General features: G+C 49.2%; 2 protein-coding genes across 4 annotated transcripts in view; both read right to left on the reverse strand.

Annotated features, from left to right (window-relative positions):
• Positions 1-3,785: 3,785 nt before the first annotated feature.
• Positions 3,786-53,208, reverse strand: CTNNBIP1 (catenin beta interacting protein 1). 2 transcript variants are annotated; one of them, XM_065891040.1, is made up of 5 exons: positions 52,980-53,208; positions 31,788-31,872; positions 20,564-20,682; positions 19,913-20,003; positions 3,786-4,414 (listed from the first exon to the last, which is right to left on the reverse strand). In XM_065891040.1, exons 3-5 carry the CDS (start codon positions 20,657-20,659, stop codon positions 4,356-4,358), a joined length of 246 nt encoding a protein of 81 aa, XP_065747112.1. In that variant the 5' UTR covers positions 20,660-20,682; positions 31,788-31,872; positions 52,980-53,208; the 3' UTR covers positions 3,786-4,355. The 2 variants fall into 2 exon arrangements, with proteins under 2 accessions (XP_065747112.1, XP_065747102.1); XM_065891030.1 differs by lacking the exons at positions 31,788-31,872; positions 52,980-53,208 and adding an exon at positions 21,268-21,373 and having other exon boundaries at positions 4,081-4,414.
• Positions 53,209-68,684: 15,476 nt separating this feature from the next.
• Positions 68,685-70,935, reverse strand: part of LZIC (leucine zipper and CTNNBIP1 domain containing) — a 9,594-nt gene continuing 7,343 nt past the window's right edge. Inside the window, exons 7-8 of one of the 2 annotated variants that reach the window (XM_065886588.1) lie at positions 70,519-70,600; positions 68,685-70,024 (exon numbers count right to left, since the gene is read on the reverse strand). In XM_065886588.1, the coding sequence (XP_065742660.1) occupies positions 69,966-70,024; positions 70,519-70,600 (141 nt within the window). In that variant the 3' untranslated portion in view covers positions 68,685-69,965. The remainder of the gene's footprint in view (positions 70,025-70,518; positions 70,601-70,935) is intronic. The other variant, XM_065886597.1, reaches the window with a different exon arrangement.

The raw sequence follows: 70,935 nt of genomic DNA on the forward strand, positions 1-70,935 counted from the left end.
CAAGCCCCCAAGTCTTGTAAACACCACTCATTGCCCCAGAAGAGGAAGTTGCTTCATTGGATGGAGAAGTGTTTTTGTTTTTGTTTTTTTTGTTGTTGGGAGGGGTGGTGGTTGGCAGGATCTCAGTCCCGAAGCAGGGATTGAACCCGGGCCACAGCAGTGAAAGCCTGAAATCCTAACCACTAGACCACCGGGTAACTGCCAGAAGTGTTTTCTAACCATGGCCTCAGGGTAGTCTAGGCCTAGCTCATCCCCCAAAACAGGAGTGGGCAGCCAGGAGCGAGCGAGACAGAGAGAGAAGGAGGGAGGGAGGGAAAGAGACTGCGCGGGCGGGGCTGGTGGGTGATGGGGAGGGGGGGGCGGTCCCCTGGGGCCCAGCGAGCTCCCCTGCTCCGGAAGCCGCCACCACTGAACCAGGTGCCCAGGAGGGATCGTTTTCCCTGTCACAAAGGGCCCTGTTCAAAGGCAGGAGCAGCCTGGAGAGCACTCACAGGTGCTATTCACTGCGGGGCCAGGGAGAAGGCTTCATTCATTCTCCACCACCCTCCCCCCAGGCCTGGGAAACACCAGCAAGTGCAGGTGCCCTGCCTCCCTCCTCAGCCCACCCGGGCCTCCCCCAGGCTCAGCCTGGCCCCCAGCTGTCTCAGGCCTCAGCAGTCCCAAGCCTGAGGTCGGGGTCTTTGCTGGCCCCTGCCCCTGTACCTAGGAAGGTGGACCCAGAAGGTTGCCTGCTCTGTGGGCTGACGGACCCCGGGAGACCCAGGCCTGCCCCCACAGTGTTCCCCCTTCCCCTGCTGAAGTAGCCTAGTTCCCATCAGACAGCGCTGGGAGACTCCTCCCTCCCGGCTCCAGTGCCAGGCTCTCTGCTGGGGGCTGGGCAGGTGGTATCCGGGCCAGCCAACCCCTCCCTCTGCACGATGGCCCAGCTTAGAGGAGCTGATTAAGTCCAAGGTTAGCTACCGACAGTGGCACTCAGAACACCGGCTGGGGGTGGGGAGATTCTATACATCATTTACCTAACATGAGTCCCTTGATACGTAGCTTTTGGCTAACATAGCTGTCTTTTTTTGTCTTTCTCTCAAGAACTGTAATTTCCTTCCTGGAAAAGGAAGTTACAGAGAAGGGCAGACCAGCTCAACATAAGGCTGAGCATAAATGACCTGAAGGTAGAATGGGCGATCTTGTGAGGTAGTGAGTTCTCCAGTCCTACAGGGTATTCAAGCAAAGGCCAGACAAGCCCTTTCTGAGATGTTTCAGAGGGGACTCACACATCTGGCTACTACATGGGCTGCCAGACAACCTCCAACATCTCTTCCAACCCTAAGATTTAATTTTGTCGATTGTGCCATCAGTCCCCATGTTCTATAAACCTCATAGCATTCAGCACCCAGGGAAACTCTTCGAAAAGGAAATAGAAGCACTGAGTCCATGTAAGCAGAAAAAAAAAATAAAGACCTAAAATGGGACGATGAAGGGTGGAAATGAAAAATTCTAGAAAATGCTTCCAAAGCAAAAATTCCTCAAGCAGTAATGACTTTAGCTTCCGAACTTGAATATACAGCCAAACACCAACGGATCTTCTGTTTCTGGGACGATGGACGGGACGGATACTCTGGACTTTCGTTACAAGCATTCTAAGACCACTGCCATCACACAGGATGTTGGGGTGTCTGGATAGACGGGGTGCTCAGTGTCTGCTTAAGAGCATGGAGGGGGGAGGCCACGTCTGAGGATTACTGACCTCTGCCCAACTAGGACAATGCTGGGAACCTCCAGGTCAAAAAGGGGGCTCACCCTTCCTACAGACGTGTCAGCCAGGGTGGGTAGATCTGGGAATTCTCCCAAACCCCCAGCTCCACTCCAGGTCATGGACAATACAACTAGCAAACATGGTGTTTTTGCCCCTCCTTGGAGAGGGCGGGCCCCAGCAGCAGAGTCCACGTGATGCGGGGAAATCAGCTCACGAGCCAAACTATTAAAAATCTTTATTGTTAATTATTTTCTTCAACAGAAGTATTTTTGGCAGAAATACGAAGCCACAGCGACATCTCCCCTTTTCTTCTGCGGAAGATGAGACAGATCAGGGCCATCGCAGTTACAAGAGGGAGGCCCACGACCCTGACAAGGACAGACTGGCGCAGGAACACACCATCAGCCAGGACTCGGACCCTCGACGGGAGCTACAGGTACAAGGAGAGGGGCCAGCCGGCAACACTGGCAAAGACAGCTGATAACAGATGTTACAACCTGGGTGGTGGGGGGAGACTGAACAAAACTCACCTTTCCCCAGGGGCTCAGCTGGAGCTGCAGGCCACTGAGCTGGGAACGAGTACAGACACACATGTGTGCGTACACACACTGCCCCTCCTGGAGGAAGATGCTCTCAGGCCCCTGCTGGGGTCCACAGTCCCCGTCCCCTGGGGATCAACGGCCTTTTCAGACTAATGGCCAGCTAACCAGGGCGGGGGGCCCCTGTGTGTAGGAGGATGGGGTGTCTAGGTCGTGTCAAGTCCTCCGCTGGGGCAAGGCTCAGAGGAAGCTCAGAGCACAGTGTGAACGGCCACGGGGCCATGGGGCTCCCAGGGGCTGGGGCCTGGGACACGCTGGCGTTCAGCTCCCTTGCTCCACGACGGCCCCAAGCCCCGAGAAGGGGGAAGTTTGGCTCTGAGCGTCTTCTCCTGGCTCTGGGTACCTGGGGTGAGAAGGAGGCCTCAGCCATCTACTACCTCCGGGATGGGGGTGGGAGGTCGCGGCGGGGACATGGGGAGGCTTCCCCTCCCCAGGCCCGCATCTTCCTCCAACTCCCCACCCAGATTCCACTCCCGCGAGAGATGCAGGGAGCAGGACAGGCCGCCTCCAGGGGGAGGAGGGCAGGTGGGAAGACCTGGGGCTCCTGCAGCCCTTCAAAGACCACTGCTCTGCAATGTCTTTCTGGGGGCGGGGTTGAGGGCCAGCCTGGTGGAACTCGCTCATTGAAGACCCAGCCAGCGGTCCCAGTGGGCACTTCATAAATGACACTGTCCCTTCCAGGCTTCCGTGGAGAGAGACCCTTCTGAAGGCAGTGCAGTGAAGGGCACGGCCTCGGATGAGAGAGCTCCCAGGGCTGGTCAGGACCCACTGCGCTGGAGGAGGCTGGGGAAGGTGGGAGGGTGCGTTTCGCGCCAAAGGCCTCCTGGGCCTTGTGAGCCAAGCTGGGGCCTTTGTGGGGGTTCTGGGCTCTCGGGCAGAGATCTCTGCTATGTTTTGGGGTCTCAGAGGTGGGAGCAGCTCCTGCCCCTTATAAGAGGAGCCCCGCCTCCGATGAGGCCTCAGGAAGTAGAATATGGAGCGAACGGCTCAGCGCGGGCAGGCTGGAGAGGCCCGGATGGCGCGTGTGAGCGATTCCATTCTCACCAAGGGATGCTGGCCGGTTGTCAACTCATGAAGTGATGCATGTAAATCCTGGCTAATGGTCACCTCTAAGCTCTGGGCTGCTCGTTCAGGACAACACAAACCTCCTTGGGGCCCTGTTTTCCAGCTGTGGGCCCTGCTTGGCGTCCTAGGGGTCCCCTCGCTGATGGAGCCTGGTGTGGTCATTAAAGCAAAAGCACTCTCTAGGTGGACCCCCGGGCTGGAGAGGGCCTGCACGCAGCAGGGGGTGGGCAGCCCATGGCAACAGGAGTCATGGGTGAGCCAATGGGAAACCAAACACACATATCGAAAGCCAATCAAATGCAAACACAAACAAAAAACACGTCAAAGCAGCAGCAGCAAGCTCTTTGTGTAATAAATATTGCAAAGCGCACTTGGTTTCTTTCTTTCTTTCTTTTTTCAAGTCAAATATAACAACCAACGTCCCAAACCCTGTTTTCAACATTCAAAAGAGAGGAGCTGTTGCCATCAGCAGAACACCTGCAGCCAATCAAAGAAAAAAAAAAAAACCGTTTCCCATTAGCCAGCCAATCAAAATCCTTTTCCAGTTTAAGCAGCCAATCGGACCTCTTCACATTCCTAAAAAGTGACCGAAATAAAGCACCAGAGCTCGGAGAGCTTCCTGAGAAGCCACACACCGAGGCGCAATTTTTTTTTTTTTTTTTTTTTAAATAGGAGTCAGAAATAAAAAGGTTTGCGTTGCTCGAGATTTAAAAATAAAAAGGTTTCTTCCCGCAGCCAATCATGAGTCCGTCCCTTTAAGCCAATCGTAACTGCACCACTGGTGTCTCCCTGGAGGATTCTGAGTGGCCGTGGGGCGGGACGGGAAGGGGTGGGGTGGGGGGATCGGGGTAGGGGAGGTGACCCTCTGCCACTCAGCCGGTGAGGTCCACACAGATCTCCTGGCCTTTGCCAGCCTCCAGGGTATTCCAAGGGGTTTGCAGCTACTGCCTCCGGTCCTCCGTCTCCGACCTGGAAAACGCCATCACCACATCCTCTGCACCTGCAGACCAGGGCGAAAGAATTGCTGCTGGATGGTCCTCTGGCCCTGGGCTGCAACCTGGGACAAGGCGAGGAGGCTGCGGCGCCCGATGCAGTGTCAGTCAGTCCACTGTAGCGGGGTGCTTTCCGAGAACAAAGTGCTTCTGGGGAAGCCCACCTCCCCTCTGGGCCTGGGCCTCCCCCACAGCCTGGCCAGGGTAGGCCAGCAACCCTGCTGCACGGCTGTGGGCTGCAGGCTGCAGGGGCGAGGCTCAGAGGCTTGCTCAAGGCTACACGAGCGTGCCAAGAACCCAGGCTGCTGTCCTGGAGCAGCGCTCTGCTTGTGACCCTTGCTCCAAGGTCACCAAAGCCGGGGGCCCTTGGGAACCTCTCTCTTCCTTCTTAAGACTCTTGTTTTGATCCCTTTGGAGGATCTTGCTCATAATTCCTAACAGCCAGTCCTCTTTGCCCAAACCCAACACCTGCTCAGGGGAGCGCGGCCAGGCCCATTTCCAGCCCGTGGTCGGCCCGGCTCCCATGGAGACAGATAATGGCCATGATCTTTTTGTTGTTATTTTTAATGGTGGATTTGAGGATTCTGGTCCAGGCACTCATGAAATCACTTCCTTTGTCTTGTTTTCCATAAGACAGGCATGCAGCCAGAAAAGGCAGGAAGGAGGGAAAGAGCCTGAAATGCTGACCTGCGTCCCCCACCTGAAGCTGCTGGGCAGGAGGGACCGAGTGGCAGACCCTGCAGGGCAGGTGAGGCGACCTGCAGGTCCCACCCCACCTCCTGGGCCCGGACCCTGCCTGGGCCCTGCCACTTTCTCCCCTTTCCCCCTGCCCCCCCCCTTTTTTTTTTTGGCTGCATGGCATGTAGGATCTTAGTTCCCCAACCAGGGATCAAACCCGTGCCCCCTGCAGTGGAAACGCGGAGTCTTAACCAGGGGACCCCCAGGGAAGTCCCGCTCTCCCCTTTCTCTAAAGGATCGTTCTTGGTGGCACCCTGAACGTGAAGTAACAGTCAGTTGCCCATGGCCTTTTAGACAAACTTCTCTTCTGTTCCGCTGGAGGACTTCTTCCCGGGGAGGGGGATCAGAGCAGCAGAAACAGGAAAGGCCACTGAGGGGGGCGCGGGCAGCGGGGCGCGGTGGGGCGGCGGACATGTGAAACGGAGTCAGGGAGAGGGCAGGACGCCACCACGGCCGGCCCCCACCCCGGGGCGTGGTGTCGGCCACCTCCGTCCACGCCACAGGGAGTCACCCCTTCCCACTGGCAGCCTCGTCCTGACCTCCTTCCTAACTGCCCTGCCACACGGAGGAGGCACGCAGCCATGGGTGCTGTAGAAGGAGGGCCCGTCCACAAGGATGTAACATTACAGACGTGTCCTTCGGTTTGGGGCACCAGAGGGCCAAGGTGCTACCCAGGGGAGTAACCGTGCCACACATGCCCCATCTGCCTTGATGGGGTTCTGCTGTTACCAGCACAACCTCTATTCCTGCAAAGGGGAATGAGCTTCTAGAAAGGAGCTCAAATCATCCGACTTCTCGGGATTGGGCTCCTTTGCTTGGGAAGCCCTACCAGTCCTTCCCCTGTCGTCCCGGGAACATTCTGTTCTCGCCTCAGTCCTCGGACCACGCAATACCACTGCAGGCAAATTTTCCTAGCAACCACAGAATCCAAGGTTACATCATACCCTGCACGGTAGCTGAGCTGGTTACCTAACAGATGCCGGCTTTTCCCGAGTGCCGCCTCTCCAGCTCACTGAGCAGGAGGGGGCTGGAGAGAGACCACGAAAGGGGACTTGTGAGCAGAAGATGCAATGAACAGGGACAGCCCACTCACTTCTTTCCTTGCCTGTCTCGTGGGCTTTCTCGAAGGGACCTTGGGCCTCTGTGCTGAGCTGCAGGCCCAAAAATAGCACCAGCTGCCCCAGGAAGGAAGAGTGAGTCTGCAGAGGGAATGGCCACTGGCTCCTTGGAGGAGCCCAGACTCGGGGGCTGCCCAGTGTGTGTAGCTGGGCTACACCCTGAGAGGTGGAGAAAGAAGTCACCTCCTCAGGGTCATGCAGGGACTCCAACAACTATTTAGCAAGACACCTGAGGCAGTGCTGCGACACCAGCTGGTGGCCCCATCCCTGGCTGGGGTGGGGAAGGCTAGGAATCTGCAGCTCCCATTTATAGAGCCTCCCACTCTGCTGCTAGCTGGTGCGGAAAGGGCCCACAGAGCTGCTGCCCATCGTACTCTGTTCTGTTCCTAAAGGACTTGCTGTTTTCCAGGCCTCACCACCAGGGATCTGCTTTCCTTTGGGGCCCGAGCGGGGGCAGGCTCTTCCAGAGCATTGTCTGACCTGTCCTTATCACTGGTTGGCCTGGTACTCATCATTCAACAAGGGCCTGACCTGAGCTCACAGGCCTCTAGGCGAGGATGCTGCCCTTCCCTTTCCTCTTTTCCATGGAACTTGGGCCAGTTACCTAACAGGGAGGGTAAGCTGCTTAGTTAGTTATTAAGATTCAAGCTCTCAGAGCTTGAGAGCCAGGAGGGGTCTCCAAGGTTAACCCTCATGGTCCCTCCTTCTCCCTTAAAGGCTAGGATGTGGGGGTTCCCTCAGATGCTCTCACTGTCCTGGAAACGCAGGGCTCACAACAGGAAGATGCTACAAGGAAGCCAGCAGGCCGAGCCCACTGCCTCTGCGCCGTCAGCTAGGTTTACTTTCCTGTTTTACCGACAAGGCTGGTCCACCCCACTGGTACCTCTGCTGACGCTGTCTGGACTTGGGTTCAGAGTTTGTCCTTTCTGTTTGTCCTTTCCCACCAGATGCCATGAGCACAGGAGGGGAGAAGATGATCAGTCTCTCCTGTTCCACACTCTCTGACCCATTAAAAGATAAAGCCAAAACCAGATGAAGACGTCGCAAGGAAAGAGAACTACAGACCAGTCTCTCTTATGAATATAGATATTCATAATACCTATGATATGCAAAAGTACTCACAAAATACTAGCAAATGGAATACATCAACATATAAAAAGGATTATTTACTCTGACCAAGTGACATTTATCCCAGGAATGCAAGGTTGGTTTAATATCCAAAAATCAATTAATGTAATATATCCTATCAATAGAAAAAAGGGCAAAAACCATATAATCATCTGAATAGACATAGAAAACACATCTGGCAAAATTCAATACCCCTTCATGATAAAAACACCCAACACACTAGGAATAAAAGTGAACTTCCTCAATCTGATAAAGGGCATTTACTAAAAACCCACAGTTATGATCATACTTAATGGTGAAAGATTGAAAGCTCTCCCCCTTCAAGATTAGGAACAAGAAAACAATGTCCACTCTCACCATTTCTATTCAATACTGTGTTGAAGGTTCTATCCAGGGCAATTTGGCAAGAAAAAGAAATAAAAGGCATCCAAATTGGAAAGAAGTATTGATAAAACTATATTTGTAGATGACATGGATCTTACATATAGAAAATCCTAAGGAAGCCACTAAAAGACTATTAGAACTAATAAACAAGTTTAAGTTGCAAGATATAAGGTCAATGTACAAAAATCATTTGTATTTCTATAAACTAGAAATGAATAATCTGAAAATGAAATTAAGAAAACAATTTCATTTACAGTAGCAGCAAAAATAATAAAATACTTAGGAATAAATTTAACAAATGAAGTATGAAATTTGGACTCTAAAAAGAACAAAACATCAATGTCTAAAACATCGCTGGACGAAATTCAACACAATTTCTATCAAATCCCCGCTGCCTTTCTTGCAGAAACTGACAACCTGCTCCTAAAATTCATATGGAAACGCAAAGGGTGCAGAATAGCCAAAACAATCTTGAGAAAAAAGAACAAGGTTGGGCCCACACTTTTGAATTTCAAAACTTACTACAAAGCTACTGTAAACAAGTTTGGGTGGAACTGGCATAGATCAATGGAATAGAATTGAGAAGCTGGAAATCAACCTTCCCATTTATGGTCGATTAAGTTTTGACAAAGGTGCCGAGGGTTCAATGGGAAAGAACTGAACAAATGGTACTGGGACAACTAGATATACTCACATGTAAAAGATGAAGTTGAACCCTTACCTTGCACCATATACAAAAATTAACTCAAAATGGAGGAATGACCTAAATATAAGAGCTGAAGTTATGAAACTCTTAGAAGAAAACACAGGAGTAAATCTTCATAGTCTTGGGTTAGGAAATGGTTTCTTAGATATGACACCCAAAGCACCATCAACAAAAGAAAAAAATAAATAAATTGGGCTTTATCAAAGTTAAAAGCCTTTTTTTCTTTTTCTTTTCTCCCCACAATTTGGCCACACCACATGTGGGATCTTAGTTCCCCGACCAGGAATCAAACCCGCACCCCCTTCATCGGAAGCGTGGAGTCTTAACCACTGGACCACCAGGGAAGCCCCCAAAGTTAAAAGCTTTTATGCTTCAAAAAACACTATCAAAAAAAATTGAAAAGACAACCTACAGAATGGGAGAAGATATCTGCAAATCATATATCTGGTAAGGGACTCCTATCTAGAATATATAAATAACACAACTCAATAATAATAAAAAGTCAAACAACTCAATTTTTTAAATGGGCAAAGAACTCAAATAGACATTTCTCCAGAAAAGATATATGAATGGTCAACAAGGGCATGAAAAGACGCTCAACATCATCAGTCATTATGGAAATGCAAATCAAAACCACAATGAGACACCACTTCTTACCCAATGGACAGCTGGAATCAAAAAGACAGACAATAACAAGCATTAGCAAGGATGTGGAGAAATTTGAACCCTCAGACTTTGCTGGTGGAATGTCAAATGGTGCAGCCCCAAGCCTGCTCCACCTGCAGCCTTCCCCATCTCAGCCGATGGCACCTCCATCCCCTGGTTGCTCAGGTCAAAAACCCTGGGGTATTCCCGATTCCCTGTCTCACACACACACTCCACGTATAACACATCAGCAAATCCTGCTGACTGTACTTTTAAAATGTATCCTGAATACATTACCATTTCCCCTACTACCACTCTGGTCCAGGCCACCACTACCCCTCTCACTAGCCTCCTGTACCCTCTTTTCCTGGATCTCCCCTCTCTGGACCCCGAGGGTCCATTCTCCACACAGCAGTCGGAAGGAAGTTCTTAAAACTATGAGTCAGATCCTGCCACTCCTTTGCTCAAAACTCTCCAAAGGTGGTTTATTATAAGATTTCTCATCATACTCAAGGGAAACTCCAAACTCTACACCGTGGCTTCAAGACCCACCATGATCTGGCCTCTCACTGTCTTTTCACCCCTTTTTATATGCCTCCTCCCACCCCCCCACTCCGCTCCAGCCACACGGGCTCCTGGCTGTCCTTCAGGCACAGGAACTTGCAACCCAGGACCTTTGCACCTGCGGTTTCCTTTGCCTCAATGCTCTTCCCCCCAAGTCTAGCTCTCGCACTTCATGCCAGTCTGTGTAAAATCCCCTCCCCAGGCCCTCACTGACCACAGCATCTAACATAGTGATACAGGATGAATCGTTACAGGTGAGGAGCCTGAAGCTCAGAGAGATGAAGCAGCTCAGGGAATCAGAGGCAGAGGGAGGACCCGACGCAGACTCCGAAGACCATGCTACACTACATGTTTTGTCGTTTTCTATTAGGAAAAGGAAGTAACGGTCCTGCTCCAGTTACCCTGAGCACTGAGGCTGCTCAGGCCTCCTGGCAGAGACTGCAGTAATCCATCTGCTCCCATTAGAATGGAACCAAGACCCAGGATTTATAAAGCAACACCAGAGCAGCCCTGGGGTATCTTGGAGAAAATTCAACATGGAATCCAGAAGACCAACCTGGGAAGAGCCCAGACGCCCACCCCCTGCCCCCGCCTACTGTTCTGCCAGGTGCCCCCCTAGTCCCATGGCTCCCCTGCCACGGGGAGCAGGGCCAAGGCGCTGGCGAGGGCACAGCTCTCTGAACCAGGGCAGGGCACCGAGGGGGCCATCCCACCCCACGGCCCGTGCCAGCTCTGCCCCTTTAATGGAGTCCAGTCAAGTGACTGGGGAGAGAAAAATGACAAATATTCAGGAGCTTAGAAAAGGGAGGCTGGCCCCTAGCTGGGGGCGGGAGACAGACAATGGGGTCACTGGTCTGTTTGCAAGCTCAGGATGAATTCACACCAGCAGAATCACAAGCCCAGCCCAGGCTCCACACACCAGCACCACCCTCAGCCCACGTCCCGCCCACCGAAGGGAACCAGCATGCCGCCATCGGGAAGCCAGCTCACTACAGGGTGCTGGGGCACAGCGGGCAGGGAGCAGTGTGGTTTGGAGAAAGGCCCAGGAATGAGAAAAAACAGGAAAGAGGAACAGGGAGATGGCTGCAGCCCTAAGGTGATGGACGGAGTAAGGGTACACCCGGCCTCTATTTCTCAGACCTGGCCGGAGACATCCTAGTGGAGCCCTTTGCCCTTTTCCAGGAAAGGCACAGACCCTGGAGCTCGCATGGAGCTGGGCCTGGCTCCAGGGCGGACGAGGACTGCTCCAGACACCACCACCACTCCCTCTCCAGGAGGGACCCTGCGGAGAGAGAGACCAGGCAGCGGAAGGAAGGGATGAGGCCTCCTAGGGCAGCAGGGATGTGCTAACCGTGCTGGTCCAGCCTACAGCCCAGCAAAGCGCCTGGCTGCGGGGGGACAGGCTGCGGAGAGCTCTTCCAGCTCCTGCAGAGTCCAGCCGGGAGGAGTGGATGCTCATAGGTGGCTGGAGAGGGGCAACAGCCCTGAGAGTAGACCCTCCCCAGGAAACCAACACAAGGTAACAAAAGCCTGGGCCAGCTTCCAAAGCCTTCCAGCCCCAGTGCCCCACAGTTCAGGACACAGCCCGGTACAGATGTCACCAGAGAAAAGGCGGGGACTCCCAGCACCAGCACCAGCCACAGGTGGGGACACCCACGTCACCCGACGCAGGGTCATGGGCTCCTGCAAGGGCTGCAGCCCCCCAGCCTCTCTGAAAGCCTCACGCCCATCCCTGGCCGGAGCTGAGCACAACTACTCCATTCTGGGCTCGGGCATCTCGGCCTCCTGACCTCCTAATGGGCCTAACACCCTCCCAATGAGGGCAAATGACTGGGGCCTGGAAAACTCCGTATCCTCCACGCACACGGCTGACCGGCTGGAAAGGAAACACAGCCACACGCACCAAAGCGTCCAGGGAATGATTCCCATTCCCGACGTCTGCCCCTCGTCTGACCACATGATTTTTGGCTTTGGTGCTTCCTCTTTGCCCCCTGAGCTCACTTTCTTGCTGTGCATACCAACCAGCATCTGCTACTCGGCTACCCACCAACGGAAAACTGCACGGCTCAGCTACTGGCTCTGGGGAGGTGAGCCAGGCAGCGAGGCTCCCAGAAAAACAGGTCCCAGACACCCCTACAAGGGCAAACGTCTCCACGGGGGAGAAACTCGGGCACCGTCCTGGACTAGGTCTCCCTCCAGACAAGCCCAAGCCTGCTTGGCGGCATGGGCTGCTTTTAGCAGCCGTGGCCTAGGAGCCCAGGGGTGCTATACAGCTCAGCTCTGCCACCCAAAGCTCCTAGAGGATGGCTTTTACCCAGAGACAGCACGACACTGGTCGCCATGGGGACAGCACCCCGGATCCACCAAGGTCTCGGCAGCCAAGGCAGGCTCCAGGCTTGGTGGCACCTACTGGGCCCCGGTGTGAGGCGGCTCCTGGCAGAGGTCCTGGACCTCCTGACAGACCAACGAGGGCCTCCCCAGGCTTGGGCTACCTTGGTGGGTCACGGTACCTGGGCCTGGGTCTGACCCCTGCCTACCCGTGCGATACTGGGCAAGTCCCTGCACATCCACCTCCGTTTCCTCACCTGCAAAACACACGTATCCTGCCCATCTGACTGACCTGGATAATGTCCACAGCATAAAGCATCACAGACAGCATCTTGTGGGGTTACCCCTCAGGGTTCTAGTACACCTGCTCTGCTCTAGTGCCACGTGCCCCAAACCCACCTCACCCCCCCATACCCCACTGAGCCCAGCACACACATCCTACCTCTGGGGCTTTCTAGGGGGGTTCCCTTCCCTCAGGGTCAGTCATCCTGTGATCTGCACCCAAAATTCTTTACGTGTTTGCCCGTGTTTCCATCTGCCCTGCTGGGCTGGCAGCTCGAGGCCGGGGGCGGTCGCCTGGCACCCAGATCCATGGGCTACTGTGAACGGGACGGTGCCATCGCTGGCCCAACTGGCCTTGATGCTCTTCTCCAGGACAGAGGTCTGCCTCTTCTGGGTGTCAGGAGGTGGGAGCAGAGGTGCACAAGGGCTTGGAGGCCCCTGCTCTCAGCTCTACACAATAGCACCCATCACGCTGGTGAAGGAGGGTCAAGGCAGCCCTTCACCGGCCGGAACCAGAGGCCGAACTGAGCGACCAGCTCTGCTCTTCAGCTCTTTCCCTTTCTTGGGGTTATTTATTTCAATTAATTTTTATTGGAGTATAGTTGCTTTACGATGCTGTGTCAGTTTCTGCTGTACAGCAAAGCGAATCAGCCCTACGTATACATATCTCCCCTCTTTTTTGGATTTCCTTCCCATTTAGGTCACCGAAGAGTATTGAGTAGAGTTCTCTGTGCTGTACAGTAGGTTCTCATTAGTTACCTATTTAATACATGGTATCAATAGTGTATACATAGTGTTATATATGGTATCAGTAGTGTATATCCCAATCTCCCAATTTGTCCCCCTCAACACGGGGCATTTTTTTTTTCTTTTTCCGTGACACAAGTTATCACGTACCAAGTCCTTCTGGTTGATTTTTCAGTTGGATTTAATGTATATGAGACTTTGGGGTTCAATTTTTTTATTATTAGGTTACAGGTAATTCTCATGAAAGTGTTGATTAAAGTTTAAAAAGATTAGCTTCCCATCCCACTGACTGGAATTCTCCCGGGGCCTGACAGTAACTTCAGTCCAGAGTCGGTTGTCACCTGGAGCCTCTGGGAGAGAAGCCTCAGAGCCGCACGTGAGCAGATGGGGGTCCCGGGACCCCGGCAGCTGGTCTGCACAGAGGGGGAGCCTCGGTCTACACAGGGATCTGACAGACCCCACTCTGTGCCAGAGCTGGACCACGGGAAAATGTGAGACTGCGAGCACAGCACAGACCCTGGCCCCTCAGGGCTCCTGACCTGATGTGATAACCGCTACAGGGAAGGAAAGATCCGCAGGCAGTCCAGGAGCCAGAGGAGGAAAGCGGGCCGACCTTGGAAGGGCAGAGGGGGCGGCAGAGGAAGGGAAAGAGCAGAGGCCAGATGGTGTGGGAAGGGATTCCAGGAAGAATGCTGGCTGTAAAACAGAGATTGTGCCAGCACCCCACTTGAGGGCCGCTGAGAGGGTCAACTGGGGTGATGAGCAGAGGGGTGAGCTTGCTTGGTCCCTGGAAGAGCCGTGCACTGGGTGGGCCCTCTCCTTGGGCCGCTGGCTCCCTGCTGGGTTGCCCATGACCACAGCTATTTTAACAAGGTTCTCAGTGTAACCCTGAGACCAAATGACCTATTTTAGGCTTGCTGGCAGCGGACCCTGAGCCTGTAGCCTTGGCTTCCGCAGGGGAAAGCCGGAAGAGCCCTGGGACCGCCCAGCTGGCTCAGGCTGGGGACCTTCCCTGGAAAGTCTCTTCGAGAAAGAGTGTGATCAGACAGAGGCTGGAACAGGCCTGGGGAGCCAGCGTGCCAGCACCGCAGCTCCAGGGCCAGAAAGAGGGGAAGAGAAAGGATGAGGGCTTCCTTAACAAAATGGGCCACATCAAGACAGGGTCCCTCCAGCCCCAGGACAGCTGGACAAAGGTCTATACGAAGCATGACTCAAGGAAGGTAGTTCTGCAGGCGACTGGCCACAAGGAGGCCTTTGCCAAGTGTACCAGGGGCCTGGAACTGGCACTCGCCGCATCCATCCCCGGTGTGGTGCTGGGGCAGAGAGAGACCTGGAGCTCAAACAGAACCAGCACGTTCAAAGGCACCTGGAGGTGAAAGGCCCAGAAAAAGAAGGCAGCAGGAAATCCTTCCAATTTTCTCATGCCCTCCTGAAATACCATGCTAACTCCCTACAGCACACCTGCTCCTCTGGTAAAACACTGTTCTGCTTAAAAATGCACATGGCCTGTAAGCCACTCCTAGATGGTCTTTGTTTACCACACCCTGGACCCACATGACCCGTTCTAGGACCTTGGGCATCTTACTCAACCCCTCAGGGCCTGTTTTCTCATCGTGAAAGTGGGCCTGTGACAGTGGCTGCCTCACAGGGCTGTCCTGAGGATTCTCTGGGATAACTTTAATGCTACCTGACATGGAACCTGGCACATAGGAGGAGCTCGATAAATTAAATTAATTATAATTAATAGCAAAAATGAAAAACAAATGTCGAGTAGTAAAGGATCAGGGGACTTCCCTGGTGGTCCAGTGGGTAAGACTCCTCACTCCCAATGCAGGGGGCCTGGGTTCGATCCCTGGTCGGGGAACTAGATCCCACATGCATGCCGCAACTAAGAGTTCATGCACCGCAACTAAAGATCCCACGTGCCGCAACTAAGACCCGGCGCAGCCACAAAAAAAAAAAGGTAAAGGATCGGTCAAAAACTGATAGCACAGCCACATGGCTGCATATCACGCGACTGCTAAAATGTTTTCTTGAAAATCGTTTGAGGACATGGTAAAATTATCATAAGTGAAAACATGGATGTTAAAATGGATATTACAACGTTTACACTGTATGGTCTCAACTCTGTAATGAAAATACATGCATATTTTTTAAAAAAGTCTGCTGGGAAATTAATGCAAGGGAATAGTGATTCTAGCTACACGGTAGGAGTCAATCCTCTAAGCTTTTCTGCTGTTTGTCTTTCCCAATGACTTTCCACAATGACTATGCATTCTTTCATAGCCAGGAAAAACGATCGACATATGTTATGGAGAGAACAGCACTGACAATAAGAAAGGCACGAACTCAGCATTCCTTTGAGCCTGCTTTGGAAGCTACTGCTCTCCGCCCCCGAGCCTACAGCTGGGGCTTCTCAGCAAGGCCACCTTCCCAGAGAAGCAATGATTGCCTTTGGTTCAAAGTCAGTCCAGCGAGGATGTCGGGTCTGCTTGGCCACCCTGGGGACCAGGAGACAAGCGCTCCGTGTTCCTGCCTTTTCGGGGGACTATGGGCTCCCAGACCCAGAGCCTGGTCCATTCATTCACCCAAGAACATGCTGGCGCTCTGGGGGGCCCAGCCCCACAAATACAAAGAGGGAAGCCACAAGGGGCTCAGAGTTGGTCAAGAGATGGACCAGGAGACAGTGTGGGGAGTAGCAGGGCCAAGGTACACGTGTGCGGTGGGGATCACAGGAGGGCCTGGCCCTGCCTGTGGGAGGCAGGGGAGGGGGTGGGCTCAGGGCTGGGCTCCTGGCTGCCGAGAGGCAAATGCAGGGACGGAAAGGCGTGAACGCACGAGGCCTGAGACAGGAGCTGAAAGCCATTCACTGTGGCTGTTTGTGGAGCATGAGGTCCTGGTGTCGGGTGGGCAGGGGTCCTGCTCATCACGCTAAGGGGTTTGGATTTTATCCTCAAGGCAGCAGAGAGCCACTGAAAGATTTTAAGTCGGGAAGAGACCCGCTGATGTAGCCTTCGATACTCACTCTGGGTACAGGGTAGAAAGTGCACGGAGAGGGCAAGACGAGAAGTCAAGGTGCCAGTTAGGGGCTGTTTGTGGTGATCGAGACAAGAATTAACACGGGCTCAGACCAAAATGTGGGTTCAAACCAAGATGGAGAAGACAAAGCAGATGTGAGGAGCATTAAGGCGGGAGAATCAAGAGGACCTGGTAACCTCCTAGGTACCTGGGGAAGACAGGAGTCAGTGGCTGGTCCCCAGGACACTGGGTTCATGGGGTGGCACATCCTCACGACAGAGAATACAGGCGGGAGCACAGACCCCGGGGCGGGGAGAGGTTGCGACCCTGAACGTGCTGAATGTGGGGTGTGTGCGGCCAGACGGCCAGTAGAGAGCGTGCATCAATCTGGGGGTCAGCAGGGGGTCTGGGCTGAGGGGGTGTATTTGGAAGGCATCGACCAGAGCTCTGTTGGGAGTCACGGGAGTGATGTGACCTCCCAGGGAGAGCGTGTGACACTGAGAGGAGAGGACAAAATATGGAGAACACCAGCATGACCATGGTGAGGGGAAAGGAGGCACTGGGGGGGCGGGGGATGGGAGGCAGTGAGCAGAGAGAAGCAGAAAATGGGGGAGAGGGGAGAGAGGGGGGTCTCGTGGAAGACAAGGGAGGGAAAGGAGGGCTTCCAGAAGGAGGCTTTCGAGGGTGGTCTTAGAACAGCACAGCCCAGGCAGGTCTACCCACTGTCCAGTGCAGTACTGGGGGGCCTCTGAGGCCCTCTCCTGGAACCATTTGGTGAGGCGCTATGGTGCAGGCCCGTGCACCAGGGTCTCCAGCACCTACCCGGACCCAGCAGATACTGAACACGTGTTCACCGAGGGAAGTATGGGATGGGGGGCGGCCGGGAGGCGTGGGCTGAGGGATGCCCAGCTTGCTGCTCTCCTACCTGGGTCTGGGGAGGGCAAGCAGTGCTCCCGGTACCAGACCCCTCCAGCCCCAGAGGGGAAGCGTGTGCGGGTCCAAGGTGGTGGGCAGGACCCCGGGACAGATGGCCAAGCGCTGACCCATTGGTGGGGCGGCCTCAGGCCCCCTACTGAGGGCAGCTGGAACAGCATAGGTCAGAGTTGCGGGAGCCGGCGGAGCAGCGCACAGGCATTTGCTGAGAGACAGTGCCGCCTAGTGGCAGGAGGTGCTCACACCAGGCTTCTACGGGATGGTCCCGCCCATCACCCCGAATGCTCCTAGGCCTTTCTGGGCCTTTCATGCTGGGGTCCTGAGCACTGGAAGCAATGATCCAGGGTTCTTGCCACCTGGGTGGCACCTGAGACTCTGACAGCAACATGCCCTGTGGCATCAGCTGAGGTCGGCTCTGCCAACGGGGAAGGTGGGCAGGCTAGAATTTTATCAAAGCCCCATTTGGCCCCATGGTGTGGGCAGAAATGTAGGGTCCTGCTCTCAGGCTTGAACCTCCATAGTGGCAGAGACTGGACTGCTTGCTGTTTTGTTGGCACAAAGAAAATACAGTAAGCCTGTGAGGCTTGTCGCTGGAGGTGACTGTGGGGCGAGGGGCAGACTGAAGGGCAGCCCAGCAGCAGAGAACCATCTCCCCAGAGATTCTCACCCAGCTCCAGGTTCACTCCCAGGAGCCTCCTTCCCGGAGAGAAGTACCCAAGGCCAGCCTGTCTGTCTGTGGACGCCCCACACCCAGGAGGGCCCGGATTCCAGGGCCACGAAATCACACCCACAGGCCCACGGCTCACTCCTGACTGCCCAGCAGTTTCAGGCCAGGTGAGGTCACCGTGACTGCCTTAAATAACTCAGCAGAGCTCATTTTTATTTTCGGTTGTTGGTTTAGCTGAGCGAGACAAAAAGAGTTCTCTTAAAAACACTTTTTAAAACTTCCCCTTTAAACAACAAGGTCCTACAGTACAGCACAGAGAACTATATTCAATATCCTATGAGAAACCATAATGGAAAAGAATATTTAAAAAAAGAATGTATGTATGTGTAAAACTAAATCACTTTGCTGTACAGTAGAAATTAACACAACATTGTAAATCAACTATACTTCAATTAAAAAAAAAGAAAAATAGGAAACCAAAAAAGCCGTTCAGAATCTAAAGAAAAACTTCCCTTATTATAAAAGGAATGTATGTGCAATGTTAAAAAAAATTAGTTTTACAAAAAAATGTGTGACTTGGAAAGTCAAAGTCCCTTATGTGGTTCCACCCTCCATCAAAATTTTCTCTAAACCACCTGGTAAATATTCTTTCAGCTTCTTTTGCTCTATACACATACATTCGTGCATGTGTGAATATGGGCGGGGGGTGGGGAGTGTATGTGGTGGTGTTTTCTATACTGACAGTTCTATCGCTTCTTTTGATTTTTTTCCCATTAACAGCTTTCTACTTAGAGGCATTCTTACCCCTGCAGCTCAAATTCAGGTTAACCCAGTGACCCAAGACCAGGCTGGGAGAAAAGGTGATGCCCCAGGGACTCAGAAGCCTGAGGGTTTCAAGTGAATGCGGTTGGGGAGCAGGGGAGAGGGACCCACGCTAAAACCCAGATCAGCCCTGGAGGAGAAAAGACCTCTCCCAGAAGAAATATCCCAGGACGGGGGGGCGGGGGGGGCGCGGGGGGCAGACTCCACACCCCTTATCTCCTCCCCAGCGGTGGCTGACAGCACAGCTGGCGCAGTCTGCGGCACGAGGGTGGCCCGGGCAAGAGGCTGTCCCCGGAAGCTGCTGGGGCCACGAGAACACCCTGTACATTTCTGCTGACTTGGGCGCACAGGCTGGGTCACACCCAGCGTCAGAGCTCGGGAACCAGGTCCTGCGCCAGGGCAGAGCCCTGCATGTGACATCCAGGAGAACAAGGGCAGCCTCAGGAAAAGCAGTCCCGTGTGCCAGGTCTGCTCACCTCCCCAGCCTCAGGGATCAGCAAACACGCCCATCAGCACTCTGCTCCTGGGAGCCCGCTCACACCAGACAGGTCACCGGCTGCACGATTCAACAGCCAAGAATTCCAAGCAATTGGAAATTGGTAGTCAGGGTCCTGGGCTACAGGGTCAGGATAAGGCTTCCAGAAAGGGAGAGCCCATTAAGTGCCCAGCAGCTTCCTGCAGCTCCAGGACAGACAGAGACAAACCCAGCTCTGCAATCGGGCTGCAGGTTTGCATCCTGGGCCCCCCAGGAACTGGCTACAGTGGCTTATTGCTTCAGAACCCCCGTTTCCTTGCCTGCTAAGTAGAAGTAATACAGCTGGCAGCTCGAGCCTGCTAGACAATAAACACTCAGTGTTACCCACTACCATTATTACAACTGGCTGAGGGTACTCAAAAGAGAAATAACTCCCTTGGGCACACGGAGACCTCCAGGACCACTGGGGCCACCTTCCTGGGCACAGCCAGGAACACAACAGCCACCGTGCAGCCCGTACCTAGAGCAGGCCCCTGCACACAAGGGTGGTCTCCTTGTCCCTGAACGGGGTACTCGGGGGCGGGGGGCAGGGGCAGGCAAAGGCTGAAGAAATGCAACCACCAGAGCCTCTGCAGCTATGGGGCCCCCAGACACCTCCATTTCTTCCTCTTCCTCCCCCAGGCCTAGAAAGGGATCCCCCCCATTACCTGATTGGGTCCTTGGCTCCCAGCTGGGGAAGGAGAAGGGACCGGCCTGGAGGCTCTGCAGGCTCCACGTCTAGACGCTGCCGCCAGCTGGGGCTCAGCTCTGTGGGTGAGGGAGCTGCCGCCCCGAAATCTCTCTCTCGTGGACCACCCATCTGGAAGGGCTGGAGCTACGCTTTCTAAAGGAACCACAACTTGCTGTCGCTGGCCACGCGGGCCCTCGACTCACCCTGGTCAATGGACTCACCCTGGTCGATGGAGTGCTGGGGCAGCTGGCTGAGCTGGCTGCTGACCACCCCCGCGTAGGTGCGCAGGAACTCCTCCTCGCTGGCCGTCAGCTGCAGGGGCGAGAGGGCTGGGTGAGGGGTGGCCCGCACCCGCTCCCTGGGCCTCTGTTGTTGAGAACTGACCTTCTAGTTCCAGGGTGAGCACCCTCTCCCCTCTGCTCCCACCCCTGAAACTTGGTCCATGGGGCCCACAGGCCTTGGCACCGGGATCAGATCGGGGACGGGGATTCCAGCGTAGGGCAGGCCCTGCTTGGGGAGCCCCTCCCTCTCCTGTTGAGAAGGGCCACTGCACATCTGCTGCCCTCTCGGTGGCTGTCCTGCCCGCCGGTCACCAACGGAAGAGAAGACTCCCAGGAGAGGGGAGGAAAGGAAGGTCAGGGCCTTTAGGACCCTCACCCACTTGGCCCAAACATGGCACAGGGAGTGCCATGCCGAACTGGACATGCTGGTGCCTGTGCCCGGGAGCCTGAATTAGCCACAGCCAAGCCAGAGGCCTGGCATCCCCATCCCCAGACCACAGCTGCTACAGAAGGTGGTTACAGCCCCTCTGCCCGCCGGCATCAGGCACCCTCCCTGGGAGGCCTGCTGCTCGACGCCCCGAAGGCACTCACGTTGGAGCCCATCTTCCTCAGCATGAGCAGCACTCGGACCTTCTGCTGAACGTACATCTCCTCCGGACTCTTCCCGGGGGCCCCCTCGCGGTTCATGCCCTGGCCAGCTCTGGGGACTCCTGCAGAGCGAGGAGAAGCATGGGGTGGGGCGGTGTCAGGACGAGACATACCCGCACACCGGCACGAGTTGTCAGGCCGCCCATGTTGCATCAGGGGCTCGTTTCTGAGAGCCCAGAGCAGGTGGCGAGCTGCCCGTTCCTCCCTCACGGCTGCTGGCCCGACAGCCAGACTGAGCAGGGATCTCCCCGGAGCAGGCACTGGTGGCCAGCCCCCTCTGTGTGTGGAGCTGTCAGGCCCAGGTGGCTGAGCTGACCCAGACTTCTTGCCAGCTCTACCTTCCAGCCACCCCTCAGCAAGGCTCCTGCTATGAGCCCAGGAGATGTGCTGCATGAAACCCAAAGTGTCCCCGTCTTTCAAAGCCAGCAACTTCCATGAGGAGCAAAGTGACGTGATCAGAGGCAGCCGGCTGGGGCCTGTAGCTGGAGAAGCCAAGACAGCTCCCTCTGCAAAAGTCCCTGACGAGTTCAAGAGGCTGCCTCCTGGGCTGGGCTCCAACGAGTCCCTCGATGGGGACGGCGAGCCCGGGGCTGCGGGCACACACACCTGCCCGGGCTCGCTGCCGCCACCCTCACAAGCCCACCCACCTGTCACAGGGTGGCTCCTGCACGCGGCAGCTGCGTCCAGGTGCAGCAGGGACCCGACCTGCAGAAAGGTCCCAGGAGAGAAGTCCCAGGGTTTCCTCCCTCCAGGAGGAGCTGGGGGGGAGGAAGCCGGGCGTGGAGGGGTTTGGGTTACACACTTGTAACTCCTGGATGAGTCAGAAATAACGCAGCAGCTGGTGGGGGTGGAGCCCTGGCAGCCCTGGTGCCAAGGAGCTGCGCTCGGAGGACCAAGGGAGCCGGGCTTGCGGGCCAAGGACACTCCTCACACCGTCCATCCCTCAGGGGCCAGCAAGCCTTGGACCAGCAGGCTCTCCCAGGTGAAGGACAGACTCAGAAAGGCGCCAGAGCCCTGGGCAGCAGCCTCCCTGGAGGCTCCTGTCAACCGCTCAGTCCCCAGAAGCTAACAGGGGCTCCGGCCCTAAAAGCCTGCACAATAGGGCAAAATGTGTATTGCATAGCAATGCAGCTGTGCACTCAGTGCAGTGCCGTCTACTTACAGGGGCTTCCTTTCCACCACCAAAGCCCAGGCTCCCTCTTCTACTGTCTGCTACCCTGTCACCTCCTCCTGGTTCGGAAAAGGGTCTAATTAACACTGGTAACCAGGAAGGAGGAGTGAGCTGCCTGCAGAATGACCTCTGGTGAGAGGCAGCCAGCCGTCCCCTGGGGCCAGGTACACAAGCGGAGCGGACAGCCCTCAGTTCCCAGCACAGCTGAGTGGGGAGGCTCGGTTCTGGGGGATCACTCCTCCTCCTGTCCACCCCTTCTCACTTCCTTCCACTCCACCACCCAGCGCAAGTAGCCGGAATGATCTTTTTATTTTTTTAATTTTTATTTATTTATTTTTTTTATAAGTTGTGTGTGTTGGTTTTTTAAATTTTTTTATTTTATTTTATTTTTTTATACAGCAGGTTCTTATTAGTCATCAATTTTATACACATCAGTATATACCTGTCCATCCCAACCACCCAATTCAGCACACCACCATCCCCACCCGCTGTGGCTTTCCCCCCTTGGTGTCCATACGTTTGTTCTCTACATCTGTGCCTCAACTTCTGCCCTGTAAACCGGTTCATCTGTACCATTTTTCTAGGTTCCACATACATGCGTTAGTATACGATATTTGTTTTTCTCTTTCTGACTTACTTCACTCTGTATGACAGTCTCTAGATCTATCCACGTCTCAACAAATGACTCAATTTCGTTCCTTTATATGGCTGAGTAATATTCCATTGTATATATGTACCACAACTTCTTCTTTTTTTTTTTTTTTTTTTGTGGTACACGGGCCTCTCACTGTTGTGGCCTCTCCCGTTGCAGAGCACAGGCTCCAGACGTGCAGGCTCAGCGGCCATGGCTCACGGGCCTAGCTGCTCCACGGCATGTGGTATCTTCCCGGACCAGGGCACGAACCCATGTCCCCTGCATCGGCAGGCAGACCCTCAACCACTGCGCCACCACGGAAGCCCACCACAACTTCTTTATCCATTCGTCTGTGGATGGGCATTTAGGTTGCTTCCATGTCCTGGCTATTGTAAATAGTGCTGCAGTGAACATTGGGGTGCATGTGTCTTTTTGAATTACGGTTTTCTCTGGGTATATGCCCAATAGTGGGATTGCTGGATCATATGGTAATTCTATTTTTACTTTTTTAAGGAAACTCCATACTGTTCTCCATAGTGGCTGTATCAATTTACATTCCCACCAACAGTGAAACAGGGTTCCCTTTTCTCCACACCCTCTCCAGCATTTGTTGTTTGTAGATTTTCTGATGATGCCCATTCCAACTGGTGTGAGGGGATACCTCATTGTAGTTTTGATTTGCATTTCTCTAATAATTAGTGATGTTGAGCAGCTTTTCGTGTGCTTCTTGGCCATCTGTATGTCTTCTTTGGAGAAATGTCTATTTAGGTCTTCTGCCCATTTTTGGATTGGGTTGTTTCTTTAATATTGACTGCATTAGCTGTTTATATATTTTGGAGATTAATCCTTTGTCCGTTGATTCATTTGCAAATATTTTCTCCCATTCTGAGGGTTGTTTTTTCATCTTGTTTACGGTTTCCTTTGCTGTGCAAAAGCTTTGAAGTTTCGTTAGGTCCCATGTGTTTATCTTTGTTTTTATTTCCATTACTCTAGGAGGTGGATCAAAAAAGATCTTGCTGTGATTTATGTCAAAGAGTGTTCTTCTTATGTTTTCCTCTAAGAGTTTTATAGTGTCTGGTCTTACATTTAGGTCGCAAACCCATTTTGAGTTTATTTTTGTGTATGGGTTAGGGAGTGTTCTAATTTCATTCTTTTACATGTTGCTGTCCAGTTTTCCCAGCACCACTTATTGAAGTGACTGTCTTTTCTCCATTGTATATATATCCTTGCCTCCTTTGTCATAGATTAGTTGACCATAGGTGCGTGGGTTTATCTCTGGGCTTTCTATCCTGTTCCATTGCTCTATCTTTCTGTTTTTGTGCCAGTACCATATTGTCTTGATTACTGTAGCTTTGTAGTATAGTCTGAAGTCAGGGAGTCTGATTCCTCCAGCTCCGTTTTTTTCCCTCAAGGCTGCTTTGGCTACTCGGGGTCTTTTGTGTCTCCATTCAAATTTTAAGATTTTTTGTTCTAGTTCTGTAAAAAATGCCATTGGTAGTTTGATAGGGATTGCACTGAATCTGTAGATTGCTTTGGGTAGTAGAGTCATTTTCACAATATTGATTCTTCCAATCCAAGAATATGGTATATCTCTCCATCTGTTGGTATCATCTTTAATTTCTTTCATCAGTGTCTTATACTTTTCTGCATACAGATCTTTTATCTCCCTAGGTAGGTTTATTCCTAGGTATTTTATTCTTTTTGTTGCAATGGTAAATGGGAGTGTTTCCTTAATTTCTCTTTCAGATTTTTCATCATTAGTGCAGAGGAATGCAAGAGATTTCTGTGCATTAATTTTGTATCCTGCAACTTTACCAAATTCATTGATTAGCTCTAGTAGTTTTCTGGTGGCATTTTAAGGATTCTCTATGTATAGTATCATGTCATCTGCAAACAGTGACAGTTTTACTTCTTCTTTTCCAATTTGTATTCCTTTTATTTCTTTTTCTTCTCTGATTGCCACGGCTAGGACTTCCAAAACTATGTTGAATAAGAGTGGTGAGAGTGGACATCCTTGTCTTTTTCCTGATCTTAGAGAAAATGCTTTCAGTTTTTCACCATTGAGAATGATGTTTGCTGTGAGTTTGTCGTATATGGCCTTTATTATGTTGAGGTGTGTTCCCTCTATGCCTACTTTCTGGAGAGTTTTTATCATAAATGGGTGTTGAATTTTGTCAAAAGCTTTTTCTGCATCTATTGAAATGACCATATGGTTTTTGCTTTCTCAATTTGTTAATGTGCTGTATCACATTGATTGATTTGTGTATACTGAAGAATCCTTGCATCCCTGGGATAAATCCCACTTGATCATGGTGTATGATCCTTTTAATGTGTTGTTGGATTCTTTTTGCCAGTATTTTGTTGAGGATTTTTGCATTTATATTCATCAGTGATACTGGTCTGTAATTTTCTTTTTTTGTAGTATCTTTGTCTGGTTTTGGTAACAGGGTGATGGTGGCCTCATAGAATGAGTTTGGGAGTGTTCCTTCCTCTGCAATTTTTTGGAAGAGTTTGAGAAGGATGGGTGTTAGCTCTTCTCTAAATGTTTGACAGAATTCACCTGTGAAGCCATCTGGTCATGGCTTTGTTTGTTGGAAGATTTTTAATCACAGTTTGTTGGAAGATTTTTAATCACAGTTTCAATTTCATTACTTGTGATTGGTCTGTTCATATTTTCTGTTTCTTCCTGGTTCAGTCTTGAACGGTTATACCTTTCTAAGAATTTTTCCATTTCTTCCACGTTGTCCAATTTATTGGCATAGAGTTGCCTGTAGTAGTCTCTTAGGATGCTTTGTATTTCTGCGGTGTCTGTTGTAACTTCTCCTTTTTCATTTTTAATTTTATTGATTTGAGTCCTCTCCCTCTTTTTCTTTTTTATAAATCTATTTTATTTATTTATTTTTGGCTATGTTGGGTCTTCGTTGCTGCATGCAGGCTTTCTCTAGCTGTGGCGAGTGGGGACTACTCTTTGCTGTGGTGTGTGGGCTTCTCATTGCGGTGGCTTCTCTTGTTGCGGAGCACGGGCTCTAGGTGCCTGGGCTTCAGTAGTTGTGGCATGCAGGCTCAGTATTTGTGGCTCGTGGGCTCTAGAGCGCAGACTCAGTAGTTGTGGCGCATGGGCTTAGTTGCTCCGCGGCATGTGGGATCTTCCCAGACCAGGGCACGGACCTGCATCCCCTGCACTGGCAAGCGGATTCTTAACCAGTGCGCCACCAGGGAAGCCCCCTCTTTTTCTTGATGAGTCTGGCTAATGGTTTGTCAATTTTGTTTATCTTCTCAAAGAACCAGCTTTTAGTTTTATTGATCTTTGCTATTATTTTCTTTGTTTCTATTTCATTTATTTCTGCTCTGATCTTTATGATTTCTTTCCTTCTGCTAACTTTGGGTTTTGTTTGTTCTTCTTTCTGTAGTTCCTTTAGGTGTAAGATTAGATTGTTCATTTGAGAGTTTTCTTGTTTCTTGAGGTAGGCTTGTATTGCTATAAACTTCCCTTTTAGAACTGCTTTTGCTGCATCCTATCGGTTTTGGATCGTCATGTTTTCATTGTCATTTGTCTCTAGGTATTTTTTAATTTCCTCTTTGATTTCTTCAGTGATCTCTTGGTTATTTAGTAACGTATTGTTTAGCCTCCATGTGTTTGTCATTTTTACATTTTTTCCCCCTGTAATTCATGTCTCATCTCATAGCGTTGTGGTCAGAAAAGATGCTTGATATGATTTCAATTTTCTTAAATTTACTGAGGCTTGATTTCTGACCCAAGATGTGATCTATCCTGGAGAATGTTCCATGCGCACTTGAGAAGAAAGTGTAATCTGCTGTTTTGGGATGGAATGTCCTATAAATATCAATTAAATCTATCTGGTCTGTTGTGTCATTGAAAGCTTGTGTTTCCTTATTTATTTTCTGTTTGGGTGATCTGTCCGCTGGTGTAAGTGAGGTGTTAAAGTCCTCCACTATTATTGTGTTACTGTTGATTTTCTCTTTTATAGCTGTTAGCAGTTGCCTTATGTATTGAGGTGCTCCTATGTTGGGTGCATATATATTTATAATTGTTATATCTTCTTCTTGGATTGATCCCTTGATCATTATGTAGTGTCCTTCCTTGTCTCTTGTAAGCTTCTTTATTTTAAAGTCTATTTTATCTGATATGAGTATTGCTACTCCAGCTTTATTTTGATTTCTATTTGCATGGAATATCTTTTTCCATCCCCTCACTTTCAGTCTGTATGTGTCCCTAGGTCTGAAGTGGGTCTCTGGTAGGCAGCATATATATGAGTCTTGTGGGTTTTTTTGTTGTTGTTGTTGTTGTTTTTGCGGTACGTGGGCCTCTCACTGCTGTGGCCTCTCCTGCTGTGGAGCACAGGCTGTGGACGCGCAGGCTCAGCGGCCATGGCTCACGGGCCGAGCCGCTCCATGGCACGTGGGATCCTCCCGGACCAGGGCACAAACCCGTGTCCCCTGCATCGGCAGGCGGACCCCCAACCACTGCGCCACCAGGGAAGCCCTGGGTCTTGTTTTTGTGTCCATTCAGCGAGTCTGATTTGCTCCTTGTCTTTTGGTTGGAGCATTTAATCCATTCACGTTTAAGGTAATTATCGATATGTATGTTCCTATGACCATTGTCTTGTTTTGGGTTTGTTTTTGTAGGTCCTTTTCTTCTCTTGTGTTTCCCACTTAGAGAAGTTCCTTTAGCATTTGCTGTAGAGCTGGTTTGGTGGTGCTGAATTCTCTTAGCTTTTGCTTGTCTGTAAAGCTTTTGATTTCTCCATCAAAACTGAATGAGATCCTTGCCAGGTACAGTAAACTTGGTTGTAGGTTCTTCCCTTTCATCACTTTAAGCATATCATGGCACTCCCTTCTGGCTTGTAGAGTTTCTGCTGAGAAGTCAGCTGTTAACCTTATGGGAGTTCCCTTGTATGTTATTTGTCGTTTTTCCCTTGCTGCTTTCAATAATTTTTCTTTGTGTTTAATTTTTCCCAATTCGATTACTATGTGTCTCGGTGTGTTTCTCCTTGGGTTTCTCCTGTATGGGACTCATTGCACTTCCTGGACTTGGGTGGCTATTTCCTTTCCCATGTTAGGGAAGTTTTTGACTATAATCTCTTGAAATATTTTCTCTGGTCCTTTCTCTCTCTCTTCTCCTTCTGGGACCCTTATAATGTGAATGTTGTTGCGTTTAATTTGTCCCAGAGGTCTCTTAGGCTGTCTTCATTTCTTTTCATTCTTTTTTTTTTTTTTTTTTTTTTTTTGTGGTACGTGGGCCTCTCACTGTTGTGGCCTCTCCCGTTGCGGAGCACAGGTTTCGAACGCGCAGGCTCAGCGGCCACGGCTCACGGGCCCAGCCGCTCTGCGGCATGTGGGATCCTCCCGGACTGGGGCACGAACCCGTGTCCATTGCATCGGCAGGCGGACTCTCAACCACTGTGCCACCAGGGAAGCCCTCTTTTCATTCTTTTTTCTTTATTCTGTTCCGCAGCAGTGAATTCTAGCATTCTGTCTTCCAGGTCACTTACCCGTTCTTCTGCTATTGATTCCTTCTAGTGTAGTTTTCTTTTCAGTTATTGTATTGTTCATTTCTGTTTGTTTCTTCTTTAATTCTTCTAGGTCTTTGTTAAACATTTCTTGCATCTTCTCGATCTTTGCCTCCATTCTTTTTCCGAGGTCCTGGATCATCTTCACTAACATTATTCTGAATTCTTTTTCTGGAAGGTTGCCTATCTCCACTTCGTTTAGTTGTTTTTCTGGGGTTTTATCTTGTTCCTTCATCTGGTACATAGCCCTCTTCCTTTTCATCTTGTCTCTCTTTCTGTGAATGTGGTTTTTGTTCCACAAGCTGCAGGATTGTAGTTCTTCTTGCTTCTGCCATCTGCCCTCTGGTGGATGAGGCTACCTAACTGGAGTGATCTTTTTAAAAGCCAGAATGGATGACATTTCTCCCCACTCCAACCTACCCCAGGATACGCTTCACGCCCTTGCCAGGACCCCACATGGCCGGCCCTGCCTTTCGCTCCCACTCCTCCCCTCTGTCTCGCTGGCCCCCAGTTTGTTTCTAGGACCTGCCAAGAAGCTCCTCCCCAGCAGCCTTTGCACTGGGGTCCCCAGGCTGGAACTGGCTTCTTTTCCACTCGCTTAGATGCCTTCCTGGGGAGCCTTTCCTGACTGCATGACCGTGGTAGGTCGTGCGCCCCACCCAGGCCTTCTTGGGCACGTGGTCCCATCACATCCCAGTTTCTTCTTCTTTTGTTTTTTTTTTTAGGCCACAGCATGCGGCATGCAGATCTTAGTTCCCCGACCAGGGACTGAACCCGTGCCCCCTGCATTGGGAGCATGGAATCTTAACCACTGGACCACCAGGGAAGTCCCTCGTCCGCTTCCTAGAGCACCTGCAGGGGTGCTCACTCACTGTCTTCCTGCACCTGCTGGAGGGCCGGGGCCGGGGCTGCTTCACTTGCCCCGTCTTCCTTCAGCCCTGGCCCAGTTGGCTGAAGAGAGAACCCAGACAGCCTGTGGGGTCTGGGCTTCCACCCCCTACCATCTCCACATCACTTACGGTCAAACACAAGTCCCTAATCCAGTCTCCATAACCAAATTTAGCTTTTCCAAAGACTCTCATTCCTGAGTATTTTGTGTGCCTTGGGCTGTCGTGTTCTCCGAGGTCATCTGAAATGCTCCATGAAGACTTTAAATTGGGAATTAGGGCTTCCAGGGGTAAAAGTCTTCTGATTCTGTCCTGTGTCCAAGGGCTAATGGTCAGTTGGCCCTCTCCTTGTGGAAGTCAAGGGACTGGCCACTAGGTGTCGCCACACACAAAAGAACCAGAGCCCCAGGGCCACACCCACCCGCTCCCCTACCTCCGTGCTACTGCCTCCTCACCCCCCACCCCCTCGGCCCCCAACACAAGCCCCCCAAAGGCCCTTCTGGTTCAAGGCTTCATAGTGGTCCTACTGTCACAAACCACCCCCAGTCCTGGGTCCCAGAGCAAGCTCTATCCCCCCATTTAGGGGCCAGCTCTACCCAGGCAAGGATACGTCTCTGGTTTTGCTGTGCGTCCCAGGACCTCGGGACGCTGGCTTCACAGAAGTTGAGAGCCCCTTCCTCTCCTTTCCTGACCAGCCAAGCTTCCTCTAACAGGAGTATGAGGGCTCAGAACCCACAGGAGTGTGTGTGGGTGCCCGTCTCAATCATTTTACACGGGGTCTATTTCACAGAACTTTGCTCCTCCCAACAATCCTACCCTTGGCGTCACGTACAGACCGGTTCTGTTCCACTGTAGCTCCACTATCCCCGGGGACCCACCACACTCACACTGTGATTACCAGGGGGCCTCACACACCCAGCCGTGGGCCTGGGGTGTCGTTGGTGCCTGGATGGGTCTTTGGGGCCAGGTCACTCCCTGTTCACACTTCCCTGGCAGAGGCCAGTTCTTAAACTGTTCCTGCTTGCCTTGGGAGGACTCCTGCCCTTCCTAAAACTTCTGGTCTTCTAGGATTCTTCGAGCTCTAGTTTGAGCTGACTCCACCCTGCTGCCTGACAGAGAGAACACCCAGGAATGGGTCAGGGCCGACTGCGGCGTGAACACGTGTTCCTGCCCTCCACACTCCAATCCTGATGGACGAGAACATTGGGACCTGTTTACATAATTCCGTCCGAAACAGAAGCTGCATCAAGGGTGCCAATGTGAAGGAAATAACTGAAGAGAATCAATCACAATCAACCCAAACAACAACGACCTTTCAGTCGCTGGTAATGCTGCAAGTGTATTACAGTGTGTTTGAGTTTGGTACCTATCCAAGCGAACATGTGGATAAGTTTTCATCACAGTTTTGACACACATCAGATTAACTTCACTTGAGAATTCTTATTCTTCCCTGTAGGGATCAAGAACTGGTCTCCACTAAAATGTGTTTAAATTACCTAAGTCCAAACTGCAAAGAATTTGGACACAATAATTATTCATTCAGTCCTCAGCTGTGAGAGCTGAAGGTAAGGTAATGCTGCTTCTCACTTATGGTCTCCTGGCAACCCCACAAACACACCACCGCCTAAGATGGTGGAGCTTCCATCCTAAATCCTAAGAAAATCCCTCAGTGTTAACTGCCCAAGTCAGAGACAGACCTGCTCCCTCTCTTAAGATATAACATTCTGGAAGCTAAACAGGGAAAGGCATACATGAGCCAAAACATAGAAAATGGAAAGAAACAGGCAACTATCAACTATGCAAATGAAAGGCGAGGGGAGAGGCTTGTGGCTAAGTGGATGCTGTGTCACAGATATCCACGGCTTACGCGGAAGTGGGCGTGATTCCAGAAAATCACACCTGATTGGGACAAATGCACTTCAGAGAAACTGAGTTCCATACATTCAATGCAGACACACAGATGCATTCACCCCACACACACACACCTTCCACACACTTCTGTTGGTTCTGAGCCTGCATCTCTGTTGAAGGAAGGTTGGTAGGTAAAAGACAGTCAGGAAGGGGTTCCCAACCACTGGGAAGGGTGCTTACAAAGTGACAAACGTGGCTCGTGGCCTGGGAGGCCGCACCACATTCTCTGGAAGGCATCGAGGTACCACGTTCCTGCCCAGAGATTAGAGGGACCTAATCTCTATGCACATGAGCTCCAGCTTGGAAACAGCTGATCTCACTTTGGAAGAATTGGGAGGTAGAGCAGGAAAGACCCAGAGAGCAGGACATGCAGAAGTCAGACCCATTCTGGTAAACAACTTTGAAAGCTGGCCTCCCATTGACAGGCAGGGGGCTCGGGCGGGGGGGGCGCCCAAATACAAACACAGCCACCTGCACTCCTTTTTATTTATAAACTTAAAGCTAATGCTGTTTAACACCCACACTTATGTAAATTGGAATATACGTTTATACCCAGGGTGGTCTAACACCTGCTTGTAAATGCTGCCTGACCTCAGGCTTGGCCAGACAACAGGGGGCGCCTATAGGTACACAAGCCACCTCTCCCCCATGGGTCCCAGCACTTGACTTTTGTCCATTTAAAAAAAAATGTGATATATTTTAGATGTCCATGTTTTAAAATGTACATTTTCATCTGTACAATGTTTACATCGCATGAAAATACAGTTGCCGTATAACTGTGTGACTCACAGAGCTCATATAAAATATTAATTCAGACCTTACACATCTTAACAGCCTAAAAGACATCAGCAGAACCACAGCGCTCACTGTTAAGAACCCACACAGCTGAAGCAATGAGCATTACCAGGGACGATGAAGAAAGGATATGAGATGAGCTAGCTTCACGGTCAGCCCTAGAGCCAGTACCCAAGGCCCTCTCCTCAACGCCGTTCTATGGCCACTCTACCAGACGTCCTTCCCCTGGGGTCCTTACCTGCTTCTGGAAATCACCTTCAGGAAAACAGGTGCTCAACTGTGACGGGCAGGTTGTGGCCAGGGAGAAGGAGGAAGGTGCAGCCCTGTGGAAACACAGAACCCAGGTCAGGTCACGGGAGGAGGCAGGAGGAGCCACGGCCAGTGCTGTGGGATATAGGCAGATGGCGGGAAGCTTGTGGCCAAGGGCCCTGCACGGTCTAGAAATATCCGTATGTCTGGCCAGCCCAGAAACTTGCACCAGCACCCTGGGATAAGGTGCTGGCTGCAGCTATGCACTGTCATTTCCTGCCAAAGCAGGTCACTACACACCCTCCTCCCCTTGGGTTAGTCACCGAGGCCGATTGAGAGCCGTGCTGGGAGATGTCGAGGACCAGAGTGAATCACTTCCGGGCAGCTGATGGGCAAGTCCTGCACCTGCCCGAGAAGGCATCCCACCCACCAAACAACATGACAAGCCAGGCACAGCTACCTCGGCGCTCCGCCCACTTTGCGCTCGGACTTGCATGGTGTTTGTGTGCCTGGGGAACATCTGTAGTTGTATATGGAAACATAAGTTTACATACACACACACACACACACACACACACACACACACACACACCCCACAGATTCAGATAATTTAAAACCTACTAGTCTGGCCACAGGTCTGCTTGCCCCAAACACACCTCTTCTAGGAATCAGAGAACATTCTCTTCTCTTCCTTGGCCTTCCACACACACCCTCATCGTCTGGGTCCTCTGCAGGTTGACCGGGCAGGAGGGAGGATGCTAATGGTGGGTGGAGGTGCAGGCGGGGGGGCCGGAGTCTCGCCTGCCCGTGGCAGCCCGGCCACCCCTCCGCTGCGGTGTGTGGGCCTCAGAGCACTTGGTTTAAAGGTGGACTCCAGGCTCTCAGCCCTGCGGTGAGGACAGATGTCTTTGGATAATTGAGAAACCTATTCTAGGGGACCAAGGGGAGCTCTGCAACCCACCTGTCTTCAGCAATCTCTGCTACTCACTCACCCAAGAGGCTGAGGAAAATGTGCTTTCCAGAGGAAGTGAGATTTAGAAGCCTCCCCTACAGGGAGATGCTGCTCTGACCCTGGGTCTCTGGTCTGCAGAGCCCTTAGACCAGTGATGGCCCTGGGATGGAAGAGCAGTCATCCGCCACTGCCACCCCCCCACCCTCAGCCTACCCTACAGGAAAGACATTTACAACGATTAATTGCTCTTTTATTCCTCTAGACATCAAAGCACTGAAATACCAAGGATCCCTGGGGAACCTTCTACCCAAGTCCCCACATTCCTTCAAAAAGAGATGAAAAGAGACAACCTTCTCCCACTTCTGAGGGGCTTTAATTTTCCAACTATCACAACAGCCAATTAGCCTCCTACTGTCTACAGGGCTCGGACTGTCCAAGAAACAGAGAGGAACCTTGGCTTCATGACTTGAAGGAGACGGCGCCTATGGGATGTGGTGGCTCCTGATGGGACCATTTGCCACCCGATGATCAGGTCAATGTTCCCAATTTACAGAGGAGGAAACCGAGGACCAAAGCTCCTGGGGCCCCAGAGCCGGTGGAGACAGTGAGCACGCTCCCGGAGCTGGACTCTGTTTCCCGTTCTACTCTGTCGATGGTCAGCTGTGCAACCTGAGGTCAGTCACTGCCCTCTGAGCCCTCCAGTTTGCCACTGGTCAAAAGGAAATCAGGACCTCTACCGTGTCCTCCCTCGGAGGACGCAAGGAGATGAGGGCTGGCTTCATGAGTATGAGGCCTGGGCACCGGCACAGGTCCGAGCATTCATAAGGGCCCTACTCTTGGTTTAATGCTCTCCTGTTGCCATCTTACAATTCTGAATAACTCTTTTAACAAGGGGTCCTGCATCGGGTGCCACAAACTATCTAGCCAGTCCAGAATGAGGGAAAGGATGTCAAGTGCTCTCAACTGCCAAGGGGACCGTAACCTTAAGTAGACATGACATGGACTCAGGAAAGATTTACTAGAATAAAACCTCTCCAGGTGAACACAGCCCTGTGTCAGGCTCAGGAAGCAGGAGATACAAAGGTGGGGCTGTGACACTAAGCCTGCCTTCCAGGAGCTTCCAGAATGGCTGAGGAAACCACACTGCACAAGGCAAATGGAAAACAACACAAATAATATGTAACAATGAACCAAAAAGATAGGTCAGGTTAAAAACACAAACACTTCCAAGAGTGCCAACTGCACGTAACGTGCCGTGCCCAGCATCTCCCCCTGAGCAGCTCAGAGGTGAGAGGAAAAAGCCCAGGGCCTCGACCCAGTGTAGTAAGCGGCAGAGTAAGGGGATGTGCAAAGCTCTGTGGCAACACAGAGGAAGGGGAGGGACCAGCTCCTAGCAGAAGACCCTGAAACTGGGTCTTGAAGGATGACTAGTAGGAGTTTGCTGGTAGAGAAGATGGGGAAGCGCGCTGCAGGCAGAGGGAACAGACATTCTTTGAACAAACAATTACTGAGCATCTGTTTATTATATGCCAGGCCCTGTGCTGGGCATTGAGGATACACAGGCGAGCATGCTTGTGATAATGACTCCCAGTGAGCAGGGGAGACAGGCATGAATCAAGTCACACCCTGGTAAACAGAGGCTCAGATGGTGATAAATGATGGGGGTTAGGGGTTGGGGGTGGTAAGTGCAAGGTGCCCTAGGACGCGCAGCTGGGAATCTGACCTCGCCCTGGGGGCAGGCACCCTTGGAGGTGACTTCTGAGCTGTTACCCAGGCCAGGAGGAGCTGGGTTGGGGGACACACACACACACACACACACACACACACACGTGTAAAGGTCCTCAAACAGGAAGAGACTGGGCCTTTGGGAAAACTGGAGGAAGAAGGTGTAGCTGAGGCCAGGGAGGCAGGTGAGGGGGCTCAAGGTACTGGACCACATGGGTCTCGGGCGGGGTGAGGAGAGGTTCAAGCGGGAGAGTCGGGTAAAGCCTGAGACCCCTGTGGCTGTGGCGTGAGGGCTGCGGTGTGAGGAGAGATGGGGAGAAGCTGGAGGGGAGGTCCCTGCTGGGCCAGGTGAGGGCCGGGCTTGGGCTGCGGGGTGACGGAGAAGGGACGGTGAGGGTGGGAGGGCTTGGGACACTTTGGCAGGTGGAACTGCGGGACAGGAGCAGTGTCGGAGCCTGGACTGCACTGCGGCTGCGGGAGGGGGTGTGGGTGTGATGTGCCAGCTGCCGGTCTGCTGGTGACGGCCCTGAGGACAGGCCGACAGCTGGGGCTGGGCTCCCAGGGCCACGGAGAAGCCCCTGGGTGGAAACAGAGCAGGCTCGTCCTTCAGATGAAGTCGGTATCACCGTGCACATCCACAAAGCGTTCTGGAGACGGAGTCAGAACGTGGTGACTGACCAGATCCGGGAAACGTCTGGGGCACTTCTAGGCGACGCTGCGCTGGATGGGGCGGGGGGCTGGGGGGGCACTTTGGGAAGAAGGAGCGACACGGGTGACGGCGAAGAACTGACATCCTGGCATGTCACGTACCAGCCGTGTGGCCTTGGGGAACGCATTCATCCATGCAATCAACAGACGTTCTGAGCACTCACTGGGACTGGGATACAGCAGTGCAAAAACAGGCAAAAGTCCCTATGTACGTTCTAGGGAGAAGGGAGAACAGACAAAATGAAATAAGCAAGAAGTAATCAGTGGGTAAATAACCTAGTAAGGAGGAAGGAGATAGGTACTCTGATAAAAAACCGAGCTGGCTGAGAGGAAAAGGAGGTGTCAGTGGTCAGGTGAGCAGGTGAGCCAGGGGAAGCCTGGGGGAGCTGGACGGGGGCCCTGGGCACAGTGGGAGGAACACCAGCGAGGGGAGGAGGGGGAGGGGAGCAGATCAAAGGAAGGATAAGGGTGGGGGTGGTGAGGAACACGACCTCCTTCCATGTTCCACGTGCTGCCCGGAATGCTTGGTTTCTCAACCTCAGCACTAGTGACATTCTGGACTGGATACTTCTCTGTTGCGGTGACGGTGCCACCCATGGGAGGTTATTTAGCAGCATCCCTGGGCTCTACCAGCCAAAAGCGCCTCCCCCTTGGTTGTGACAACCAAGCATGTCTCCAGACTTTGCCACGTGCTCCCTGGGGGGTAAAATCCCCCCCAGGTGAGAACACTGCTTTAAAGAAACAGCTGACATATATTCTGGCTTGCTGTTGGCCGGGCGCTGTTCTGAACCCTCCACGTATACGAATCATTCAGTCTTTGCAACAAGCATCCCTGTAAGGTTTTACAAATGAGGGCACTAGTCTACGCTCACCCAGCTCGCCCGTCCTAGTCCGTTCTGGGGCAGGATTCGAACCCAGAACGTCTAGGCTCCCCCCCATGCTACACTGCTCTCCAGTAAACAAGTAAGTGGACAGAAACGTGCTCAGCAGAGGAAGGCAGCCCTAAGCCTCATCTGCAGCCCGGGCTGCGAGTCCCACTTGGGGTGGCACCTCAGGTCCCCCAGCGACATCAAAGCTGGGGCACCAGAGAGAACTGCCACAAGCCCCACTCTCAGTAATTAAACCGCAACCTCCCGGACTCTAGGGCCTCGTGAGCAACCACCTTAATTAATAAATTCCACATTTTGGCCTCCTCCACCCAGACCCAGGCTCGGCGTTCTTGAACCGCACTCCACCAGCAGGAGCAAAACAGGTGTAATGACGGCTCTGCCGCTCAGGACGCAGCACCATTCTTAGGTGATGAGCTTGGGATAAGGAGTTTGTCCTGAGGTCACCAACCCAAATTCCAACCTGCCCCAAAGCTCCTTCCTGCTCTGTGAAGCCAGGTGAAGTTGCAGGACAACAGTGATAATTACTGTGGTTGCTAGAGCATTCCTAAGGGCCAGGCACAATGTCAGGCCTGTTCAGCACATGGGGTCCTCACGACAAGCCTGCAAGGCAGGAATGATTCCCATTTTATAGATGAGACAACCAACGCTCGGAGAAGATAAGTAACCTGCTCAAGGCCATGGAGCTGACAGATGACAAGCCTGGATTTGAAAATCCACGCTTTCTCTCCATCCTATCAGCCCCGTCCAGTTCAGAAGCTGATAGAAACATTAGCCATTTTATTTTATTTTATTTTATTTTTTTGGCCACGCCCCATGGCATGTGGGATCTTAGTTCCCCAACCAGGGATCAAACCTGTGCCCCCTGCACTGGAAGCGCAGAGTCTTAACCACTGGACCGCCAGGGAAGTCCCATTAGCCATTTTAACTGAAATTGAAATGAAAACCCACTTTACAGGGAAAAGACAAGCCAGAACCCAAAATAACTGCTAATCAGAACATGAAATAAGGCAGTATAAGAACTAAATACAGGGAATGGTTCTTGATGGAATCCAGGGAGGGGAGAGGTGAAGGAGTCATAGGCTGCTATTGGGCAACTGGAGAAAATTTAATAGGGAGTATTTATTAGATATTAGTATTGTATCAATGTTATATGTGTTGAATGTGATGAATATATTGTGGATACGTTGGAAAATATCCTGGTTCTTGAGAGATACAGGCTGAGTATTTAAGGGTGAAAAGTTTCAATGCTTGCAACTTACTCTGAAATGGTTCTGGAAAAAAAGTGTGAGTGTGTGTGTATATGTATGCATGTGTGTGAGTATATGTGCGAGCATGTATACGTGAGTGTGTATGTATATAGCAGTGTGTATGTGTGAGTGTTGTATGTATATGTGTGCATGTGTATATGTGTGTGAGCGTGTGTGTATATGTATGTGTTAGTGTGTATGTGTGTGTGTTTATGCATGTGAGTGTGTATGTGCTTGTGTCAGTGTTTCTGTGTGTACGTGTATATGTGTGTACGTGTGTTTGTGTTAGTATGTGTATATGCGTATGTGTGTATGTGTGCGTGTGTGTGAGCGTGTATGTGTATATGCATGTTTGTGTTAGTGTGTGTGTGTATGTGTGAGTGTGCTTGTGTGTGTGTGTTTATGTGTATATGTGCGTGTTTGTGTCTGTGTATATGCGTTTGTTACTGTGTACGTGTGTGTTTATGTGTATGTGTGTGAGCGTGTGTGTATATGCATGTGTTAGTGTGTATGTGTGTGTTTATGCATGTGAGTGTGTATGTATGTGCTTGTGTCAGTGTTTCTGTGTGTACGTGTATATGTGTGTACGTGTGTTTGTGTTAGTATGTGTATATGCGTATGTGTTTATGTGTGTACGTGTGCGTGTGTGTGAGCGTGTATGTGTATATGCATGTTTGTGTTAGTGTGTGCGTGTGTATGTGTGTGAGTGTGCTTGTGTGTGTGTGTGTGTTTATGTGTATATGTGCGTGTTTGTGTCTGTGTATATGCGTTTGTTACTGTGTACGTGTGTGTTTATGTGTATGTGTGTGAGCGTGTATGTGTATATGCATGTGTTAGTGTGTGTGTGTGTGCGTATGTGGAAACGTGTGTATGTGTGACCGTGAGTATGAACAGAGACAGTGCGTGCGCAAATACGGCAAAGGTTAACACTGGTGAATCCAGGTAAAGGGCACAGGTGTGTTCACTGCACTATTCCAAGTTTTCTGTAGATTTGAAATCAAAATTAAAGGTCAGGAAAACATTAAAAAGCCCCTGGGAAGTGGGGTCGCAGCAGGAGAGGCTGCAGTTGCTCTGGAGGCCCCAGGGCAGCCCTCATCCGCGGGGGAGCAGCTGGGAAGCCCAGACACCAACAGGCCCTCCTCCCCGGCCTCAGGTCTGCTGTACAGGAGATCCCGGAACTCTCAACACCCACCCTCCCAACACCTCCTACCTCAGAGCTGCCACCTGCCCCTTCACAGCAACAGGGCACTTTCTCTTCCAGGTGTGAGCCGCCCTGATGAAGGCCCTTCGGTGAACTTCTCGAAGCATTAAAATCAAATCCACATGACATCATTCAAAACCGCCCAACATCCAGAGCGCAGCCACCCTGCCTGGCTGCCCAGACAACAGGGGGAAAGGCCTCAACACAGAGAACCAGCCAGCCCGGGAATGGGGCTTCGGGGTGCACCTTCCTTTCCGTGGCCTGACTCCCCTCGGAGAGAGCCTGCCAGCCACTCTTGCACATGGAGCGTCACACAAACCAGAGGACATGGGGGCAGGCACAAACCTGCACGCTAGACAGGAAGGGGCTCCCTCCACTGCGCCCTCGGGCAGGGGCGGGCAGGCAGCCCCTGGCCATCCACCACGGTCCCTGCTTGGTGCTGGTTCTCAGATGGGGGCACTTGGCAATGTCTGGAGAAAGGAGGATTTTTGATTGTCACAACTGGGAGGATGCTGCTGGGAAGAACCACCTATAGTGCACAGGACGCGCCCCGTCCCCCCAGCCCCACGCCCGTAGTGCCGAGGATGAGAAGCCCTGCCGGGTGGCCACCTTCATTACCACTTGCACCAGGCTCATTCAGCATCTCTGGCCTTCACATCTGCTGTACCCTCAGCCTAGAATGTTCCTCCCTATTTACTGTTCACTGTTCAATCGTTACCTTTTTGAAGCCTGTGTTTGCACACTCACCCCAATTTCCTCTACTCAAAGCACTGCACAAGCACTGCACCTGGGTGTCTGTGCCTCTATTTCCACCTCCAAACTGGAAGCTCTCTGAGGGCAGGCCACAGGGTGGTTTAAGTCCTTCGTGGGCCCAGGCAGCCTTATTCTCACAGACGTATTAAAATGGACCCAGGGACCTCCCTGGCGGTCCAGTGGTTAAGACTCCGCGCTGCCAATGCAGGGGGCCCAGGTGCGGTCCCTGGTCAGGGAACTAGATCCCGCGTGCTGCAACTAAAGATCCTGCATGTCGCAACTAAGACCCGGTGCAGCCAAATAAACAAACAAATAAATAATAAAATGGACCCATATCTCTCATTAAATAGAATTCTCATATAACTCCTAGGAGTGGAGGGAGCAGATACTTTTTCTTTTCAGATCTCCAGTATTTTTGTGGACCCTCGAAAAGCTTGAAGACCGTAGGCTCTGTGCTGAGGAATCTGGTGGGTTCCTGCTGCTGTCAGTCACATCTGGAGTCCCATGCACAGTTAAGTGAATGAACAGATGTCAGATTCACCCGGGAACCACGAAGGAAGCCCCCAGCCTCAGAACGTCCTCACCTCAGAGAACCTAAGACATCAAGGAACTGAAGGAGCCTGCATGTACAGACAATAAATGTTGATGTAACTGGATTGGTAAAAGGCGTCTGTTTAAAACTTCTGGGGACTTCCCTGGTGGTCCACTGGTTAAGACTCTGTGCTTCCACTGCAGGGGGCCCGGGTTCGATCCCGGGTCAGGGAACTAAGATCCCGCATGCGGCACGGCCAATAATAATAATAAAAACAAAAACTTCTGGTTAAAAAAAAATTTTATCCTGTGATTTTGGCCTGATTGGTAGAAAAGGTTACCCAGAGCTCACTGTCTCTTCAAGTCCTTTTTACAGCTAAGCAAGTGTACCTGGCAGGCCTGCTCTGACAGCCTCCGCGGTTCAGCCAGCACAATGCAAACAGGAAGGGAACACGGAGCCCGGGGAAGTTTCCTCGGCTACACTGGGACACTCGGATCCCAGGCGAAGTCCTTAAGCTCTGTGGTTCTTACCGAGGGACGTGCAGGTGGTGGTTGTATCCCTGCACAGCAGGGGGACAAGGACAGAAGGAAAGAAAGGCATCTTCTGACCTAATTTAAAAAGAGATTCTTTTTTCCTTCCCAGAGAACAGCTGGAGCCCTGGAACCTGGCCAAGCCGGAGCCTGAGACCTGAAATCAGGAACCAGTGTGCCTACAAAATCCGGCTCCGGATTTTCCTCTGATTCAGTCTGACCTTTGGCCTCTTGCAGGTTCCAAGGGGGTGGGTAATGCAGACTCCAGAGCCCTTGTCTATTTATGAGTGGATGTAAGGGCAGGCACTCCCAGCGCTTGAGCGGGTGCAAGCACCGCCTCCCACTCCTAGGCAGGCTCTCTCAAGCTGGACGGCCTTCACCGCGGGCTGAGCGGCACCTGGCAGTGTCAAAAGCTCACCTGTGCAGGCTGGTGGCAGAAGGACACCTTTTCTCTCCTGTGACCTGGATCAACATCTGAGATGCCCCCAGCGTGCTGACAACCCACCACCACCACCCCCCCAAAGAGAAAACTCAATCTGCATTGCTGGTCAGCCTTCTTAGGGATCAGGCTGAAGTCAAATTTGGGCCAGAAGGACCAGTTCCAAGCCTAATAATCCCAGGGAAGGAGCCTGGCCAGGTTTCACAGACCTTGGGTCACCTCCAGAGAAAGAGGCCAGAATGGAAATTTTAACCCACGGAAGCTCCATCAACCCCACTGCCCACAGCTAGGCCAATTCTTACAGGGTCACCATTTAAAACGTTAATTAAATTGGGAAATTTAAAAGTTGTTGTTTTTTGGTGGCGGGGCTGTTTTTTTTTTTTAAAGAGGAAGGGGAAAAACTGACACAGTGCCGTTTATTTATCAGGAGCTACATAAGGTCCCTTCACTCAGAGCCAGATGGGCTCGTTCACACCAGCCTCCTGCCGAAGGGGACAAGCCTTGTTCTCAGGGGCAGGCCCAGATAAGGCGGCCCAGGTCTTCCGATGCCTGCCAGCAGGTGGGCTGCTCAAGGACCACCGCCCTCTCCAGCTCTGCCCCCACTATCCCTCCATCCCTTCCCTCCGTTGAAGTCTCCTATAACTGGTTCAAATAAATAAGTTTCCCGGACCAGGCTCACTGTATCCCCTCAGAATGGGGCCAGAAAGGCCTCCAGCTTCCTGTTGCGAGAATTAGGTCCTGAAACCAATTGGGATGCTCGCAGGGCGAGGGCTCAGTCTCCCTGGGGTGGCCTCCAGAGCCAGCCCCCTCCTCACTGCCCAGCTCTGGGGATGGCTGTCCTCAGGACCCAGCTGAGAGGCCCCAGGCCTGGCTTTCTGGGTGAAGCTTCTCATAAACTCTTAAGAACATAAGTTTTAGGATTACTGCCTCCTCTTTCCTATAGGCTTTCAGCGTACAGGTACGTGTTAATTTGCATAAAATTAAAGCTATGTTTGTTTACCTCGAACACATATCCATACTACTGCAATACACTGCAAGCATTCATTACACCCTCACGTCACATAAGCCACACTGTTTGTTTGTTTGGATAACTGCTTCTGCTCCGTGACACAGGCCGTGACCTTCCCTCTCCTTTCGCCCCAGCCACCTCAGAACAAAAAATAATCCACGGAAGAAGGAAACCTCCCCCTACGGGGCTGCTGAACACTCAGTTTCCTTCCTCCCTAAATGTTTAACAAGCTAATAATCAAAATAGAAAAGATTGTAAACAGAGGCAACCTCAGAATCTACATGTGTTCATTCCATTAACTTGCTGGGGAAGTAGCATGAAGATGAGAACTTCTGATGGGTCACAAAACTCATCCAGTCTGGAGACAATGACGCTGGAGGCTGGAGGGGAAGGGAGGGATGATCAGGGAAAATGCACAGGCTCTGAGGAGACGGGAAAACACAGCGCCCCAAACAGCAGGAATCCACCCACAGTCACCTGCTCAGGGCCAGGGCCAGGGCCACTGTGGAAGAGCTCGGGAGAGTGGACAGAAATGGATGGGAGGCCTTAGGGCCCGTGTGAAAGCTCTAAGAAAGAAACGACCCCCAATCCCAGTGGGCTGCGCACAAACACCCAGACCAGTGCAGGGGACGAAAACTTTCCCCTTCTTCCCTTTAAGGTCTTTGGTTGGTCTAATAATTAAATTGACAGGAGACATTAACAAGAGAAAAACAAATTTAATTTCATACATATGGGAGCCCCAAAGATATGTGGCTTGAAGAAGTGACCAGAGCAGGCATCTTTTATATCTTTTAGACAAAGAAACGATAAATTTGTGAAGAATTGACAAGACAAAGAAGCTTGGGCTTGGGGTAGTAAATTAGTGAGGAAGTAACAAGGTTTGTTTATACAGCCTTCTCAGCCTTGAATCCCCTGTCTCTGGTGATAAGGATGCCTTCTACCCCCTGGTACAGGGAAGGTACCTTTCACATGGGAGATTTATTTCCTGCTTTCAGGGGGATAAAGGAGGGTCAGAGGGCCCTTCTTGCACTGGCTGTTTCTCAGGAAACTATAATTCAAAATAATCAATATGCCAAAGTGGTATATTTTGGGATGGCATATTCTGCTCCCCACCCACTCAGCACACCCAGATAATCCAGTTCAGAAGCCAAAGCCCCATCATCCATTTGTAATGACATCCTCTACCCCGAAAGCCATGAAACCATTAGTCACCAAGTCACAGAGAGGGAGAGGAAGCTCCCAGCAAAACTGGCCTGTGAGCTCTCCCCTGGCAAAAAGACTCCTGGTTTTACAGGCCAGCTATTCACCTCAGACTGTCAAATTTCATAAAATGAAACCCAGGACCTTTCACAAGCCCATAGCCACAAAATGCAAGCAAAATCTGACCTCCTGCAAAAACTCTCAGTTGAGAGGAAAAAGCTTATATGGAGGTTCAGGAGAGAGAGAGGTTAGTTACACTACACATTAGTTTGATGGTATTCCTGAGGATTAAGACTTTAAGTCTCAGAGAACTAAACTTCCTCGCAAATTTACCTGGAGCACATGACACAATGTTAAAACAAAACAAAAACAGAAAATATAGGCACCAATGCACTGGTTCTTACCTGCTTCTAGAAAAGTCACGTAAGTCTGCCAGAAAGATACTCAGTCATAAGACTTCCGAGTCCCAAATAGAATAACTCACCCAAAAAAGAAGTTCCAAGACTTCCCTGGTGGCATAGTGGTTAAGAATCCGCCTGCCAATGCCGGGGACATGGGTTCGATCCGGTCCGGAAGATCCCACATACCACAGAGCAACTAAGCCCATGCGCCACAACTACCGAGCCTGCACTCTAGAGCCCACGAGCCACAACTACTGAGCCCATGTGCCACAACTACTGAAGCCTGGGCGCCTAGAGCCCATGCTCCGCAGCAAGAGAAGCCACCGCAATGAGAAGCCTGTGCACTGCAACAAAGAGTAGTCCCCGCTCACCGCAACTAGAGAAAACTCGTGCACAGCAACGAAGACCCAATGCAGCCAAAAAAAAAAAAAAAAAAGAATTTTTTTAACAAGTTGCTGAGCATTTAAATTTTCTGTCTTTTATTATTGTTTTTGAATATTTTTTAACATTTATTTTATTTAATTTATTTATTTTTGGCTGTGCTGGGTCTTTGTTGCTGCGCATGGGCTTTCTCCAGTTGTGGTGAGTGGGGACCACTCTTCGTTGTGGTGCACAGGCTTCTCATTCTGGTGACTTCTCTTGCTGCAGAGCATGGGCTTCAGTAGTTGCGGCATGCAGGCTCAGTAGTTGTGGTGCACGGGCTTAGTTGCTCCACGGCATGCGGGATCTTCCTGGACCAGGGCTCGAACCCACGTCCCCTGCATTGGCAGGCAGATTCTTAACCACTGTACCACCAAGGAAGCCAATTTTTTTTTTTTTTTTTTTTTTTTGGCTGCAGGAGCTCAGTTCCCTGACCAGGGATTGAACCTGGGCCACAGCAGTGAAAGTGCCGAATCTTTTTTTTTTTTTTTAATTTATTTATTTGGCTGCTCCAGGTCTTAGTTGTGGCACGTGGGATCTTTAGTTGCGGCATGCATGCAGGATCTTAGTTCTCTGACCAGGAATCGACTCAGGCTCCCTGCATTGGGAGCATGGAATCTTAGCCACTGAACCTCCAGGTAAGTCCTGAAAGTGCCGAATCTTAACCACTAGAGCACCAGAGAACTCCCTCTCTTTCATTGCTATTAAGAAGCAGTATTTTCCTACATGTATCGTTTTTTTTTTTTTTTTGCGGTACATGGGCCTCTCACTGTTGTGGCCTCTCCCGTTGCGGAGCACAGGCTCCGGACATGCAGGCTCAGCGGCCATGGCTCACGGGCCCAGTTGCCCCGCGGCATGTGGGATCTTCCCGGACCGGGGCACGAGCTCGTGTCCCCTGCATTGGCAAGCGGACTCTCAACCACTGCGCCACCAGGGAAGCCCCCAACGGTATATTTTTTAAAGGGCGTGGAATGGGGTCAGAAGAGGAGAATAAAAGATCTTCCTCCACTTTGGTGGCTGGTTGCCCAGCCAGCCAGTCCAGTGCCGTGGCCGCTGTTGAGCACCCAAGCTCTGCCACCATCGCTCACAGGCCTGCGAGAGCTCTTCTCTTCCTTGGAGACGGGAGGTGAGGGTGGACAGCCAGTCCCGGAGCAGACGTAAAGTGATGGCTCTCAGGTGGCAGCAGCAGCTTCCCTGGGGTAGAGCTGAAGGACTCTGCCCCTGTGCTGGCTGACTCTGCCCCACCGCGTCCCACTGTAAGCTCCGGAAGGCTGTTCTGCACAAGAAAGTAGAGCCAGGGCCCTGGAGAGACACCCGTAAGCCAGCTTACCAGCCTGTAGGCCCCACCGTGCTCCCCCTAAAAATCACCAGCACCCCATCCTCCTGCAACTCCAGCGATCGGCTGTGGAGCACATAGCGGGAAACGGCGCTCACTGAGGTCTGAGATCACAGCTTAGCGGACCTGACCTTGGCGGTTTCTCTATCACCTCTGCACCTTCCTTAGTAAGTAAGACTGCATCATTCAGGGGCTCAGAACTACCCCCTTACCATTTAAAATCTCCAGATCATCTTGGCAGCACCCACAGCCTCGTGTGTTTAAACTGTCTTCATCCACACGCCCCTCCCCCCAGCCCTGCCGCAGGAGAAACATAAAATTATAAACGGAAAATCATTCAAATGCTCTCTACCTGGAGAGAATGGAAGAAACCTAGAGGGTCCGAAACACATTTTAGTTCATATTCCTGCAGCAGAAGGACATACTGTGAGGACAAGGGTCAGGATGGATCGGTCTGTCAGAAGCCAGGGCTGCCTGGGGCAGGGGGCGGGGAGGCCTTGGTCTGGGCAGGGAGGTCAAGGCTAATCCATCTCTTTGGAAACTGGGCCCCTGGTTCACCAGGTGATTTAGCTGGAAGAACAAGGGTGGGGCCCACACTGTGAAAGGTGTCTGAATCCAAAAGGGACCCTGACCCCCAAAGGAAGCCCCGCTTGTGGAAGCCAGAACTTCAGAACGACAAGGCGGTAACTTCATCTGTTTTGGAGTTGTTGTTCAGTTCAGGGACACGGACCACAGGATTCCAGCAGCAGGAAACGTGGGCTGGATACTCAGGAGATACTCAGGCTGAAAAAGCCTTAATTGGAGCTGGTCTCCAAAAGTCTCCCACCCAGCTCTCCACGTGGGAGAGAAGATGGAAGTGGGTCACATTCTCCCAGCTGAACCGGCATCACCGTGGGCTCCGACCACACAAGAACAAGTCCAGGGGCACTGAGTGACCTGGTCTCCTCGCCAGACTGGCCTTTTCCTCCTGACCATATGCTGGATGGTTCTGAGGCCCTCCAGACTGAAGGGGCACCTGGTCAGCACCAGGAAGGTAGTGACACTGCAGGGGCTGGTGAAAGCAACATTGCCCGGGAGCAGAGCCCTGTCCTGGCACCTTCCTCTCACTCTGGATGTGGGCAGGCGCCTCTGCCAGCCCTGTGCCCTCTCCACCCCAGCTCTGGCCTGAGGGCTAGTGGAAGAACATTGGGTGCTTTTGCAGAAACTGCTGGGCCTCCCTGACCGCGCTCTTTGGAGGGATCCTGAGGCCTGTGGCTGGGCAGACCTGGGGAAGAAAGAACCCTCCCCCACCCCACTCTGCATAAACTGACCCCAACGGGGGCTCACAGACAGAGGTGTCCCTGGCACCATGCCAAGAGCACCGATGCAGCCAGCCCCACAGCCTGCCTGCCTCCGTATGCCTGCTTTCCAAAGTTGGCCAAGGGAGACCTGTCAGGCAGGCAGGAAATTCCAGAGAGACAAGCACTGATGGTCTTCTCATAAGAAAGGCACTGGATTGATGGCATAACTTCAGAAAGCTGTGGGGACTTCCCTGGTGGCGCAGTGGCTAAGAATCCGCCTGCCAATGCTGGGGACACGGGTTTGAGCCCTGGTCCGGGAAGATCCCACATGACGCAGAGCAACTATGCCCATGCGCCACAACTACGGAAGCCCGCACGCCTAGAGCCCGTGCTCTGCAACAAGAGAAGCCACTGCAATGAGACGCCCACACACAGCAACGAAGAGCAGCCCCCGCTCGCCGCAACTAGAGAAAAGCCCACGCGCAGCAACGAAGACCCAACAGAGCCAAAAATAAATAAATAAAATTTATTTGAAAAAAAAAACTGTGGAAAGAGCTCAATGCCATGATCGTTCTTCCCTGACTTGAACTCGGGTAACAAAGGGTTAATAAGCCTTTAAGTGGAAACGTAGTTCTTACTAACTGGGACTGCCAAGGTGCTAACTGTTTCTACAGACGCCCACACTAGCACAGCTTTTGTTAAGTGTGACACACAAGGGCTTCAATCTACTAACTCTTCCCCTGCTCTTCTGGGAAGCCAAACCCAACCCTCCACCGTAATGTCCGTCCAGGGCAGGTACCCATGCGGCTGATGTGGACATCTGGAAATTATATCCTGACTCTCCTCCTGAGAGTTCAAAACACTCACCAACATGTTCTTGCTTTAGTCACACGACTCCCAACTAGATAATAAGCCTCTTGGCCCTAGACTCTAAGTTTTGTATGATAAGAACTAATTCTACCCTGCTCACCAAAGTATTCCCAGGGCCTACCGTGGGGCCCAGATCGTAATAAAAGTTCAGTAAATATTTATTACTTGAATCAGTGAGTTATTAGGAGGAAGGAGGAAAGGAAGGATGAATGGAAGATAGTCATCACCTCTTGCTATCTCTGTGTTCTTGGTTTATATTACAAAGACATCACGGCCAGGATTAGAAACCAAGCCCTATAACCCCCTTCTCTGCCCTGCCATCAACGGTCCTCGAACCTGTTACGATGCACAGTTTACATGCTGCTTCCAGAAGCTTCTACAGAACATGAACATGAAAAATGGAGAAACTTTCATGACCTTCAATCCTTAAGAAACTTTGGAAGGAGGAAACCCCCCCCCCCCCCACAGACGGACACCTTTCCCTCTGGGGGCTGTTGTCTTCCCCCTTTAACAAGGCTCTGCGGAGGATCAGGACATAATAGGTCTTTAATGACAGAGTATAAGCAGTTGGGGCTCAGTGCCCTTTCATAAAGGAAGTTCAAAAGCACTTTGGCCCAAACATCACAATGCCCCTGGGAGCTATTAAGGCACAAGGATCCCCATCTACAATTGAGGAAAGTAAGGCAAAGGGAGGTGACTTAGTTTGCCCAAGGTCAGATGAGACAGGGAAGAGGCATAGGATTCAAACTCTTTGCAGTAGCCAGTGCGCTAACTCTGGGCACCCTCACAACGTCATCCACGCTGGGCTTAAGGGAGATGTCTTTTCTTCTCTGTTCTTTCTGCTGCAAGGCAGCATCTAATATGGTGCCCAAAACTCACACACAGGAGTCCCACCAACTGGGTCTGAATCTTGACTTTGTTCCCAACTATCTTCACTTCAAACAGCTTATTGTACTTAACCTTTCCAGGCCTCAGCTTCTGAATATGCAAAATGGTAATAATGCTACTTAGAAACTACAGTGAAGACTAAATGAGAAAAAGTACAGAAAATGTCATCATTCATTTTCTAAATGGGTACGTATCACTCTCACAGTGAAAAAAAAACAAAAACAAAAGAAAGAACATCAGTAACAAGAGAAAAAGGTTGCACCCACTCCGGGTTTAGTTTTTACAAGGAGACAGGCAACACGTGACTAACAACCATTTCCGATTCGGCCACTGAAATACGCCAGAACCCTGAGAGTGACTTGCAGCACAAAAGTCCTATTTGATTCCTACCAACTCTCACTGGCCTCTCCAGGTTAGCAGAGCAGGTTGGCATCACGGACACTGACAGACTAGGGGATGCCTGAGTGAGGATTTGAAAGGCTGGCCAACTGCCCTCAGTCTGAAGAGGCCAACTTTGGATTCCTGGTGAGTTGAACTCCTGGGTTTGAAACTCCATTTCTGCTGAGCTTCCCGACTCCACTCAGCCCAGACTAAAGACAGCCAATGCTTTCTAGGTACCACCATACTTGGATCAAGTGACGTGCAGGAGTGTACATGAAATAATGATACAGGAAGTGTTCCGAGGTGACAGTGTGGCCTGGTGGTACTCAGCAGGGGACTGGTAGAGAAATGGGGATGGGGTCGGGGGGGGAGGAAAGCTGCCCAGTCAATACTGGTACACTTCCAACAAAGACACTGTGACAGGGAATTCCCCGGTGGTCCAGCGGTTAGGACTCTCGTGCTCTCACTGCCGAGGGCCTGGTTCAATCCCTGGCCAGGGAACTAAGATCCTGCAAGCCGAGCGATGCAGCCGAAAAAACAAAACAAAACAAAACACTGTGAAGACACCGTGACATACAGGTATGTGGGGGTCCCTGATGCACATAAGAACAGCAGCAAAACTCCAAGGTTACGCCAGAGTCACTACCATGACAAGAAGCTTTTCCTTATGCAGAGAACAGGACAAGCCGCTGTACAGGACAAGATGCTAAGAGCTGGCGATGCTCATTCATTCAACTCAAGAAACATTAACCGATTACCTACATACTCAGGGGAGAAAGGTGGCTTGATGGAATCTGCAGGACACACAAACATACACACCTGGAACTTCCTTAAGTTAGCTGATGGATCCCACATCTCCTGGGTACCTAGGTCAGAGACATGAGAAACCTGAGGGGAATAAATGCAACACTGATGGCCTCCAAAAGCCTTCCCAGGACAAGGAGAGCCTGCTCACTGCTCTTCCAATCGTCCGGGTCTTTCTCCTAGGATGGACCCCCAGGAAAGGTTCCTGTGCAGTGACCTCCCACTGTTCAGAATAGAAGAGTAAGATCCAAACTCCTCACTGTGGCCACAGACCCAACTCCTGCCACCTCCTCAGTACGCTCCAGCCGCCATAGGCTTCTTGCCTCTACTGTCCTCTCTGCCCATCTGCAGGGTCTCCATTCAAAGTTACCTCCTCAGAGCTCGTTAAAATTATGACCCAGGCACTCTCCATCTCATTGCCCTGTTTTATTCTCCGTGCATCTCTTTTCACCATCCTACATTATTTTGTTCACTTGTGTACTTGTTTACCGTCTGTCTCTCCCACTAGAATGTAAACTTCATTAGATCACGCAACTTGGTGATCTTGTTCTTGGCTATATCCCCAGCACCTACAACAGTGCCTGGCACACAGTAGGTGTTCAATAGGCAATACAATTTAAGAAATATTTATTGCGTGCCTACAAAGTCTAACTGTAGACCAAAAAAAAAGACAAAATCTCTGCCCTAAAAGAGCTTAAATTCTGATGGGAGATAAAAATCAGATAAAAAAATAATGGTGAAATAACAGCTACTGCTTCAACCAAGCCATACCAAGGTGCTCAGTGCTGTTCTAAGCATCTAATAGGTATTACTTAATTTAAGCCTCCCAACAACTCCGTGAAGTATTAATATTTTATAGGTGGGGAAACTGAGGCACAGAGAGGTTAAGTTACTTGCTGAAGGTCACGAAGCTCATGATGGCAGAACCAAGACCCAAACCCAGATAGTCTTGGTATGAAGTCCATGCTCTGATTAAGAGCTATGCTTCCTATCTGCCGAGTGTCGAGTAACTACTTGGTCAGCGCCCTCAGCAGCTGTTCCTTGTAGGCAGAGCTGGAGAGAGAGCAGACCCATCAAGGAGGGGCTGTGAGCTCAGTGACATGGAGTCTGCTGGGTTGACCCCCGTGGTGCACTCTGGTTGAGGAGGAATCTAATGAAAAGACATGGACAGGGTCAGGATTCCTGGGCTCTAGTTTTAGGTGCTGTGAGACACCCAGGCAAGTCAACCCGTACTTGATGAGTGTACTTTTGGGGCAGGATCTAGATGCTGTGAGGGATGGAAAAGCTGAATCCAATAGAGACCCTGGCCTCAGAAAGCTCAGGGTCATGCAAGTGCATACGAAGCTGAGAGATAGAAAGTGACAGATACCATTAGCAAATGTACTAACAGCTATGGGATTTCAAAAGAGTTACTCACTCTCTAGGGACCACAGGTGCCCAACCGTAAGAGGGGCCCGGCCCCACGGTCCTTTATAGCTCAGATGTGTTCTGACAGCCCAGACTTGGAGCAACGTGGAGATCAAGTTTTATTCTGGTTAATGGTTCAAGTTCACGGCCACTGAGCTGCTCTCCCACCCACCATGAGATCAGTCCCAATATCTTTGGGCAACATCTTACAGCAGAGGCAGGGCAATAATGCTCTCATTTAAATAATGCAGCCGGATGTGGGAATGAAGCCTAGTGTGTTCTGCCCTCCTCCACCTCAAACTGATTTTTAAGCCTACAAACCCTCTTCCCTCAAGGAGGGGGTGGGTGACGTTTCTGTGAGCACCTTGTTAGAACGTGGAGACTGCTCCCTATTCACCCTGTTCACATCAGTATCTCTAGAGTTTAGCACAGTACCTGGCCCACAGCAGGTGCTGAGTAAGGTTTGCTGAGCTAAACCTGAGCTTGGTCAGGTCTAGAAATTCTCTGCCAGAAGTATAACTCGAAGTCGGTGTTCCCTGAAGTTTTGCTTTAAAGCTCTGAGCCTGTCTCAGGGGGAGCAGACTGGTTTTACCTGTTCACTTCTGCTACCCCTACTCTGGTCCAAGCCACCATCATCCCTTGACCGGAAGCGGCAACAGTCTGTCTCCCAATTAGTATCCCTGCTCCTTACAATCCAGTCTCAATAGAGCAGCCAGAATGATCTCTGAAAACAAATCAGATCTTATCACCTCTTTACTTAAAATCCACCTGTGGTTTCTAACTGCACTTGGAATAAAATCCAAACTGGCTCTTCCCACCTTCACAGCACTTACCATGACTAAAATTATTTTGTCCACTTACTTGTTTAATCCCTCCTCTTCAGAAGGTCAGCTACAGGAGGGCAGGGGCTGTGTCTCTTCACCACTGTAGCCCCCGGTGCTTGGAAAGCTGCCTGACACATACACAAGGACCACTCACTCCACCAGGAAACCATGAATGACACACTGGCATTTAACAGCCAGCACCTTTATTTATAATTCAAAGTCCTGCTTTAAATCAAAGGAAACTTGGTCTCTCTGGACACTTTAATGGCCCAAGAGATCAGTATCACTTAGAGTCTAAAGCCAGGAACTAGAGCCCAGTAGTTGTAGCAGGGAGCTAAGAGTCAAGATACTTGGGAGCAGAACCTCAGGACAAACACTGACTTGCCTCCAGGTCCCTTGCCCACACACCCTGTGCCTCAGTTTACCCAGCCGTCGGCCAGGCACACTTCCCTAAGTAGTGTGAGTGACAGGAGGCAAAGTAATTAACAGCTATAGTGTACTCAGATTCTCAGATAGGAGGTGCTGCCAGCCTCACATCTCACTATTCATAAAACTCTTCATCTGCGGCCAACACAGGCCTCCTGGGCCTTCCCAGGGGCTAACCTGACAGCAGGTACTGCTCAGACAAGTTCAGCACACACGAGAGAGGCAGGCATGCGGGGCCTAACAGAGGTTGGGTATCAGACCTTAGTGTCTCGGTTACCAGGTTCAAGAAAAAGGAAAGTGGTCGGGGTGGGGATGATGGAAAGGAGGCGAGAAGTGCAGTCTGGGGCTCTGAGTGGTTAATCTTGCAGGTTCACATACACACACCTGCCATACAGGTGAGATGTATGCCTACAATGTGCACCGTCTAGGAACACTCACTAGGAGAGGTGGGATGGGGACACGACAGTTCAACCAGACTAGGGAGAGGAACCGTGGCTCAGTGACCAGACCTTGGCAGCATTTAGTTTGGGAAAATATGGGAGGGCTCTATACAGACGGTCAGGATGCTGAGAGCAGGGCGCAGGTGAGGGAAGAGACAAGAGAGCACGGGACCTGGAGTGCCGACAGACGGTGACAACCCCGCCAACGCGGTGGGGTGAGCAACAGAGTGGATGGCTCGGACACCTGTGGAGGCGATCCCCGGGGTAAGGGGGGTTGAGGACCGCTGGATGGTGGTCTGTCGCGGGGGCGGCGAGTGGCAGGAGCAGCGCGGGCCAGGTGGGGCAGGAGGCCCAGCCCAGACCAGGGCGCCGTGCCGGGGGTCCGGCCGGTGGGTCCGAGCGGGGTCGGGGGCGCCCTCCACGGCCCCTCCCCGAGAGACAAAGGGCCGGCGGCTCCCCCGAGCCCCGGCGCGGCGCGGGCCCAGGCGTTGAGGGCGAGGGCCGGCCTCGGCGCTTACCTGGGCCGCCCGACCCGGCCGGGCGGGCGGGGGCTGCGGGTCCGAGAGCGGCGCGCGGCGGCCTGTTCCGGGGCGCGCACAGCCCGAGCAGCCGCGGCGGCAGCAGCAGCAGCAGCAGCAGCAGCAGCAACGGGAGCAACCGCCTCAGCCTCCGCCTCCCGTTCAGTGAGTCACCGCGGCGGGGAGGGAGGGAGGCGCCAGGCCGCCGGGGGAGGGACCGGCGGAGGGGGCGGCATCTGGCTCCGCTCGGGCGGCGAAGGCGCGGCCACGGCAACGCCCCGTGGGGGGCCGGGCGCCGGGGGCGTGACCTGATGATGTGGTGGGCGTGGCCAGGAACACCCTGTGGCTCTCATTGGTTAAATCGGACAGAGGGCGGGGATTCCAGTTGAGTAGGGGGGCTGCGGAGTGCTCGGGCACGCTCATTGGGCCCCTCGGAAGGGGGCGGGACCAGTGGCCCCGGGGCGGAGCCACGAGATGGGCAGGTGGAACCCGGTCGCGGGCAGTGACCGAGCGGCTCTCAGAGCAAAGGGGTGGAGCGGGTCGGGGGTTGGCGGGGGAGGAGGGGCGGGGGCTCGGATGAGGAGGCGGCCTGAGGGCGGAGCCCGGGTTAAGGATGGACCCGGCGTTGCGGTAAAGCAACTCTGCCTGTCCCTAGCTGCTCCAGAAGCACAGTGATCCCGTAAAAATAATGGCCTCTCCCACGCACGGGTCTGTGTTTAAAAATGGGAGCAGCCAGATGGGGCGGAATCCTTGGTGAGACCGATTTACCCAGGACCCCTGAAAAATCTGAAATGGACGAGGTTGCAAAACATTTAGAGGCGTGGTCTTCCTGAGTCTTGGAGCTGGGAGTATTGCTACCTTTGAAGCAGTTAGGCCGACTCTTGAACTGGGGGCCTGTCTAACCTGGATCCTCCGAGCACAGAGAGCCCAGGGATGGTCCTCTGTGGGTTAAACTTAGAAGACTGTTTGTATTGGTAGTGAGTGCATTTTTCTGGGGAGAAGGGTGCCCTTGATTAAAATGTTTCTATAGGAAGTCTGACTATGTCTGCTAATCTGGCTGTCTGGAGAGAGTATAGAGAGAAACAGCCCCTTTTAAGGCAAAATGAGAATTGGTCTGAACACCCACCTTCCCTTTTAAAGGGACGCGTGTCTTCAAGTGTGGTCTCACTTTCAACATTTAACTTAACAATTGCATGGGGTGACACTAACCACAGTTTAGAGGCCTTACTGCCCCGCTTTCCCCAGCCTTTTCACTCCTTTTCTGTCCCATCCTCTTCCACTCCCCTCACTTTTCTTTCCCTTCCCTATGCAAGGATACAAGATACTTTTTTTTTTTACTGTATTTATATCCTCCAATGTCCATATTGCTCTTTTGATTTAATAACTGTTTTTAGTTACAATTGAGGAATACTTTAATTTTATCTAAAGTCATGAGATTATGAACTTTTAAAGGCCAGAAATAGATTTTAATGATGTCTGTATCTCCATCAGCTTCCAGACTACCATGCCCATAACAAGAGCTCAAGCAATATTTCGCAATACAGTTACTAGCTTGTCCCTCAAGTTTCCCAGCGCATACCAATACAACAAACTTACATATTCAAGTTATTCATGTAAATATTGATGTTTAAACAAATGAATTGGGACTTCCCTGGTGGCAGAGTGGTTGGGACTCCGAGCTCCCAGTGCAAGGAGCCAGTTTCCATCCCTGGTTGGGGAGCTAGATCCCATGCGCATGCCGCAACTAAAAGTTCGCATGCCACAGCTAGGGAGCCGGCAAGCCGCAACTAAGGCGCCCGCCTGCCACAACTAAGACCCAGCACAACCAAAATAAATAAATAAATAAATATTTTAGAAAATAATAAACAAATGAATTAAGAGACTTCCCTGGTGGTCCAGCGGTTAAGACTCCACGCTTCCATTGCAGGGGGCACGGGTTTGATCCCTGGTTGGGGAAATGAGACCAGGGAACTGAGATTCCCACATGCAAGGAGGGAAAAAAGAAAGGTATATGCTTAAGGAAAAATGTGGGAAAGGAATGCACAAAATGAAAAGGTGTCAGTGTGAAATAGTGGATGCTTTTTTCCTTTTTTCAAAATTTTCATAAATATATTGTTTTTATAGTTCAAAATTACAATAAGTTCATCAACATAGCCAGGCCCTTAACTACCCCATCAGCTCAGAGTTGGAAAATTCTGCATTTCTAGATAGCAGTATTACTGCAGGATTAACTCAGAATGAAACACTGAAGGCTTAGGAGGCAGGAAACATCTGTTAGTTCTGACAGCCCAGCACTGCCTCTGCCCTTTGGAGAACTGCTCCTCCCCACCGTCTACCCACCAGAGGTGGTGATGAGGTTACCAACTATAGTATTCTACCCTTTCCCCTCCACAAAAAAAGCAAACAGGGGAGACGTGAACCCAAGCTTGATCAATTTAAGTGCTGAGTTCTCTTGACCATTGGCTAAGAAGAGGATGTGACCTGAGCGGAGCCAATTGGAGTCCTTCTCTGAAACTTTATGAATTGGAAATGAAGGGAAGTTCTTTCTTTCCTGTTGGATCAAGAGCTGTAAGGATGTGACCTCAAAAATGTTAGCATCATCCTCCACCCATCCCATGGAAAATTCTGAAGGAATGAGGCAATGTTACTGGACAGACACACAGACCAAGATTTGGAGGGAAGGAAAGTGAAAGGGACAGAACCTATCATGGTGTGTTCCATGGTTTCAGTAGACCTTGCACCAATTCTGCACAAACCATCTCACACTTAATAGGTCCCCAAATCTGCCTTTCCTCTGTCAACAGCTGGCACCACTCCAAGTTGCTTATACCAGAAACTTAAGAGTATCCTTGACACCACGCTCTCCTTTATCCCTCACGTTCAGTCCATGTTGTTTCCACCCTCAGACCATACCTTGAATCTCCCCACTTCCCACCCTCTCCACTATTCTGCTCCAGTTTAACCCATCATCAGCCCTCACCATAACTACAGCACTAACTTCCAAGTGTGCCCTCATTCAGGCTTTCCCTAACACCATCAATCCATTGCCCACACAGCAGCTAGAGGGATCTTCTTAAAATGTACTGATCTTGGGCTTCCCTGGTGGCGCAGTGGTTGAGAGTCCGCCTGCTGATGCAGGGGACACGGGTTTGTGCCCCGGTCCGGGAAGATCCCACATGCCACAGAGCGGCTGGGCCTGTGAGCCATGGCCTTTGAGCCTGTGCGTCCGGAGCCTGTGCTCCGCAATGGGAGAGGCCACAACAGTGAGAGGCCCGCGTACCGGAAAAAAAAAAAATGTACTAATCTTGTCACACCTCTGCTATTCAACGACTCCTCTTTGTTTTCCTGACGAAGTTCAAAATCTTTAGCATGGCTACAAGGCCTTGCATGATCTGGCTCCAGCCTGACCTTGAACTACCTTTGCCAATTGAGCTTCCACCACACACAGGCCCTCTCCCTATTCCTTGATCACAGGATACTTCTTTGTGCTTTGGTACATATGAGTACCATTTCTCTTCCTTTTACTGAAGTGTAGTTGATTTACAATGTTGTGTTAGTTTCTGATGTACAGCACAATGATTCAGTTTAACATATTCTTTTTCATATTCTTTTCTTTTATGGTTTATTACAGCATATTGAATATAGTTCCCTGTGCTATACAGTAGGACCTTGTTTATCTATTTTATATATAGTAGTTTGTATCTGCTAATCCCAAACTCAAGGATACTTTTCTTTACCTATGCTAGGCTAGCCCCAGTCCCAACATGGCCATAAATTCCAGGAGGGTAAAGAGGTCACTGTGAACCACTCCCACCTAGTATAGTAGCTGGCAGTGTAGATGCTCAACAAATACTGCATGAATAAATAAATGTGTAAAGACTGAACCCAGGACTTTCGCTCCCATTGACAGCCACTCCTATTTCCCCATCTCCACCCGCAACTCCAATGCTACCAACCCTTTTTTCACGCTTCACTCAATAAATTTATGATTCTATATTTTACCCTTTCAGCTTTGGGGAGGGCCTCTCTGTGCTCCCAGATATATATGTATCTTTAAATAGCTGCTTTCTGGAGGAAAAAAAATCTCTATCCTCTGTATCAAAGGGATAACTCTAACAGTAAAATATTCAGGCCAAGTATGAAACAACAGTGGAGCCACAGCAGGCTGCAGGGAAGGAAAGCTATTTTGAAGTAGTTATGGCAACAGTGGTCCTCAAATTTTACCCTATAAGAGGGCCTCCTGCCTACAAGTTGAGCAGGTACAAGGTGAGAATGGGAGAGAAAGGAAAAGACTTTGCACTGAATAAAGAGGAGATTTTTTTTTAGTAAAGAAAAAATAAGAACCAATTCTTTTTGTGTTTTGAAAACCAAATTTTAAACACTAATAACTTCCAATTATACAGAAAGTTTGAAAAATTGTCTTTTGCATCGGTCTCTACGTTTTTTTTGTTTTTTTGTTTTTTTGTTTTTTTGCGGTACGTGGGCCTCTCACTGTTGTGGCCCCTCCCGTTGCAGAGCACAGGCTCCGGACGCGCAGGCTCAGCGGCCATGGCTCACGGGCCCAGCCACTCCGCAGCATGGGGTATCTTCCCGGACCGGGGCACGAACCCATGTCCCCTGCATCGGCAGGCGGACTCTCAACCAGTACACCACCAGGGAAGCCCCTGGGAAGCCCCTCGGTCCCTATATTTGTCATCCTGTTTACATGCGATACAACTCTAACTTCTCTGAGGATAGACAGTGACGCAGGAGACAGGAGGCTAAGCACGCAGCAGACAAAGCATGCCGCGGTTGTGTGCCATTCTCCTCTTCCACCTTGGCAAGTGACTTGTCATTTAAGTTTACTTTGGAGATAATAAGGAATTATTAAACACAATGATGAAAGCATTTTGTAGAGCAGTGGATATACATATTTGTGTCATGAGTGGGGTATGTGCAGGTTTGAACATCCGGCTCGCCGCCAACCTGTCCCTAGAGTGTTGGTTTCTACAGCATCTGATACCTACATCACGGAACCTTGTTTGTACTGTGCTTGGGAACAATATAAAGAAATAATTATTCACGTCTTTGGCTGAGTGTTTTGACAGACCAACATGTCTTTTTTATTTATTTATTTATTTTTGGCTGCATTGGGTCTTCATTGCTTCACGCGGGCTTTCTCTAGCTGCAGCGAGCGGGGGCTACTCTTCATTGCGGTGCGCGGGCTTCTCATTGTGGTGGCTTGTCTTATGGCGGAGCACAGGCTCTAGGCGCGTGGGCTTCAGGAGTTGTGGCTCGCAGGCTCTAGAGCGCAGGCTCGGTAGTTGTGGTGCACGGGTTTAGTTGTTCCGCAGCATGTGGGATCTTCCCAGACCAGGGCTCGAACCCCGTGTCCCCTGCCTTAGCAGGCAGATTCTTAACCACTGCGCCACCAGGGAAGCCCAACCAACATGCCTAATAAGTGTACTTTCTGAGCCTCAGATGTTCACCTAGTAAAGACAAACCAACATAAGGCCTCACTTTGGATCCAAATATTCAGCCTATTAGTCTTTAAGCACAGTAGTCTGTTTATCACCTTTTTTTTCCCAGCTGGTTATCGTCTAATTAAGCATAAAAAATTACCATCCCTAAAAGCAAAGAGTCTCTATTCTCTGGTAATAAATGACAGAACAGCTATCTTTCCCCCCTGCACAAACGAATGCATTTCATATCTGTAGATATTGAAATGTTACCAGTGTTATTTAGGTGAGACTGAAAAGACCATTCCTGACAAGCAATTCCTTCCTTTAATAACAGGCCCTGTTATTAAATATTTGTAGCTTTGCTCCTACCCTTCACTGTTCTAAGAGTAGAAATTTTCAAACCTACCTGAGAGTATAAACCCTCCTGTTCCACATTTATATGTTTAGCTACTTGCTATTTGTAAGACTGAGGTCGGGCTTTGCAGTGATGTGACAGACACTTAGATTTTGCATTTTGGTCCAGCAGAGGTTGCTCTATCTAAATGAACTTTGTGGCTTTGTTTTCTGCACACACCGCTCCCCTCACTTTCTTCATTACTGCTCTTCTAGGAAATGACTTCCCATCAGCAGTACTTGCCCCCAGCTGGTTGTGAATCAGATGGGGCTCTTCTTTTATAGTTAATAAACAGTACAGGCTGAGGGCAGCAAATCTACGCCCTGGTGCCAGCTAATGAAGAGCCTCACACGAAAGCTTATGCAAAGGGGACAGGCATAGTGCAAATGTCCTGGGATCCCAGATTATCCACTCTTCTCCCACACGCTGCATAACAGATACTAATGATTATTAATTATTTAAGCAAAGAACATGAGAGCCAACACAGGCGGCAAAAGGAAAATAAAAGAAGCTGCACTCTAGAATCCTCTGTTGAAATCATTTTAATTCACTCAAGCTATAGAGCCAAGGGAAATAGGCCAAGATACTTAAGAGCTAAGGAATTTTTAAAAATCCTCTACCACTTTTTTCCCTTAAAAAGAAAAAAGGCAACTTAGGCTACATTTGTATACATTGCTGAAAATCTGTAATATGAAAATGAAATGGCTTCCACAGGCTGCCCTCTGTGATGGCATGTGCAGGCCAGGGAGTGACCGGACGAGGCTCAGCCAGGTCTTCGTAGGCTCCAGTGAACCCTGAGGTTGTGAGTCCCAAGTCTCCCCTCGAGATGCATCTTTCTTGCTCATACACAGCTAAGGGCACTGGAAGTCTAACGCTTGAAGCTCCATCCACCTTGATTTTCTTTTCTTTGTGCTTTGTACTAAAACCTTCGTGAGATTTTCACTTCAAATTACAAACGTCGTGTCATTCCTGGTAGGTTTTACTTTTTCTTTGTATATATCAGGATACCTAGAACGGTTTCTTCCTATTACATAAGCTGTGACACTATTTTAAAAAGTTAAGAGCTCAAAAAAGGCACAGTTTGATCTTACTTTTAAATTCTTGGACATCTCCACTTGTTTGAAACTAACTGGTAGTTCTACAGTGCAACCTTTCCAAATTGTCAATCCCCTGGCAGCTAATGACATTTCCTCTTACGATCGGAGTTTTCATTTCTAATTCAATAACATTTAGAGATCTAACGCTCATTATTACTGTAACTAACCTGGCTCTGTGACTAACAAGAGACTGTTTTCTTTGCAGGTGTCTTTTTCTGACCTCGTTCCAATATTCACACTACCTTCCTCTAAGTTCTTACGGGACCTTTCATTTGAACTGATTCAGAACTTCATCAACGTTTCACACGTGAACTATTATGTATCCCCTGGCTTTTGTTCAAGCATAGTCTCTTTAGCCAATCGCATGTCATTGTGCGAGGCAGGGGATAAAGCAGCAAATCAGACACATACTGTCCTTGCCCTCATGATGGATAAGACATACACCAATGAATTATACACCTGAATAACTCATTGCAATTATAGTTAAGTGCTAAAAGCTGAAACACAATGGGCTCTGAGACCATATAATTGGGAACCTAACCTTGCATTAGGGTCAGGGAGAGTTTCCCTGGGAAAATAATATTTAAGCTCACACTTGAGGTATAAGTAGGAGTTAACTAAGCAAAGAGTAGGGAGAAGAGGATAGCACACAGTGGGACCAGCCCATAAAAAGGCCATGAGGAAGCAAGAGAGGATGGTGAGATCAAACTACTGTGAGAGAAGGCCTGGTGGCTGGACTGCAGAGTGATGGGAAAGAGGTCAGGCCCCTATCATACAGGACTTCATAGGTCATGCTAAACATTCAGTATTTATCCCCCAAAGTAATGAGAACCACCAAAAGGTTTAAACAAGGATATGACATCGTTGGATTTGTATTTAAATAGATGACTATGGCTTTTGCAAGGAGAATGAACTAAAGTGGGATAAGAACGGCGTATTAGCAAGTGACTGCTGCATAAAAAAACCACCTTGGGAAAAAAAAAAAAAAAAAAAACCACCTCGAAACTCAGTGGCTTAACAAGCATTTGTAGTTTTTGTTCACACAAAATTGCCTGGTGTGGGTATACTTCAGGCTGTGGGTTGACTGTGACTCTGCTGGGTCAGGCCGGGATCAACAGGGTTTAGCTGTAGATTGGGATTAAGTCTGCTCCATGTGTCCTCATTCTCCTTGAATCAGAGGCCACAAAGGGCACATTCCTCTTATGACGAACGGCAGAAGAGCAAGAGCACCAAGACAAACTGTGGAAGCACACTGCAGACCTCTCCAGGAGTCATATCCATAAACAGCCCATTTGTCAAATTCAGTCTAATTGCCAGGCCCCAAACAGCGGGATAAGGAAGTATATTCCACCTCAAGGGAGGAAGGTCTGAATAAATAATTGTTGAGTAATACTCCAATATATCAAAGCAGCTATCATCAAGGCATTTTCCATTCTTGATGGAGAATAAATACATGGTAGTCTGTTGCTTTCTTCGTCCTAACCCACCTTGCTTTAGCCCCCAAACAATTGGTTTAATTTTCCCAAAGCCTTTACTGGACAGAATATAAAACTGTATAATATTATCAGCTTAGAATGGCACAGCAGGCATTCAATTTATGATGGATGAGTCTGGCACAGTGCTATGTACTCTCATCAATTTTTAGATTTAATTTATTGTTTTGGGGGGGGTGGGGTTTTCTGCATTTATTTTTCTTTTCTTTTTTAAAAAATTTATTATTTGGGAGGAAAACAAATCCGTTTTCCCCCCCAAAGTCCTGATTTATCTCACATTCTTGGGCTTAGCTTTAACTGGGATTCATTCTTTTCTTCCATTCTTGCAGTTAGGAATGCATTCACAGCCATAGTCCTGGGTCTAATAAGAAGCTAGTCTTGCTTTGGACATCAGTATTTTTGGTGGGGTGTGAGGCTGAGGGGAGAGTTCATGTAACTTGGAAGCAGCTCTGGGGAGTGAAAGTGAACTATTTTTAGCTGAATTCGAGTGGAGGCAATGCACTTGAAGAATCCAAAGGCTTTAGCAATATCTTAGATTGACTTTAATGAGTAGTTAGACTAAAATAGCTACAGGCTCCAGGGGGCAGACCAAACCTATTGAGAACCTCTCCTGGGAGATAAAAAGGCACTCATATAGCTCACATCATGAAGTAGTGTCAGCCTCTTCCATGCCCCCAGCAGGATGCTCAGCATGGGAGCATTTCTGCTCATCTTACTAATTGGTGGCTAAGTACAGACGGAACAGAAAGGGACACTTATTTTACTAATAAGTAGAAAAGCTTTCTCAGGAAAGCAGAAGACATGCTCACGGAGAAGAGGAGGCAGGGAGTCCTTAAGCAAGCATACAGGTGACACTTGTGACTTTAAAACAACTTTGAGCAGGCAATTTCCATTTAATTTCTTTTCAGAGAAGACATATAGAAACAGCGTGCTAAAGGGGCTGCAGTGTCTGGAAAAGATAAAAGGACTAGTTTTAATTTGCCTTCCATTTCTGCTGCTAATGACACCCTGCTGAGACAGACTGTAATATTAACACACAAATTCCCACAAACCCAATAACATCCTTTCACTAGGATGTCTTGGGTTATTATAAGATCTCTTTAGCACAAGTTATGTCATTAAAGGAAATTTAAAAGTAAATTAATCTCACATCCAGGAAACGAAAAGACAGGAGAAACAGAATTGTAGGCTTTTCCCCACATTAGGTACTCCTAGTTAATATATTTTATGATCTTAATTTCCTGTTATTTCAAATATCTAGATATGAACACAGGCTTCCCTTTGTCAAACCAAACACAACGCTGCCATTTTATTTAGTATTCTTAAAATGTATATTTTAAGATTTTAAATATTTTAATGAAAGTGGCATTATTTAATTTTGTACAGTTCCTTACACTGTAGTTTCAAAGCCATTTAACCATTTAATAACTATTCTTCACAAAATATCTACATGAATATTTGGAAGGTGACTTGACAAAATGAGACCAAAATTAAGTATAAAAGAGTGGCACAATTAGGATTAGAAAGGTAGTGACAGGGTTCAGGGGACACACCACCCCACGATATGGCACCTTGGCATATTGACTATTTTAAGCTGATGGAACTTGAGAAATGGCATGAGTAGTAAGGACTTGCGACCTTCCCTTGAAGCAGGTCATAAAACCCTCATGTGAGAGGTGCCCTCCCCAATACCTGGAAGGAAGGAACATTCCTACCTTCAAAGAAGAGACAGAAAGGAATGGGAACAAACAGATCTGGCTAAGTTTCCCTCAGTTTCTTACACTTAGCTCACCTTTGTTCTATCTCATTTTCCCACAACTTTCCACCCTTCATCAAATCTAGCACACAAGCACTCAGATTTAACAGTTTCTCTGGGTCTTCATTTCCTTATGAAGGTTCCCATGTCACCTAACACTTACAGTAAATAAATGTGTATGCTTTTCTCTTGTTAATCTGCCTCTGTTATAGGGGTCCCAGTTAAGAACACAAAAAGAGGAAAGATATCTTTCCTCCCCTACAGGAGTATTCCCACTTTCTTTCCATTTAATATTCTCCAAAATGACTTAATAATATAAATACAGATGACTCTTGAACAACATGGGTTTGCATGTGTGGGTCAATTTATACCCAGATTTCTTTCACTAAATGCATACTACAGTACTACACAATCTGTGGTTGTTTGAATCCACGGATGTGGAACCACAGATACCGAGGGCTGTCAAATTGTACGTGAATTTTCAGCTACGCAGAGGGTGGGCGCCCCCAACCCCCGTGTTGTTCAAGGGTCAAGTGTATTTTAGTGAGATATGCACTTTACAATATTGATTTTATTTTATTTTTTTTTTGCCACTTTGCGTGGCTTGAAGGATCTTAATTCCCCGACCAGAGATTGAACCCAGGCCCACAGCAGTGAAAGTGCCAAGTCCTAACCACTAGACCGCCAGGGAATTTCCTACAAGATTGATTGTAAAATGAGGTAAAAAATTATAGATGAAAGAGATCATTTAGATCAAATTGTACAGATCAGAATTATTTCCAAGTGTAATCTTCCTTATAATATGTGAATACACATCTGAAATAATGTTTCTAAGGATCCAGCTATGATGGAGTGACAGATTTGGAGGGAGGAGGGGTAGGTCTATTTAAAACACAATTTTATCATTGTGAAATAAACCTCTTGGTGATGCAGCCGGATATCTAAACTTCTATTAACCATATAAACACTTAAGAGTCTTATTTTTTTAATAAAAGGACTCTATTCAATATCCATTTTAGAAAATTTAACCAAAAAGAGCCAAGTAATGTGTCTGGCGTATCTCAGCACTCAATAAATACCTGATGAAAGAATAAATGACATCACAATCAGAAGAGGTAGCAGACAGAAGCTTTCCTTGCTTCCACGTAGTAATTGTTGTTAAGATTTTTCTAAAACCCATTCTCTTCATTTTCAAGACCTAATCCCCACCAGGGAAAGCACATTTTGAGTTTTTCAAAGTAAAAGGGTCTAGTGTACACAATTTGTCCAGTGCCTTCATTGTAACAAAATTAACCTGGCACAATCAACCTCCCTCTCTGGCAAGAGCAGCACCGTGGGAGGTCGTAAGAGTACTGTGGGAGCAGTCAGGTTCCCAGAAGAGAGGCACACACATGAATGAGCACACACTCACATCCCTCATTTCTGCTCCAGGCTCACAAGTTAAAGACAGAGTTCACATTTTCCTTCCTGAGAATGGAAAGTAGATTTAGGTATGTCTCACGTACTCTTTTATTTGGACTCTTGCTCATGGTATTTTCTTGCAGAGGAATAAACCACTCATAGTTCTGGAAGACAGGATGAAAAGAAATGCCACGAGGCTGAGGCTAAGGGGCTGAGATTTTGCCTGTTTGCTCGAAAATTACAAATGCTCCTCTCCTGAGTAAATATGAAACAAAATATTTAAATAAATGAGTATAAGCTCAGAGGTCTTGTTTGTTTTGCTGGTTCAAACGCAATGGAAGTTTATTTCTTGCTTCTATGAGTTTAAAGTGGACTTTCCTGATCGGTGGGTGACTCTCTTCCAAGCATTGATATAGGGTGCCAGATTTATTGCCTCCTACAGGCTGCTATCATTTTAAAAAATTTTTATTTATTTTTATTGAAGTATAGTTGATTTACAAGCTCAGAGCTTTAAAAACCAAATCTAAGGTATAATTTACCAAGACCTAGAATAAACGTGATGTAAAATTTGAGGTGCTAAGTTAAAAAAAAATTTTTTTTAAGGGACTTCCATGGTGGTCCAGTGGTGAGGACGCGGCACTTCCACTGCAGGGGGGCATGCGTTTGATCCCTGGACAGGGAACTAAAATCCTGCATGCCGAGTGGCGTGGCCGAAAAAAAAAATTTTTTTTAAAGATGAATAAACACCACATTTTCTAAGAACATGGTCAACCATAGGATTAAGACAATCACTTACAACCTAATCCAGGCCAAATATTTACTTTTACCTAAATTACCTATTTTTAAAATTATCATCGAGGGTCACTGCCTCAGTTTTCAACTTGGCCTGCCTGGTTTATGAGTATTGCAGGAATAAGGCCAGGCCTAAAAGAATCAGGTTTTCATACAAGCCAAAAAAATCACTGAACTCTTCTTATATATATGACAATTTAGCAGCAACAAAAAAATAGTACTTGAACTAAGACATTTTAGAATGAACAGACATAATTACAATAACTTAAACTCTTAAACCATGTATTGAAATTATGACTTGAAACACAAAATCAGAGATTCTTGTGGGAAGGCTTCAGAAGTTCAGTCACAGTTGCCAGAAGCTGAGGACAGAGGACCTGTGACTGATGCATAATCTTAGAAAGGATTCTTACTAGCATTATCTTCCTCTTTTGGTTTTTTAATTAATTAATTTTTGGCTGCGTTGGGTCTCCATTGCTGTGCACAGGCTTTCTCTAGTTGCAGCAAGTGGGGGCTACTCTTCTTTGTGGTGTGCGGGCTTCCCATTGCAGTGGCTTCTCTTGTTGCGGAGCACAGGCTCTAAGTGTACGGGCTTCAGTAGCTGTGGCAAGCAGGCTCAGTAGTTGTGGCTCACGGGCTCTAGAGCTCAGGCTCAGTAGTTGTGGCGCACGGGCTTAGTTGCTCCGCATGTGGGATCCTCCTGGACCAGGGCTCAAACCCGTGTCCCCTGCATTGGCAGGTGGATTCTTAACCACTGCACCACCAGGGAAGTCCCTGTCTTCTTCTTTCTTAACTCAAAAGAAAATTGGTGGCTCTCCTTGACCTCCTTTATAGAAAATATTTTTTACTTGTTTATTTATTTTTGTTTGCGGTACGCGGGCCTCTCACTGTTGAGTGTGGCCTCTCCTGACACGCAGGCTCAGCGGCCATGGCTCACAGGCCCAGCCGCTCCTCAGCATGTGGTATCCCCCCGGACCAGGGCATGAACCGGTGTCCCCTGCATCGGCAGGCGGACTCTCAACCACTGCGCCACCAGGGAACCACCAGGGAAGCCCTACTTGTTTATTTTTAAATGTAGTCCATTGTCTGAGGCTGTAAGGAATGTGATGCTCTCAGAGGAAAACAACCAAGCGTTAGCAATCTACCAACTGACAGCCTCAAACTGCTCAACTTTCCTGGTCCTCTGCTTGGAAGAGCATGGACTTTGCATTGTAAGCTCTTAAGAATGTCACTAACCCCTTGTGTTTGAGGCCCTTGCAGCATTACAGTCTTTCCACCTTGCTATTAGTGTGAGCAGGGAGAGGGGCTTTCAAAAAGAAAATGAGTGAGGATGTCAAAAGGCCATATTCTAGGGTGAAATCTAGTAGAGCCATATTTCTAACCTGCTTTTTGCAACTTAATGAAAATATTAAGTACTAGTTTCCCCAGTTTCTAAATCTTTTCAATTCCAGGGCCACACAGACTGGAAGCAATTACAGCTTGTTCACGGGGGTCTGTGGGAGTGCTGACAGTTTTAATTTACATATTAATGCTGAAAAACAATTTGAGAGGCAAAGAAGAGTGTTCTTTGGTCTTAGTAATGAAAAGACAAGAAACAAAAAGTGGACAGGAAAGTGATTGAAAAGCTCTAGGCAAAATGGTCTGGGTTTATTTTTTCTGTAATAATTTCAAACTATCCACCGGTCACTGTAATAAGATACTATTCCAATGGTGGATTTGCACAGTCTTTTATTTTGCCTAAGATGACCATTCTTTGGCTGAGTGTCTTCAATAAAAGGCCTATCGACCAAAGTTAACAACCCATCTGTCCCAACTCCAACTCGTTCCTGGGAACAACTCATTCTATCGCTTGACTTCTTCCTCTACCTAACTTAACACTCACAGGATAAAAACAAAGCAAAACGCTGAAAGAGAAATTGTTTTAAATTATTAGATTTCATTAAACAGCCAGGTTGGACACTTGATCATTGGAATTTATTTCTGCGGCAACCCCAGTTCTTTGAAAAATGCAGGAATTCTTTCCATTAAAATATTAGCTTGACCCAAGGATGTCAAAAAGCTGCCTTAGCATTAGTTATTGCAGTTTGAGACCTCCCAAGAAGTCTAAAAAACTAGAAGATTAAATATAGCAAAATATGAACATAACATGAACATAGTTTACAAGTCATTTAATAACTACAGTTGTATAGACTTTTCAAATTATTTTTCTAAATTACCAAATCTGTGAAAAATATATCATATGGCCCTTGAAAAAACTATTAAATGGTGGATTAACCCCAATGTAAAGCTTTCTACATTAAGAAAGAGAGGGGAATGCACGGTAATCCTATGTAGTAGTTAGCTCCTATGATCCCCACTGAACAGATGAGGAAAATGAGGCTCAAAAAATATTGTCACCAAAAAAATATATATATATTGTCACCTACCAAAGGTCACACGGCCATGACTGACAGTGTCTTGCTAGGCACTGCAAACCTGGTCACTTTGAAACGAAGGTTAATTTTAAATTAAGTACTAGTCATCACTTACAAAATGAATATATTAATGTGATTAACGACAAAATATTTCACTGAGGTTAGTCTTACAGAAAGTTTAAGGGAAACCAAAATTAAGGACTCCAGATTCATTTAGGCCTCTTTCAAATATAAAATATTCCTAATTTTCCTTGTCTTGCTGCTACTGGAAGGGAATCTTGCTATGAATTAAAACAAAACCCAAACAGCAATTCTGTTCCTAGGTATATACCCAAAAGAATTGAAAAGGGATATTTAAACAAATACTTAGGCACAAACGTTCATAACGGCAGCACTATTCACGATAGCCAAAAAGTGGAAAAAACCCAAATGTTCATCAAGAGATAATTGGATAAACACAAAGTGGTATCCACTCAAGGGAATATTTTCAGCCATTAAAATGAACGAAGTACTGATACACACTACAATGTGGATTAAACTAAAAAATATTACGCTAAGTGAAAGAAGCCAGACACAAGAGGTCACATACTATATGATTCCATTTATACGAAATATCCTGAATAGGTAAATCCATAGAGACAGAGAGTAGATTAGTGGTCGCTAGAGGACTGGAAGGAGGAGGGAATGACTGCTTAGTAAGTATGGGGTCTCCTTCGGGGGGATGAAAATGTTTTGCAACTAGATAATGGTGGTCATTGCACAACACTGTGAATGTACTGAATGCCATTGAATTGCACGCTTTAAAATGATGAATTTTAAATGGTCATGTGAATTTCACTTTGGTTAAAAAAAACACACAGAATAATGAAATAACGGTGATTGACCATAAAGCCCTAGATGAATAACAGGTAATTTGCTTTTTCTTAGTTTGTCACAATTTAATGAGTTTGTGACCATCATAACCAATATATAAAAAAGTACCCATTAAAAGTTCCAAATAAGGCATTAATGTAGCTGAGGTCCCCTAATTTGTCCAGTTGGCAGAGCACCTAGTAGAGTTTACAGTACACAAGAAGCTTTAAAAATGTTTTTAATTTGTATAAAGTCTAAAGAAAAAGAATATTGAGAAAAATGTGAAAGAATATAAAGTGGCCAGAGCCTAGGAAATAAGGTGACGTACATGCATATGGGAAAAATCTATATATCTGAGCATGCAGAGAGACGTAAACACTCAGGAGAGAAACCGGCTTCTTCTCATAACTTATTCTGTGTTTCTCCCAAAACTGAAGAGTAAATAGTAGTTTACAGTCACCACCCTCTGGGTTTCAGCAAAGAGGTCACACACAGGGAGGGCCTCGAGCTGCCACTTCCAATTGCTTCCCTGGTGAAACAACGCAGGAGGTTAAGTTACTTCAGGAGACTCTCAACAGGGCTCCCATTGTTCCAAGCTCAAAACTCAGAGATACAATGGGCACCATTCATACTGAGAGCTTACGGGCTGGGGAATGGTCACTCAGTGACAACTTTTTTGGGGACATTGAATTTTCATAAATACGGACTTATACTGATATGTGGGAATTATTTTTTAAAAGCAGCACAAAATAAAGAAATAAAACTCAATGGACACTAAACTGACAGGACACCCAAGTCTTATCCCCAGCTCTGTCTCTAATGTGACTTTAAGAAAGTCACTTGCTCTTTCTGAGCCTTACTTTCCTTGTTTGTAAAATGAAAATGATTCTAAGATCACTCAGAACTCTAAAGTTCTGTGAACACATATGAGGTCTGTTGATGTTGCTACATTATTTACTCCAACAAGTGGGGATAAATTATGAGCAGAAAAGAATCATCAGTTCACATCTTTTCATTTACTACCAGCATTTAAAAACAAGGAGGCTCAATAAAGACAGGCAGAGACACTATTTTGTTTTCTCTTAAACAGACAAATCATAATGAATAAGGTCCAGTGAGCCCCTCCATCCCAACAAGTCCAGGATCACAGAAGTGGGTATCCCTACACAAAGCACAATGATGAAGGGCATAAACAAAAGCCTTAAGTATGTTTTTCTGTCACCTTTTCTTAGGTTATTAATACATTTCATGAATCTCTTGACTTCTTTGCCATGACTCAAAATCCCCGGAAGAAAAATGCCATTTACAACAAGAATGCGATCGATGTCCTAAGTTTTCACACCATGTCATTTTTTTGTTTTTTCAACCTCAAAACTTGCCAAAGCAAGAACTTTGTCGCCAGAGCCTAAGGAGAAAGACACATAATAAACAGAAATGTCATTTCAAATGCATTTATAGTTCCAGGTAAAGAGAGGAAAATCTATCACGTAGATGATAAAACAGAAAATGAAACGAGTTGTTATTATCAGCGCATTATCCCTGACCCTCCCCACTGCCACGACAATTTCCTTCCCTGCACAAACAACTCAGCCACATAGGGCAATTTATTGGTTACAAATACTTACTTTAATTAGGGTATGAAATAGAACATGTAACATTTTAGTTACTTTTATATTTACATTTAGCTGAAATATTTTTAAAGCATTAGGCTATATTAATTTGATTATTTTTAATTAAATAGTATTGGAAAACAAACCCATTAAAAAGCGGTTTATAAAGAAAACAATTCTGGTTTCACCTCTAAACTCAAGAAAAGGCCATCATTTTATCTCACCCGTGCCATCTGTCAATCTAGAGCAGTAATTCATATCCAGCTTTCAGAAATACGAGGGTACTCACCAAGGTCTGTAGAGACTTTCTCAAACTGGCTGAGTATAGCACCTGCATTTGCTGACAAGAAGGCCTCGTCATCTGCAGTCAGCTAAACAAACAGAACAAAACCCAAAGGACTGAGTTCAAATGTGAACAAAGTGGCTCTAGGAATCACTGTTAAGAATGTCTTAGGGGCTTCCCTGGTGGCGCAGTGGTTGAGAGTCTGCCTGCCGATGCAGGGGACACAGGTTCGTGCTCCAGTCTGGGAAGATCCCACAGGCCGCAGAGCGGCTGGACCCGTGAGCCATGGCCGCTGAGCCTGCGCGTCCGGAGCCTGTGCTCCGCAACAGGAGAGGCCACAACAGTGAGAGGCTCGCGTACCGCAAAAAAAAAAAAAAAAAAAAAAGAATGTCTTAGGACCACAAACTAAATCACAGATCAAGA

Source organism: Phocoena phocoena, chromosome 1 (assembly GCF_963924675.1).
Source record: "Phocoena phocoena chromosome 1, mPhoPho1.1, whole genome shotgun sequence".
Lineage (NCBI taxonomy): Eukaryota > Metazoa > Chordata > Mammalia > Artiodactyla > Phocoenidae > Phocoena > Phocoena phocoena.

Bases quoted from the DNA above. Each gene is read 5' to 3' on its own strand.
- CTNNBIP1 (XM_065891040.1), bottom strand. From the start codon at position 20,659: ATGAACCGCGAGGGGGCCCCCGGGAAGAGTCCGGAGGAGATGTACGTT. The intron at 20,004-20,563 runs GTGAGTGCCTTC...TCGCCCCTGCAG, and splicing joins TGAGGAAGATGGGCTCCAAC to CTGACGGCCAGCGAGGAGGA. The intron at 4,415-19,912 runs GTGAGTCCATTG...CCTGGTCTGCAG, and splicing joins CCAGCACTCCATCGACCAGG to GTGCAGAGGATGTGGTGATG.